Source organism: Vombatus ursinus, unplaced genomic scaffold, assembly GCF_900497805.2.
Source record: "Vombatus ursinus unplaced genomic scaffold, bare-nosed wombat genome assembly UNPS02009205.1, whole genome shotgun sequence".
Lineage (NCBI taxonomy): Eukaryota > Metazoa > Chordata > Mammalia > Diprotodontia > Vombatidae > Vombatus > Vombatus ursinus.
This window is the reverse complement of record NW_020948983.1, coordinates 14,520,851-14,592,939: the sequence shown is the minus strand read 5'-3', so window position 1 is coordinate 14,592,939 and position 72,089 is coordinate 14,520,851. Positions and strand designations below refer to the sequence as shown.

The following is a 72,089-nucleotide window of genomic DNA, read 5'->3' as shown; positions in this document are numbered from 1 at the left end:
ATGTAGAATCTTTTCTTCATGAATATGATGCAGTTTGGGGTTGCTGGGAACTCTGAAATGTCAGGGTACAGGGCAGCCTCCATCTGGAATGAATTCACCCACTCAAACCTTCTCCCAAGTCAAATGACAAGGTTTAGTGTAAGGCCAATAAAAGTGAGCAGGGTTCCTAGTGAACATACAACTTAATGATGATGAGACTGATGCTTATATCCAAAAAGGACAGTGTAAGGATCGAAATGTGATTAAGGAATGTTAGGTATATGCAAGCAGTCTGGGGTGGGCCAAGAGTGACAGTGAAAGGAATGTCAAGTAAGCTAATTAGGTAATGTAGGTGGGCTGGCATGGGTCAAGTGCTTTGGGCACAGTGCCAATGATTTGAGCTGCTGAAAAGTATGGGAATATTCAGGGACTGGGTTGCTTTCAAAGACATGGTCTTTTCCTTGTAGGGGTCCAGGTCCCATCACCCCATCAGATGGGTCTGATTCATATAGTAAATATTATAATATTTGTCAGATTAATTTATCTATGTAATGCAACACCCATTGAAATACCAATCAATAAACATGTTTTAAGCTCCCATTATGTTCCAGGCTCTATGCTAAGTGGTGGAGAAACAAAATGAAACAAACTGAAGCAAAGAGGGTTAAATGACTTGCCCAGGGTCACACAACTAGTAAGTGTCTAAGGCCAGATGAGTCTTCTTGACCCTAGACATGGCACTCTACTGTATCACCTAGGTGGTTCTATGCAGGTTACACAGCAGCTGTAGTGGTCCCTCACCAGACTCCTCATGAGGATGGGATCTAGACCCCAAAAAGGAAGAGCCCTGGACTTTCCCACAGGCCAAATCTCTGATGTTCACCTGAGGTTATAATCTCATCAACTGGCCTTTCTTTGTGGCTACATGCAATCTCCCAATTCTCTATTACCCTTAACCTAGTCTAGCCCTCCATTGTTTTACCTCCCTATGTCCCCTGGCCACTCCCCACCCTTAATCCTAGCTAGGCTCCATTCTCCCTTGGCCACTTGGTCCAGATCCCTGGCATTCTATTACCTCACAGTCCCTGCAAACTACTTGGCCACTCCTAGATCCCTCCCACAGTCTTTCTGTTTATAAGGTCCATCTTGTCTTCATTAAGGTGCTCTGATTCTTATAATTTAGCCACTGCTCAGATTTTTACAATCTAGCCAATAGCCCACAGGTGCTCAGATTCCTTAAGAGTCTGACCAACATGGTGAATCTTTAATAAACCTTGTCTTTGGCTGGAAGAAGACTTGGGTCAAATTCTTTTGGGCAGGACCCACGTGTTGTGATGGGGTTCCAGCACCCCTAAACCTCTAGACCTCATTATTCCCTGCCTGTTACCCTGGACTGGCAAAACTGTTCTCCTCTTGGACTAGTGGACAGTACTGGGCAGGCCACTGAATAGTGAATGGATAAAGCTCCTACCATTCCAGAGAAGCAGAAAGGAGGGGCCCGAATGTTACCTTGCTTATTTCGGATGGAATGTCATTTCAAGGCTTATTTTAGGATCAGCAGAAACACCTTCCCTTTTAATCTCTAAGTCTCTGCTCAGGGATTGTTAATTCACTCCGGGCAAGAGAAGGCAGAAGACGTCTCTCCATTCTGACACTTTATTCTTGCTCAAAAGTTCCATTTTTTTTTTCCTGTAAACAACTCCTTGTTTCCCTAAACTGTTTGATATTTCTTAATTTACATCCTTTGTTGCTGTTATGTAGATGAGTGGTTAGGGGCCTTGCACTTTTTGTGTGACTATAGTTTGTGACAAGAGGTATCAAACATGTGGCCTCTGGATACATGTGTCTTACAATACTCAGGAGTGTAGTCTGAACCAGATTAAAATGTAATTGAGAAATATTCAACAAAATAAATAAAAATAAAATAAAGCATGATGTTAATATGTTTTTTTCTAAGTCAATATATGCCTTAGGGATCATTATTTTCCACTAAGTGGCCCATTTCTATTTGAGTCTGACACCACTGGCCTTTGCCCTAGAGACACTTTATTGTCTAGCTGGCCTCTTCATCTACAATTAGGGTAATCAAGCTTTCCACTCTTTTTAGAGTGGCATATGCCAATTGTGCTGTGGAAAGCTTTCCTCCTGACCTTTTGATGTCTCTATCTTTTAGCTTCCACTGACCTTCAGTTTTGGGTAATTCTTATTTGGATACACCCCCCACACTTATGAAAAGATATAGCTATCATCATACAAACAAATCTTCCTTTACCACATCTATATAATCGCTAAAATAACACAAGAAAAAGAAACAATTAGTTGTGTCCTGAAATGGCTGTTGCCGCTGCTGAAATTGCTGTTTGTCCTTCTTTCTCAAAGAAGACCACGACATCAGGGAGGTGATGCTATCACATGCAAGTGAACTGGATTTAAGTGAGGAGGGGCTGTGCAAAATCATCAGTCTCCCTTTCTCTTCCAGAACCATCTGGTTCCAGTGGCCAGATATAGATCAGGACAATGGATATGGTCCAGGATGCAGTAGAAACCTGGGCCTTTTTAAGCTAAGGTCTTTAATGGGTCTCAGTTTCACTGAGGCAACACCCATTCAGTGATTAAGGCTTAATAAGAAATGAGGCAGAGAATGGCTTCTTAAAAAAAATGATCCAGGAGGGGAAGACCCTCAGGGTTTCTGGCCAAACAAAATAATTGCTATTTACATTCATTTTGGGCTCAAACTATGACCAAGTAGGGCTTGTCCTGGGACCTATTGTTGACCAATCAATGAGAGCCAGAGTGATTTGGGGTTAATATTTGTCTTTAAGAGAAATTTAAATTTACATTAAATTTTATATTCCCTTTTAAAATTAAGCATTCCCTTTGGACAGAGCACTCACAAGTAATGGTGTGATACCCTGTGTGGAGAGAGACAGACAGGCAGACAGAGAGAGAGAGCGAGTGAGGGAGAAAGGAAGACAGAAAGTTCCGGGCCTCAAGGGGCTTAATACTTAGTAATAGAAGTAAGGCAGGTACAGAGTTACAGGATACCTGAATCAAATATGAAAATGTAAAAAAAAAATGAGATCTATACAACAAAGAAAGTTCTGAAGAGAGAGAATGTACTTCTACCTTGAGGTATTTAACAAATACAACTGGGAGAAGGACATTTCAGGCAGAGGAAATGGTGTGAGCAAAGGAAAAGAGTTGGGAATATTCAAGAGGCTTTTTTGAACAACAAATAATCTACTTTAGCGTATAGAGGATGGGGAGGAGTACAGTTTGAGTTAAGTCCATGAAAAGAATCTGGCATCAAATTGTGATTGGTCTTCAATTCCAGGCACAGTCATTCTTATTTTACCTATTTCCTTTTTTGCTTCAAAATACAGAATAATAGACATAAGTATAGACCTAGAAGGTACCTGTGAGGCCTCTTTTAATCCATTTCTCCCCCACCTTCTACGGATGAAGAAACTGATGCCCAAGGAATTTAAATGACTTGCCTGGGGTCATACAGCACAAAATTATTGCTGGAAAATAGCCTATGGTATATACTATAAATCAAATTGTATAAATAATAGCACATGGGAAATAATAAAGTCTTTGGTGTCCACAATAGAACTATGAATAGCTACTGGTAAACATCAGGATGCTACTGTGATGCTGTAAATATTAACTAGCTAATGACTAATAATTACATTAAAATATAAATATATTATTATTAACAGTATGCAGGAAGCTTTGATTGTTTGCCTGTCTGGTTTTTTTTTTTTTCATTTCTTTTCTTTTTTTTCCCTGGGACAACTTTAACAACATCTCTGGGTTTCTTTATTCAGTATCTAAGGGGGAATAATTATGGGTGTCAGTTTTCACCTGTCAGAAAAAGCCAGCAATGATTTTCACTAGAAAATGAGAAATTCCAGTAGCTGGCAATTTTATGAATTTCTATAGTTTTGAAGGGTGCATATCTTGTTAGGCTAAAGCTTGAAGACATCTGAAATCTCTGTCTGCACCTCTCAGGCAGTGTGATAGAGTAGCTTAAGTGCTGTACCTGGTATCAGGAAGATCAGTGTTCAAGTCCTGCCTTTTGGCATTGGTAAGCAATGTTACCATGACCAAGTCACAACCTCTCTGGGCCTGCTTTTATATTTGCAAAATGAAGAAAATCATACCAACTTCACAAGTTTGTTAGAAAGCTCAAGTGAGAGAATATGTGGAACATGTTTTGTTTTGTTTTTTAAGTTTTACAGTGTCAGTTATTAATACCACTACAATCACTAGAATGATACCATGAGAACAGACTTGGAAATTAAAGGCTGTTTAAGTAAGCACTTCAACTAATTTCATAAGAGTGCTCTTGGTCAAAGGGTTCAGAATTAGGCCTGCTTTCAAAATAGACATTTTGTTTTGTTTTGTTTGTTTTGTTTTTCCCCATAGCCTCCTGCCCTTCATTTTAAAGCAATTTCCCATCTCCACCCCAGACCTATTTTTTTAATCCCATCTCTTCAAGGACCAAGGGACCAACTGATTAATTTAATAAAATGGTCTACCTTTAAGTGCTAATGGAAGCATTCAGATATGATCAAGCAAGTGAAGGGTCTTTATTTAGCCCTTAGTATCTGCTCAACTCTATCTGGGAAATACAAAGAAAGGGAAGATGTGATCCCTGATCAGTACGTGACAGAGCAATAGTAAATATGATAGAGAATAGAATTGCCTTGATTACTGCAATAACCTGCTGGTGAATCTGCTGTCTTAAGTCTCTCCTTTCTCCAATCTATTCTCTATTTAGCTGCTAACATGGTTTTCCTAAAGAATAGGTCTGATTATGTCATCAAACTCTTCTCATTAAAGTAGTGGCTTCCTATTGCCTCCAGGAGTAACTCCAAAAGGCTCTACTTAGCATTCAAAGCCCTTCATAACTTAGCCTCGTCCTACCCTTCCAGTCTTCTTACACCTTACTCCCTATACCTGCTCTTCAATCCAGTGACACTGCTCTTCTGCCTGTTCTATGAATAAGCCACTTCATGATCTCTGAGCATTTTCTCCAGTTGTCCCCCATGCCTGGAATGCACTCTCTCCTACACTGACTGTTGACTTTCCCTGGCTTTCTTTAGGTCCTATCTAAAACCCTACCTTCTACAGGAAGCCTTTCCTAACCCCTCCTTAATTCCATAGCTTTCCTTCTTTTAATTATTTTTTCTTTATCCTGTATATAACTTGCTTTGTATATATTTGTTTGCATGTTGTCTTCTCCATTAGATTGTAAGTTCCTTGAGAGCAGCTATTGTCTTTTGCTTTTCTTTGTATCCCCCGTGCTTAGCACAGTGCCTGGCACAGAGAAAGAACTTAATGAATGTTTATTGAATTTAATTGTTAAATTATGCAGGGGTAGATTAAAATTCATGTAGAAATTGAGAGGAAAGATCAGTCCAGTTTATCAGGCTTTGTGAAATCGGTAGGACTTGAGCTAACCCTTCAAGGATTGGTAATAAATTAGGGTGAAGGGAAAAGGGTTCATTCCAGGTAAAATGAACAATCTGACCAAAGGAACAAAAACGGGAATGAGTATAGCATTGAAGACTGAGGACAGTGACTTGACTGTAGTGGAAAATCCACCAGAGAGTCATAGAAGGTATAAATTAGCTAGGTAGAGTAGGGCCATAGTATGTAGGAACATGAATGCCAAGCATTAAAATTTAGGTTTGATCTATTGCTAAGAAGACTGAAATTGTCTTTGGTTGGACCCAATCAGAATCTACAGGAGGCAAAAGAATGACTCCTCAGAGAGGCTGTCTCCCTGATGAAGCCAGAAGAATGAAATGTTCAATGATAAAAAGCAATCTTCAGAGAGGACTAGGAACATTTGGTATAAAGAGTAATGTCATCAAATAGCTCAGTCATTTAGAGGATAACAATTTTAGGCCACTGAGTTTGCATCTTCATTTTACAGATGAGAAAGCTAAGTTTTTAAGAGTCTAAATAACTTTCCCTAGCTTACAGAAGGAGGATTTGCATACAGGTCCTCTGAATCACAGTCTAATAGTCTTTTAATTACACCACACTGCATTTGGTTTAAAAAAAAAATACTACACACAGATGCTTATTAAGCACTTTCTGTATGGAGGGTCCTATGCTGGCTGCTATGTAGCATAACATAGGTGATGAGTATACTCCTGACCTCAAGGAAATCTCAATGTAGGGCAGCAGAGAGGGGGATAAGACCCAGACACAAATAATTGTAATATAAAATAGAATGTGGTAAGTGATAAAAGCCAGGGACTTGGGGAGTTCCAAAGAGGTGTCCAGTCAGAACTAAATGAATAGTCTCAAAATGCAGAACGGTATTAAAAAGAGCATGGGGAACAATGATTAAGAGCCCCACTAATGATAAGCAATACTTTACATTTAAGGAGCCCCCCATTTTTTTCTTCTTTTTAAAAGAGTCACATTATGGAGAAAGATTCCTCTTCTCACTTCACAGTATTCTCACATTCCCAGTATTCTTAAATCAGCTAAAACCTAGACACAAGGTTCCTTAAAATATTAACAATTGTAAGACTCAAGGGAGTTTTATTTCAGGTTTTGGGGAAAACTCATGGGAACATCTGATCTAAGCTTCCTATCCTAAGATGACAGAAAAGGGATCTCATAGCCTAGTTTTTTACATACCTCCTCTTCCAAGTAAACATGGTCTTTAAAAGAAATAAATATTTTATATATATCACAGAGTAGGAGTGGATATTAATCATTTTGGTAAACATATTTCAGTTTACTCCCCAAATACAGACCTGAAACAGCCTGCAAATTATTTATGAATGAACCAGGGGAGAGGACAAGGAAGTCCATTAAGCTATGTTTTTAAAAAAATTACTTAAGCTAGATTCAAATAGGTCCCTACTAGGCAGGTAGGAAATGAACACTTTTATCAAAGCTCAGATGGCCATGCTGGCCATGATATATCAATCATATGACACTTATGAGTAATATAGAGATAAATGTGTATATGTGCATGTGAATGCATATATTTGGAGATGTATCCATTTGTTTGTATAGGTATGTGTATATATGTGTGTGTATATATATTATATATATATATACACACACACACACAGCCATTCATTGTACATATATATGTGTGTTTTTATGCATGTGTATCAATGTGCATCTATATATACATACATACATGCACACACATACTCATTCATTGACTTACATATACATTACACAAACATGTCACACATTCACATATACCCATATACAAACACATACTAATGGCCAGTTCTAATATTCTATGACTGATTGACAATATCACTTTAGTCATAGGAAGACACCGAGGCCATACTGGTTCCCCAGTGGCCCATTTCTTCCTGGCAAAGGGGCATTCTGAGAAGCACAGAATAAGGATTGACTTCAATTAATTATTAATATTTGAGACAATTTTCTCTTGTTAGCCAAATGACTGACTGTAGAAGACATTCAAATTTGTATCTTAAGGCTTAGTTTCTCTCCATAGCTTCAACCTCCATTTCCAGCTACACAATAGGGATGGATATCCCAGGGGCATCTACAGCTCAACATACTCAAAAACAAAGCCATCATCTCTTGTCCCAGTCTTGCTTTACTTCTTAATTTCCTGATAGCTCTCAGTGGTACTGTCATCTTCCAGAAAAACCATGGGCACATCCTCGATGTTTTCTTTGGCTCCTCCTTCTCTTTCACTGACTACATATAAACAATCATCAAATAAAGTCCGTTCTGCTGTACTTTCACAACAACTCATTTATATATTTCTTCCTTTATATTACAGCAGTAACCTCCTTAGTTCATGCCCCCCACTTTGTCCCTTTATGCCCAATGCAGAAGTCTGTCAGCAGGGGAGGTAGAATTAGATCCACGACTATTCTTGCCACTTTTTTATTGGGTAGTGTCTGAGATATGAAGCATTATGGTCTTATGGACAGAAGACTCCCCTCCCCCTCCCACAGGTACTATGGAAACATACACATCAAATATGCCTTAGATTTTTTACCCAAGTGGTATCAACATTTTAATATGTATTTAGTAAAAATCTAAAAGGAAGATTCCCAAATGATTATAATTCTGCTTCATATGCTTCCTAAGAAGGACAGCTAGGTGATCCAGTGGATAGAGCTCTGTACCCAGAATCAGGAAAACTAGAGTTTAAATCTGGTCTCAGACATTTATTAGCTGTGTGACCCTGGGGAAGTCCCTTTATCCCTCTTTGCCTCAGTTTCCTCAACAGTAAAATGGAGATAATAATAGCACCTACTTCCCAGAGTTGTTGTGAGAATCAAATGAGAGTATTTGTAAAGTATTTAGCACAGTGCTTGGCACTTAGTAGGCATCTAATAAATACTTGTTCCCTTCCCGTCTTCCATTTCCTAAGAACCTCAGTCAACTTTGCTCCTGAATTCTCTGCCACAAGGAGCCCTGACTACTGTAAATGTAGGCCAGTTGGATAAATATACCATATACTCTTTATGCCTAAATACGGTCACAGCTATATCTCAGATATAGATAGAAACCCACAGGGTTCATTCCTTGTCTGTTCTTAAATTTCATTTCTAAACTCTTATGCCAACTATTCTCTGTTATACACCTATTCTATTAGTCTCTGCCTTGAGACACCCTTCCCCCGACACCCACGACCAAATCTTTCCTTCACAGTGAAGTCAAAGCATTTTTTCTAATGCAGAATTCTGAGATCATTCCCTTTCCCAACTCAAAAAAACTTTAGTTCTTCTCCATCGCCTGTAAAATGAGTCTAAATGTCTTTGTCTGTCCTTCAAAACCCTCAAATCAAGTGCAGATTCCTTTCTGACCTTATCTTACAGTAGGAGTCTTACAGACCATACCCACCAGGCAGACTAAACCACTTCCCACTAACTGAATATTTCTTCTATTTTCCCCATTCTGTGCCTTTGTTCATGTTGCTCTCTAAACTTGGAATGTCTTTCCTATGATCTCTGCCCTACTGAAATTGTATCCATTATTTGAGGCTCAGCTTAAGGGCTATCTTCTCCATGAAACCTTTTCTGGTCGACACTTCTGGAAATGATTTCTTCATCCTCTAATACCTAATATCATTTTCTCCTTTTGTCCCTTAGGGACTTTTCACATTCTTTGTATTTGTGAATATTTGTTTCCCTGACTTGACTGTAAACTCCTTGAGGGCAGGGACTATGACTTCTTTTTTTTTTCCTTATTCCCTATAGAATGCTTTTCAGGGTTTTGCCCAGGGTCTTTACTACATGTAAATATTTGTTGAATAAATGAATAATTATATTAACTTAAAAAAACAAATATCTTTACAAAGCTAAAACTGTTTCCCTGAGTGGGACAGAAAATCACATTAAACAAACATCCATCTTTGCAGGTATTAAAAGAATTCAAATTACAAAAAATTTGGCAAGCATCCAGCATGACCAACACATTCCTGGCTGGAATATTTAAGAGTAACTAGAGGGATTCTCTTGACAGAATGCAAGCCTAGGGTGACAGTGGAAAGAGAAAGGGAGAGATGGAGAAAGGGAGAGGGAAAGAGAGGGAAATAGGAGGAGGGAAGAGAGGGAGAGAGAGAGAGAAAAAGAAAGAGAGAAAGAGAGAGAGACAGAGAGAGAGAGAAGAGAGGGAGAGAGAGAGAGAGAGAGAGAGAGGATTTCCCCATCTTCTGGTTAAAAACTTAAACATAAAATTTCCTGTAGTTTCAGATTTTCAGAGGAATGACCTAAGCTAGTATGTAGCAGCACTGTGTTAACAGAGGGGCACTGGTAATATTTACTTATTTGGGGATTTCTGAAAAACAAGAACCTCTCATCCACCACTTCAAACCTCCCTGCTAGTGTTCTCTCTTGATGCAGATGTGATGACAATGCAATAAGTAAGGTATAACAATAGCTGAATCCCCATGTCACACAGTGAAGATAAAATAGGTTCAAATAGAACTGATCTAAAGTACCGGGAGTTCTGTGTTCCAAAGCTATGGGAGCTAACAATCACATGCAGGAGACTGTTCTCTAGCCAATATCTCTACAGAAAGGTCAGAGCATAGTAATAAGAAGAGTCCAAATTGCTAGAGGGACAAGAGCCCAGGACAGAGTCAGAGTTAATGAGGAGACTTCAAAGTTTGCCATAGATTTCAAGCTGGAAGAGACCGTCTAGTTCTAGTTCGATCCCCTCACTATATAGATGTGGAAAAGGAGGTGGCAAGATGGAAAGTGATTTGTCCAAGATTATACAGATAGTGAGTGGAAAAACCAGGATTTGAACCTAGATTCTCTGAGTCCAAATCTAGTGCCTTTTCTGTGGTACCATGCTGACTCCCTCATCATTCAAGGCTGTCCAACTCAATCTGGAATAAATATAGCATTTTGTTTTGGAGAGAAATTCAAGACTAATGACATATTAAAACCTCAGTTATCAATAACAACATTGATGGTGTACTTCACTGTTTCTATCAATCTTTGGTATCATCAGCAGGACTGTTCCTTTCACTGGTACATATCTGAACTTCTCTATACCTTGTCAACTGGTACAAGGGGGATAGGAGCAAGCATTTATTAGGTACCCACTATATGCCAAGTACTGTGCTAAGTACTTGATAAATATCTCATTTGATCCTCACAACAGCCCTGTGAGGTAGATATGATTATGTTGAGGAAATGAAAGTGTCGATTGTCTTGACCAGGATCACAGAGTATGTATCTGGAGTGGGATTTGAGCTTAGTTGACTCCAGGCCAAGTGCTCTATCCATTATACTATCTAACTGCCTCTAAGAGGGATCAGGGTCCAGTTGAAAGAATATTAGATTCAAAGTCTTATATCCTGGAATCAAATCATATTTCTTCCACATATTACTTAGAAAGATTTTAAAATGATAGTTAAAACTAAAACCAGACATTTTGTTGGGTTAGCAAAAAGGTTAATTAGAAAATTCAATTGACCAGTCCCTCCTGATCTCCAAGTATTTTGGTTATTTTGTTGTATATATTTTAAAAACATTTGCATCAAATTTATGGTATCCTAACCTTTCTTACCAGAATGCAGTTACTAGGGCATGCTTTAGACCCACACTACCTTTAAGACATCATGTGGAGCAATAAGCTGTCATCCTTACTCTTGTCAGATTCATCACCACCTATACCAATTGCTACCACCAGAGTAGGCATGGCAACTCAGCTGAAGCATCAAGGTACCCTGAGGGAGGGACATTAGGCAGCACGTGTAGGTTAAACCACTGCCACCAACTAAGCCATCATCTCCCCTTAGACCACATTGGTGACAGCCTCTGGTCCTGTACCAAAGGATTTCAGGAATAGTTCCACTCCTATATCACTGACCCTGCTCCTGGCCCAGTTCCTCATTTCATCATGCAGGGAAACCACTTTTGTTTGCTATCTAGGAACTGCTTCTGCAGGTGCTTGACCCACCATATCCTCATCATCCATAGCTACTGGAGACAGTTCTCAACACCAAAGACCTGGGCTGTGAAATAGGTCATCCTTAGAAATTGATATGATTTTATTAGTGAAAATGACACTAAGGAAGATGCATTACCATCTGCTTTGCTATTGTACTGTGATTATCAATGAATTTTTCCCTGACTTGGAGCTAAGACTTCTATATGTGTTGGATCTTCCTATTAGAAAGAGATGAGACTGGCTTCCTTTTCTATTTGTATTCCTATCCTTAGCATTGCTTTGTACATAGTAGGCACTTTATAAATGCTTATTCATTCATTCACTAATTTATAGCTAGAGAACTAGTCTTCAGTAGGGCTAGGACAAAGGTGGCATTCTGCACACCATTCTCCCCACTACAGTGACATTTAGGAGGTTTACATATTTCTTTGGATAAATTATATGAGGCCAGTGACCTGTCCTTGATACTATGTGGAATTAAGGCCATATTCCTTGGGGCAGAGTAAGACAGTAAGTATATTATAGCTCCATTTTGGAACATTATCTCAAAAAACTTGATCTAATCCAAAACTTTAACAGATAGAGAAAGCTATCTGAGTATCGGAAGCTTAATTTAGTAAACAAAGAAAAAAATGGTATAAAAAAGAACCCAGAAATTCCCTCCTCATCATTTGAGAGGGAAAGGGAAAGCCTTTCTGCATGGCTTTCCTGATAGTGCAGGTAACTGTGTCTAATACATGGCGATCAAAAACATTTAACCAGGAATCCAAATGATTGCATCCTTATTCCAAGTTTGAGAATCCCCTTTTTACAACATAACTATGTAAGAAGGTTCTATAGCCTGGATTTTTCCCCCAAAAAGTGATTAGACCTATTTCCAGTCATCTAGTCAGGGATGGTCATTGAGATGTGGTTAGCACTAATTTGGAAAAGTACTTGGGAAAAGAGTGTCATTTCAGGGACAAAATTATTACACTTTTTTTAAACTTTTTTTTTAATTAGTATCAGTAAACTGAGGATAGTGCCTGGCATTAATTCATTGAGAACTCCATATGCTTAACATATTTGATACACAGTACAAGTTGTGTTTTCAGATTATTTTCTGTATGGGGACTTGCCTGGGTAATTAAAAATACACTGTTTCAGGGCTATCCTAGGCTCCGCTAGCACCTGCTCTTTGCCTTTTCCAGGTTCCTCCATCACTCCATGCTACCGTGGTTTTGAGTATCTACAGCCTTAGTAGTTTCCCCAACTCATTTTGTCTTTGCACCAAATTTTATACTTTGGTTTGGGATGCCTTTTTAGAGTCCTCTAAATGCTCCAAGGCCATCCTGGATTAGTCTCTCCATCTACCTTTAAAACTTAATGAAATTTTTAAGTTTCTCTTTTTCTTTCCTTCTATAATAGCAGACATTGAAACATAATACTTGAATGTATACAGAACAGTTAACATACATTAATAATTCACATGAGTCATATATACACACTGTAAGGTAGGCCACTGGGATATTATTACCTCTATTCTTTTAACTATTTTTTTTTTTGCTTTTTGGTGAGGCAATCAGAGTTAAGTGACTTACCCAGGGTCACAGAGATAGTAAGTGTCAAGTGTCTGAGGCCGGATTCGAACTCAGGTCCTTTTGACTCCAAAGCCAGAGCTCTATTCACTGTGCCACCTAACTACCCGTTATATCCCAATTTTTAAAGATGAGAAAACCAGATTCCAGAGGTTAGGTGACTCGTCAAAGGTAACACAGCTATTAAGAGGCAGAACAAAGATTCAATTTAAGGTCTATTGATAAAAATCTAATCAACTTTCTTTCTCTCTCTCCCTCCTTCTCTCCTTCCTTTCTTCCCTACCTCCTTCCCTCCCTTGCTCTTTCCCTTCCTCCTCTCCTCTCTCCTTCCTTCATTTCTTCCTTCTTTTTCCCTCCCTCCCCTCCCTTCCTTCCTCCTTCTTTTGTTTCTTCCTCATTTCCTTCCTTCCTTATTTCCTTCCTCCCTTCCTCCATCCCTCTCCCTCCCTCTTTCCCTCTCTCCCTTACATTTCTTCTTTCTTTCCTTCCTTCTTTTCTTTCTTCTTTCTTCCCTCCCTGCCTTCCTTTCTTCCTCCCTCCCCCTCCTTCCTTCCTTTGTTGCTTCCTCCCTCACGTCCTTCCCCTCTTCCTTTGTTTCTTCATCATTTCATTTCATTCCTTCCTTCTTTCCCTCCTCTTGACCTGCAGATTATGGATTGCTAATGCTTCTGAACTTGTGTTTTCATAGACAAGATGTAGTAGAGAAAATTATTATTATTAATTGTGCAGTATTGTGGTTAAAAAGAGCTTGGGATGGAATCACATGTTTTGTAACGATCATTTGTTCTGTTCTGATGCACGGTGTCAAACATACTATCCATGTGTTCATCGATAGAGGGAACATAGACCCCATAAATGCAAGAAAAAGACTATTCTAGGATTCTTGAGAGCTCCTTTGGTCCTTCCTCATGACTCTAGGTAAGAGAATATCTCAGTCATTCACAAGAAAAGCGTAGTAATCGATTGTTAAGAGTGGAAAGGGGACTCAGAAATCATCTAGTCCATGATGTCCAAATGAGGAAACCCAATCCCAGAGAAATTAATTGACTGGCCTGAAGTCACATAGTCAGTAAGGGGTTGAGACAGAACTCAGGATTTCTGTCTTGTCTTTTAATTTCATGCTTGGACTACTTGCTATACCATACTGTCACCGTCTACTGGGAGGTTTCCTGTTTTCTTCTTGAAAAACTCTAAGGACAGGGATTTCAGGATTTCTACAAAGTGTGTTATGTCCCCTATAGCTAACAAGTGTTTTCTCATCTCCCACTCAAATCTTTCCTGGTTTAAGTTGGTCTTATTTGCTCCTAATTGGTTCTCTGTGGGAATGGAGAACAAGGACTCAGCATCCCCTTCACACAACCTTTACTTGTACAAACGCTTAAGGTGGTAGGCAGCCTCATTGACCCTTGGTTTTATATCCTGTAGGTTAAACACCACCAGCTCCTATAACCTTTCTTTCAAGACCTCTTTTCCATCCTTTATCAACATGAAGCCTATAATAGTTGTGACGCCTGACTAAAAGAGGTATTTGCCTGATTTATGATCTTTAGAGGTCAAGGGCATAAACACTCTAATGCAACTCTGTTATCAGGCCTGGGTGATGCAGAGCTGTTGGCAGGCCCTGAGATAGCTTGTGAAGAGTTGGTATCTTGGCTTAAAATGTAGCTTAGCGGAGTAGAGGCTGCTGATGCATTGTTCCCTTCTCACTCCAGTGACAGCTCCCATCCTTCTTGCCCACCACCACCTAAGGATGATTTAACTGGAAGGGATGCAGAGACTCAATCTGCCCTCATAGACATTTTTCAGCCACAGGGAAAATGCTGCTTCCAGTGCACTTAACTCTTCTCACTCTCTATTAAGACTTCCTTTGGTCCTAGCTATAGGCAGTTTAGTCTAGCTTGTTTTTTTCTTCAAGGATTACATTTAGTCTTTCATGCTGTTCTGAAATGTCTACAAGCGCGAGGCCTAAGATTTTAAATCCCCTAGAGTATCTAGCACAGGATTCTGGCAGGGTGTGCTGGTAAATGTTTAACAACTGTCTCTCTGAGGAAAATTAAAAAGAAAAAGAAAAGAAAAAGAAAAAATACTCTTAAGACATTTTAAATTTAATCTGCATTATAAACATTTTCTCCTATCACTTCCTAAGACTAGACAATCAATTAAACAATTAAAAAATCCCTGATGTGTAGTGTTTGGCAATTTGTAAGGCGTAACTCTGCATGGTGAAAATTTAAGAATCACTTCTCCCAAGCTGGCTGAAGCTGGCTCCGGCACAATCCTGGGAGATATGATGTGCCTTTTCAATGCTGCTTGACTATACATTCATTAATTTAGATAAAGAGCAGAGAATTCTCTCCACAGTAGTGAAAAGTCCTAATGGGATATGACATGCAGTTTTTTTTTTTTTAATTCTCAAATACAACCTATATTATCAATGGAAATATGAAACATGCAGTGGCAGAAGATTGGACTGAGAGTCAGAAATGTGAGTTCTAATCATTAACAAACTGCATGTACTTTGACAAATAAGTTCCCCTTGCTAGTTCTCATAAGTCTCCCCCTTTGTAAAAGGATATGATTGAACTTGATGGATAAACTGGGATATTTCATGATTCTGTATTATTAGATACTAATAAAGAACATAAGTTAATGAAAAATCTCAGTTCATAGGAAGCTGATACGATATAACAATAATGAACATTTATTTTCAATTTCAAAGGTTACAGAGCACATGACTTATTATCCCTGAGTATCACAACAATCTTTCAAATTATATCCCGTAGGTATTACTAATCTCCCCTTTCCGGCTCTTTTACAGATGAGGAAATCAAGGCTTTGAAAGTTTCAGTAATTTGCCCAGGATCAGCTTTTCCTGACTACAAGTCCAGCACTTAATCCACTCAAGCCAAACTGCCTCTCACCCTTGCAGGAAGACGTACCAAAATAGTCCTACCATTTATGCCACTCTTTTGCACCCGTGCTGTGTTTATTGTCATCTATATTCAATTAGGTCCCAATAAATGTCATTGATTTAAAAGCTAGAAGGGATTTTACAGATCATCTAGTTCAAGCTTTTCATTTTATACATGGGGAAACTGAGGGTTAGAAAGGAGAAGCAACTTGCCCCAAATCATAGAGGGAATAAGTATCAAGGTCAAAATGTGAATGTAGGTCCTCTGACTTCAAATCCAGCACTCTTTCCATTTTACTACACTCGGGTTTTTATCATATATGGTTCTTGCCATGCATGGAAATCTATAAAAGGCTAGAAATTATCCTTATTGGAATCTCCAAGCCTAGTCATTCACATTTTTGCTTTAGATTCTCACTTTGTGCATCTCATGGTGTATAAAAGAGAGTGGTGGGATAAATATTTCACTCCAAAACAGCAACATTCCAACTCAAAGGCAGTTTGATGATTCCTGGAACATTAGGGAAGTTGGAGAAAGATATTAATGTCCTTTCTAGCATATAACAGGTGGATCAGAAAGAAACTCATAGCTTGTGGCTATGAGACTGGGCCTACAAAACACCTAAACAACCACATAAAATAGAAAAACTTAGTCAATCAGCAAGTTACTTTATCTACATGATTCCAAATGTCTGCTTTGAAGGATTTTCTCATAGAATTGAGTCAATTGAGTGATTGTGTGGCATCTTTTCGACAAAGCCCCAGGTGTTTAAAGAGACCATTCCTTATCTAAATTGTACGACAAAAACTTGGTTTTCCTTAGCCACCAAGAATAAAAAAGAGCAATCTTCCTAAGATATTTACTTTTGGGTAAAATAGAGTTGCTGATTTCTTGTAAAGGGTTATTCACAATAATTTCTCATGTCTAGCCATTCCCAAGGCTAGCATTCTTAGTGTTTTCAGTCATTAGAAAACTTTATTTTAGACTGCTTGAGGAGACTGACTAAAAGTACTATTTATAAGGGAATCTACTTATGGAGACAAAATGTGAGGGAAGAGAAAAGTGGAAAGAGAGGAGGGGAAAGCAAAGGAAAGACAAAAGAGAGAAAGAAGGGAAGGGAAGGAGAAGGAAGAGAAATGGGGAAAAAGGAAAAGAAATGAGGAAAAGAAGGTTATGATGGGGAAAGAATGGGAGAGAAGACATGAAGGAAGGAAAATTGAAAAAAAGGGAGAGAGTGAGCTCCTAAAAAGAGATTAAGACTAAGAAAATAAAGGAGGAAATGAAAAATGGAGAAACAGAAGAGTGGTTAAAGAGAAGAGAGATAACATGAAACTATTAATATGTTTCTGAATATCAGAAAGAGGCCAAGGTGATACCTTCGAACAGAAGACTTTGCTAAAGAATTTGTTTCTTATTTTGGATATCTTTTCCAACTATTGAGCTAAGACATTTGCAGGAAGCTTGCTGGGGTCATGGATGAAATTTTCAAATCAGAATTAATTTAAATCTCTAAATCTCTGAATCATGACCTACTAAGGCAGAATATAAATTTTCCTCTCAGAAAAAGTAAAGCAAATTAATCTAGTGGAATACTTTAAGTAGCCACCTAGAAGTAAATTTTTATCTTTTCTACTTAAAGAGCAGAATGGCCTAAATTTAAGTTTAATAAATTCTGTGTTTTATACCCAAGGAACCTCAATTTGCCAGTTTTCTTTTTTTTTTTAAGAAAATAACCTTGAAGAAGAAAACAGTAATTCAATGAACCAGCACAACATCGTGGAGAAGGGCTGATTTAACTAATAGAACAGTTTTTTTGCTTTTTTTTTTGTTTTTGTTTTTTTTTTTGTAGGTAATGGGGTTAAGTGAATTGCCCAAGGTCACACAATTAGTAAGGGTCAAGTGTCTGAGGCCGGATTTGAACTCAAGTCCTCCTGACTCCAAGGTCGGTGCTCTATCTACCGCACCACTAGCTGCCCCAACAGAACAGTTTTTAACTAGGATTCAGTAAGGAATGTCCATGATTATTTTAGCAAATAAGATTTCATCTGTATGGAAAGTAGAAAATGTACTAACTATAAACACAATTTTTCTAATATCACCATAAAAGCAAAATTTGTAACTGTTAATATCTGTGTGGTGTAGTACATAGAATTTTGGACTTAGAATGAGAAGATCTGGGTTAGAATTTTGATTCTGCCCTTTACTTAACTGGGAGACTTAGAATACATCAATTAAAATTTCTAAGTTTCTCTTTCGTCACTTGTAAAATGGAGAATAACAGTATGTGCATTTCCTACCTTAAAATGTCATGTGAAGATCAAAATGATCATGTATACAAATCACTCTATGTACATTAACTAGATATATAAATATACATTGTTTTTGTTATTTTGCTATATATAGCCAAGAATATTAATGGTAATAACCTTAAGAGGTAGACAAAGAGGGACAGTGATAGTTTCTTTGTGTCTCAGGTACCCTGGCTGCTGATGGAACTAGAATGGGAGAGATTGAATCTTGATTCATTCTTTCATTCATTCAACAAACTTTCATTAAATATATATGGGGGGTGTATGGTATGGTAGGAAAATCAATTGATTAGGATTCTGAGGAAATAGGTTCAAATTCTATCTCTGCTAGTCAATACCTATGTCTTGTGTGACTTTGAGTATGTCACTTCTAGACCTCAGTTTCTCAATCTGATAAATGAAAGGAGTAGATGATATTATCTTTAAGATCCCTTCTGGAGCTAAATTCTATAATTCTGCAACGTACACGGCCCTGTGCTAGGGTCTAAGGACATAAAGGCAAAGAAAAGAAATAAAAACATCCTATATCATTAAGAAGCTTGCAGTAGGTCTCAGAATAAAGAGAGAATGGGGGAAGGGAAGTCGATACATTTGTCCAGGCTGGCCCCAGTCTTTCCTACCTCACCAGTGAATGTGGATCTCTGGTCATAGCTTAGAGACAATTCTTCTTCTGAGGAGAATGTCTTCATGTTGAAGACCAAAGCCAAATTTACGTCTGGTAAATTCCTTCTTTCATTATTAATACTTCCTCCTTTCTTCCAGGGCTTTCCCTCAAAACCATCCCCTTCATCTCCCGAAGGTCTTTTTCTTTCTTTTTTTTTTTGGTGAGACAATGGCGTGAAGTAACTTGCCCAGGGTCACACAGCTAGTAAGTTTCAAGTGGTCTCAGGACACGTTTGAACTCAGGTCTTTCTGAATCCAGGGCCGGTGCTCTATCCGCTGTGCCACCTAGCTACCTCAAGGTGTCTATTCTTAAGTCACTATCTTTACCCTCTGGCTTCCAATTCAAGTGTTAGCTATTATTAAGGTATTAGTTCCCAATACTTAACACTCTCCAGGGGAGTTTGTATTTTCAATTAATCAACAATATTTATTGAATGACCTGCAGTGTATTAGGGAATATGGGAATACAAAAGAAAATTAAGACATAGCCAGGACCTTTAATAATCTTATTGTCTCAGATTGAAAATGTTATTAAATACCTAGAGAGTAGCACAAAAGAGTATACTTAATTTGAGCTATGCTTTATATATTGTACAGGAAATTACAAGAGAAGAAGATCAAGGAGAATTTGAACTGCAGCTTGAAATATGGAGAGGGTTAGGAGCAGTGGCACATGGCTTTAATCCCTGATACTAGGGAGGCTGAGGCAGAGATCAAAATGACATGATATAGGTGATTGCTAGGTGGTGCAGTGGACAGATTGGTGTCAGGGAGACATGAATTCAATTTCAGCCTCAGATATTTACTAGCTGTGTGTCCATGGGCAAGTCACTTAACCCTGTGCCTCAGTTTCCTCATCTGTAAAATGAACTGGAGGAGGAAATGGCAAAACACTCCTGTATTTTTGCCAAGAAAACCCTGAACAGAGTCGTGAAGAGACAGACATGACTGAAAAACAACTGAACAACAATAAAGGTGATTGCCTGCCTTAGATACATCAGACTGACCTTCCATAAGGACCCAGCCAGAAAAAAAGTATATGGAAGAATAATTGGAAGGAGCAGAGAAAAAGATAAACTAGGATGAGTCCTGAGAGTACAATTAAATATTAATACAGTAGAATTGGAAGGGACATGAAATATAAGTCCAACCTCCACAGGAAAAAAAAAAAAAGAATTTGCTCAAAATCACACAGTGAGTTCACAACACAGCTTTAACTAGAATTTGAGTCACTTGACTCTTGATCTCCCACTCTGCCCACCCAACCACACTGCACCCAAGCAGCTGTTATATACCAAGTCTGCTTTTGCAGACAATCTTGGAAGTGCATTTTCCAAAAGTCGTCAACCAGTCAAAGTTACATGGTGAGGGATGAACCTGGACAGATAAACCTGACCAGTGTTCCTCTTATGTCTCCCAGCAGGAGAGAGTATAAAGGATTCATTAAGCCTAATTAACTTTATGGGGTGATTTGCTAGGGCTACAGCTGCCACTTCATACAATGACACTAAATTAATGATCTTTTCCACTAGAAGCCAGATGGCTATGGAGAAAGGAATAGAAATTATGTGAAGGCCCTCCATCAGATAACAAGGTATGTCTGTGAAGGGTTCTGGCCCTGAAGAAAAAAAACAGTCATTTGCTACAATTACTTGGAAGAAAAGAAATCCTCTCCTTCTTGTCCCAATTCAGATCAAGGAAAGAGAAATGACAAGGAGAGCATAGGAAGCATTTGGAGGGGAATGCGACTGTCCACCTGCTTTTGCCATGACTGAGAAGGAGCATCCACAAACCTACATTCAGCTTTTCGAATCGATAACCAGACCTGACAGAGAGGAAGTCATGTTGTTGGGTGTATTTGTTGTTGTATCAACACCCCAAACCTCAAATGCATCATTGGTTCTCGTCAATTTAGCTAGAGTTGGACCAAGGAATTGTAATCTCCTTGAGAGTAAGGACCTTTGAGTACTTTCTTGTATTATCCACAGTACAGGCTAATATACATTAGACCTTTGGCAAGTCGATGAATAGATTGGTGGATTCTGTGATCTGAGGTCAAGGCACAGAAATATCAGGGTGCAAATAATATCAGCAGTGATTAGCCAGACATGTTAACATCTCAAATACTTAAAATGATGATTTCTAATGATATAACATGATATTTCCAAAGTGCTTTCAACCTATTGTTTAATTTCATCTTCCCAATAACCTCTGTGAGTTGGTAAAGCAGGAATTATTACATGCATTTAGTAGATGAGTTCACTGAGACCTAGAGGGATTAAATGTCTTGCCCAAAGTCACAAAAGCATCATGATGCTAATCCAGTATTGCTCGAAAATGCAATATTCTTTCTACTTCTTAATTCTGTTAAGGATAACAAGCTCTAGGGACCCTAGGGTCTGATAGATCAGCTTCTGCTTTATATTGTCCTCACCATCCAAGCCAGGTCCACTTCCTATTCCCCTTCTGAGAATTTGGGCTTTGACCTCTGGGAACCTGAACTCTGATAGGTGATGTCTTGCTGTCCTTTGCTTGAAACTTGGCCACCAAGTTCTACTGCCTAAGTACCCTCTATATCCTACTTTTCTAAATCCCTTTTATATGCCAGTTTCCCCTATTAGCATTTTAGTTCGAGGAGGGCAAGGACTGACTTACTTTATAACATTTGTCTTCATAAATTAGCACAGTGCCCTAGTAAACCCTTAATAAATAGTTTTTTTAATTTAGTCATTAGAATAACAATCCATTAATCATACATAACATAGTTATATAAGGTCAATTAGAATAAATAAAATAAATAATATTTAATAAATAAATATAAAATTTAATAAAATTTAATAATTTTAATAAAAAACAAAAATATTAACATTAAAGGTATATTAATGACTAGGCTTGGATTTTAAGATCCAGGCAATATCTTATTCTGAAGACCTGATAATCAAACAAATGGGACTTTTTATTATTATTATTATTAAATATAGTCATTTGTTGAACTAGAATAAATGTCTTTGCCTTTGATCAATTAATACTCAGTCTTACCTGGAGCTAGAAGATTGGCTTAGCCTTCGATGACCTACTGAAGGCCTTTCCAATCCTACCCATCTGTAATTTGGCTCCACTTTTAGAACTCTGCCAGTGACATAGGATTTACTTAGAAATAGGAATGGCAATGTCACTGCATGGTAAGTGTCCTGTTTTTTGTACTTAATCATTCTCAAAATCAGTCCAGATGAAAAACTTGGAGCCTTTAAGGAGAATTAAAAAGGATGACTCTTCAAATGGGTGAGTGAAGAAAATCTATGTAGGCTTTCAAGTTTATTAACTCCTGATGTAAGCATCTGGACACTGTCATACCTGTCACATGGGAGTTGGAAACTTCAGGAAAAGTTCTAGTAACAGTTCAGCACATTCTCACAAACAAGCCACAGGCCAGATAACATGGAAATGGAATAATGCCAAAGGCAATTGTTCCCCCTTTTTTTCATAATTCAAAAAATATTAAAGAAGCCCTTTACTCAAAATGATCCTCTATTTAAAAATCCCTTAACAGGACTCTTAGCCTTTTAGCTACATCGAACTGGCTACAGTATTTCTATTAGGGAAACAAGATTTGGAAGCTAGTGAGTCTCCAGGTCTAAGTGGCCCCTAGGGACAAGACAGAAGGCTTGCTATGGTCCTGGCCATCTAAGAAGGTGAGCAAGATAAAATGAAAGGGAGACAGAAGACAGAATGTATTTAATATCTTCAGAATTAGTGATAGCTCCCTGCTTTCTGGAACCTGCTTTTATATCTTCCTCTCTCAATGTCCTGTGGTTGCTTAGCAACCTTTCACAGAGTAGTGAAGTGAGTAAGATCGTCAAATTCGTTATTTTTGTCTTAAAGAGGCAGTGGCTCTGATGGAAGTTAAAGAATGGTACCCTGGGAAAATGGGAGTACCTTCTTTCTCCCTCACCTCTTCCCACTTCCTGATGTAAAAATTCTGGAGCCTAGGGATGAGCTAAAACTGAAATGAAGTCAGAAACAGAGAAGAAAGAAAGAGTAAAGGAGAAATTCAAAGAATATGTATTAAAAAAACACATTCGTTTCTAATGACCCTAGAAGTCAGAATAATAAATTTGATCTCACACCTTCATTGAATTCAGAGAGATAAGGGAAATAGGAAACCAATACCAATTTTATCCATAGGCTCTTGCACTTGAAGGGGTAAAGAAAAATAAGAGCTTTTCCGTGCATCTCTGACCCATTTCTTGGAATCTTTGGTATGGTTTATGCATGAGAAACATGACTGAATAATATCATTAACAGGCAGTTGGGGGAGCATGGTTGAAACCACTTTACTATACCATATTTATGCACGGAAGTTTATCTCTCAACATAACATTGCGTCTGTGTGATAGTCTAGAAGAAATAATCTTATGTTGAGAAGCAAATCTTTCTTGTGACAAGTTGTCTCTGTTATAGTATCCCCTTTCTCCTTATTGCTGGCACTAATTCCCCTTTCCGTAATTGTCCATTTCATACTAGAACCTCTGTCGCCCCATATAACCTCAGCATTAGAGATGAGAAAACAATTAGGCATTTCTGCCAGAGACCTTAGGTCTCTCTGAAAAATACCTGACCCTGTTCCACACTGGGAACGTCTCTGTTGTAGGTGATTGAATGCAGGTGTTCCTACATCAAAGTATGAAAAGTAAAAATGGGCTGGTATCACACAAGCTTCTCATCTAGAGGGTCCCTTTTTGGTGAAGTAGAGATACTCGTCCTCCTGATATAATCTGAAGATCATATCACTTTAGGCCTGGACTTAGCTCCATTGATGCGGTCACAGATGCATCATGTATCTCCACAGAGTCAGTTGTACCTTTAATTCCCTAGTGACTGAGTAAGACTCTTGCCTTCTCCTCCTTTTTCTCTCTAATTCTCACATATGCCTTAAGATAAGTATTTTTCTGTTTTGAGTTGAAATTCCCCAAATAAAAGCCTATTGCTATCAGAATACACAAGACATTCTCTTCCGTGGAAATGAATTAGGCCAATCTGGAATTTCCTGAACATTATCTACACAAGGAAATGGATTCAAATGGAAGTTTTTGTGTATTTTGGTACGGATAGATTGTTTCGTGAACCTGGTGTTTCAAAATGAATGGATCTACTTAACAATAAGAACTCAATGCTTTTCCATTAAAATACTCCCCTTTCACTGCAGCTTCCTTAACAAAGCTATGTCTATGTGACAAATAAAATATAATAGAACAACCCAGCAACTAGCCAATTTAGCAGGGGCCAAAATCATCAAATGGGATATTTGGTATTGTGTACACAAGGAAGGAATGGGAGGGGAAAAGTTCCCTAGAAAAAATACCCTAGGTTTTCCCTAAACCAATCACTAAGTATGTCAGATTGCTATGAAGTCCTAAACTAAAGGTTGACTTTTTCTCCTGAAGCAGTGAGTGATTTAGCACTAACTACATATGTGACCTTAAACAAGTCACTTAACCACTTTAGGCCTTGGTTTCCTCATTCATAAAATGAAGATATTGGACTAGAAACCCTCCAGCTAAGAAAACCTATGGTTCAAATCTTCTTGAAAGGTAATGTCAGGGAAAACTTCACAATTAGAGTTCTCCAAAAGGGGCATGGCCTGCCTTAGAAATCTTCAGAGGCTGGATAATCACTTGTTAGGTACATTATAGTGGAGATTGCTTTCATGCATGAGTGTTACTAGAAAACCCCAGAGATCCTTTCTTATGCCCTCATTCTCTGATTCTCTAAAGTTAAATGACTTGCCCAAGGTGATACAGCTTATGGAGCAGGGACTTGAACCACTTCTTCGCATTCCCAATCCAGATCTGTGTCTCACTAAGATTTCACTAGAAAGTAGATAAATTACCTTGATCAGGTTGCTTCCCCAGACTCTTTTGACATATGATAAAGGAGACCAATAGCTTTTGTCCTTTTTATGGTCTGCAGGGAAATTAAGATGGAAAAATGAAGGCTATATAAAGTCCCTTGAAAAAAGTTCCTGCACAATGGCAGCATCTGAAATATTGGGGGAAGTTTCCACTAGTTGATGTGAGCTCGGGGGATGGAGAATTCTCCTTCCATGATTTTGCTTCCCTTTCCTTTGACAAACTTACTAAAGCCCATGGTATCGAATTTAGGATTGGTCCGGGCATTTCTGGGAGTGAATAAACATTCTTCGTCCTCTCTATGTATAGTGATGACTGGCTGAGAGATAGCAGGATGTTGTGTCCATGCTAGAGGCAGGGTAGGACTTTTCTAGAGAGTGATATTAAAGGCCAGGCCCTGGGATTGTGATTGAGAACAACAACAAAAAAATACTTTTGCACTTTTTCAAGAGTACATTGAACAGAAATGGCCCAATTCCCTGGAAAATCTGTCCATTGTCAGGGAGATTATTCTGATCATCTATGTGAAGGTCACCAAATTTTGAGCGTAGGTATCTAATTTGAAACTTAGGATAGAGAAGAGTAGGCTAGAAAGATCTATTGTCTATTCAAAAGACAGCAACAATGACAACAGCAGCAGCAGCAACAACAATACTTGTCTCGAGGAAGATGGTATTGGAGAGTAGGTATTAAAGAATTTGGAAGGTAGTTGGTCAAAGGGTTGTGAGAAATGATTGCAGGGAAGGGCACTGAGGAAGAAAAAAGGAGAGAGAGATAGAGAGAGAGAGAGAGACAGAGACAGAGAGACAGAGAGACACAGAGAGACACAGAGAGAGAGACAGAGATAAGAACAAAAAAAAACAAAAGAAAAAAGAAAGGTTTGAGGGAGGGGAAGGAATGGGAGAAAGGAAGGCAAAAAAAATAAGTTTATTTTGTTTTTCAAGTCCTAATGCTAATGAATTCTCTCAATTTCTAGTATAGTTATATTCTAGAGAAATTTCATTTCTCATATTTTTAGCTCTATACACATTATGTATACTCCACCACCCTAACCCCACCTCCTCCCTCCCTAGCCCTCAGGAGAATATAAATATTTCATTCTGTCTTTGTATTCCCCAGTGCCTAGAACAGAGTCTTGCGCATAGCAAGTTGTGACTGAATGCTTATTAGGTTAAATTGAATGGGATGGAATTGAAAATTCATTACATTCATTTAGCCCCTCTAGTGTGTCTGGCAATGTGCTTTATCTGAATAAGAACATGAGATCAGGTCATTGCAACTTCCCCTAACCTGGCTTATCCCTGTTGCTGAGTTAAATAGATTGTAGCTGTCACCATGAGTTACTGTGGCAGGAATGGTGGCTGGATGCCTAGAAGACAATGTGTCCCTCTTGTCTTAGGGACAGATTCACCTTTAGCTCAGCCAATGACACATTACCACCATCAGCTGCTGCTGCTGCCACCACTGACTCCAATTTGTTTCAGGAAATGCTTCCATTCCAATAAGTAAAATCTTCTTTTCTCCTCCTCTTTCTTTTCCTCTCTCTCCTACCCGTATCATGTGCCATACACATGAGGCTATATAGCTTGTATGTATTCCTACAATAATTATGCAGCTGTAACCTTTCCACATGAATAAGTTGCTGTGTGGGTGGCAGGATGAACAGCTAAAGAACACCGTTGTTGCTGAAAGAGAAGACTGTGGAAAGTGGAATAGGACCATTACTCAAAATGTTCAGTTCTTTGAAATGGCATTCTCTTGTGCTAACATAAAAGAAGAACCTGAGAAGGGATTACCAGGATTCTTATTTACCTACAATTTCATTTTTCTCTTCCTTAAAGAAATCGATCATTTCCTAATCTCTCCCCAACAGGAACAACCCATCTCCCCAACAGGAACAACCCACCTCCCCATGATAAGAGATGCCTGCCCAACAGCTCATCTTCATTGTTATCATTCCCATTGCCAATTAACATTGGTAAGTCAGGGTCTAGGGGTTAAGCTCTCCATCTATTCCCTTTGGTGCAGTCATTTGTAGGCACCTCTTACCCCAAATAGAGATCCAATTTTCTTTGTGGTGCCACCCTTGCTCTAGAATCAGCCTGGAGGAGCTATCAAAAAAAATTCTGTAACCAAAGCTGAGCCGTCTTATTATATTCCTAAAGACTCAAAGTACTTTAAGTCTAGGTTTAGAGGATGTGACTTATATTGGAAAGCCATTTAACCTCTCTGTGCCTTCATTTGCTCATCTATACAATGAGAGGGCCAGATTAGCCAGGGTTGAGCCCACCCCTGGATTAGACAGTGTTTGGGTACTGTTACAGTTCTAAACTTGTGATGATATGCTATGGAATGTATGATGCTGAGGTGGGAAGCTGAAAACTCCTACACCATACTTCTGCTTGTGTTATTTCTACTAAATGCTCTAGCATTAATTATAATATCTGACAAGTGTATAGCACTTTATACATTTGAAAGCACTTCTCCATGGGCTTTAACCTGACGGCAGCCTTATGAAGTAGATAGTACAACTCTTATTATCAATATTTTACAGATGAGGAAAATGAGGATCAAGGTGAAGTGATTTGTTGGGGATCACAGTCACAATAAGTAACAGAGTCAGGGACAGGTTCCATTTTCCTAGTCCTGAGTTCTTTCCCCATCTCTGCCTTTTGGCAAAACAACCTGACTCCAGACTGTTGGTATGTGAGTTAGAATTGTAATGGCATTTGTATTTTCTGCTTCATGTCAACATGCTATGCCAGACATTTAATAAAACCACACACATCTTCTCAATACTCAAACTTTCTGAATAGATTGTACCATGTAAACGTAATGACTTCTCTCTCTGAACATTTGTTTCGGGCTGGAGAGTTTCAGGGAGGACAATGGCAGTATTGAAAGACTACAGGAAAGGTTGAAAAGGATTTAAGGAAGTGAAGCCCATTACAGTTGACAACATGAAATACTGAGACCCAGGAAAAACATCAAGCCACGTCAGGAATTATGTTTATGTTTCATTTTTTGTTCACAAACCTAATTATTAGTTTAGACTGCAATAGATGGAATTAAGATATGAAAACATTGACAGAATCTATTTTTTCCTGTGCAAAAAAGACTTGTGAAATTTAAACATGTCTGTGAATTCCAACTGTAGTGTCACTTACTAATGGATTTATCAAGGCAGAACCTCTCAATCTAAAAACAACAACAACAATAAAACAAAAATATTTCTAATGTTTGGCTTTATTATGATGTTTTTAAAAATGTGGTAATGAAAACAGTTTAAAACAATTCACAGATTTATTTTTGTCTCTATAAATGCTAACTGTTGATTGGGCTTTGGCCACGAAGGCTTGCGTCTAAAGCTTAAGATATAGATCATTTAGAGCTGAGTAACTAATCTTAAAATGAGTCATATAAGGTTGCCTCATGGTTAATACTACTAAGCGCTGAAGTGAGAGAGAACTTACCAATTTGGTATGGAAAGGGATTTCATAAGTATTTTAAATGCTCAGGACTAACAGCATTTAACAAAGTTCTTTTATTGATATCAATGTTGCTTGCTGCTGCTGCTGTTGTTTTATTGTTGGTAGTGATGGGGATGATCCCAGATTTCAAGTGAGCCAGACTGTTCTGGATAACTTGAAAGTCACTTTACTCATTTTGACATTAGCCACAGTTTGGTCACTTGTTGGAACATGAGAATAGGATGTAGATGAATCACAGAGCTCCTACTAAGACTTGAGATGAACTAGAATGGTTAGTTTTAAATGCTGTGAAAATGGAATTAAATAAATAAATGAAAAATCACTTTGTAAATGTTTCCTCTGTACCAAGCACTATAGTAAATGCTGGGAATAAAGATCTAAAAACAGTCACTGACCCCAACATCTTGATCTAATGGAAGAGACAGCGGTGGTCAGACAGGAAGATTTTGGTTTGGAAAGCTATAAAAACGGTTAGTGGAGCCTTATTCCACTTCAGGAATAATGACAGAGTTGATTTGATCATGATTCCACAACTGGAGGGGCAATGAGGATTTACATGGAGAGGAAAGGAGGAGGTAGGTAAGAAGGGGAATAAGGGTTAAAGTGAAATAAGTCTGGGACCTGCCTCAAATAGTGGGCTAAGTGGGGCCAGTTACCAGTTAGGACAGCAGGGCCCCCAGGGTAGAAGTTCTATAGATAAAAAGGTTATGGACAGACCACATTACTTTCAGAACATAGGCTTTGTGGTATTAGCAGTGTTTTATTAGACTCAAAAGATCTGTATTTGAGGAGTGACTTGCATGGTATTATGTGTCTAATCAAGTCACTTAACCATTCCTAGCCACAGTTACGTGTCCTGTATGACTCACAGGGATATTGTGAACCTTTTGTAAACTTTTGTAAAAGGACTATAAAAATGAAAGCAATTATTCTTGCTAATTATTGTTACCTTCTAGCATTGAAAATCATTGTCTCAGTAACAATGGCAGGCAAAGTTAGAAGTATGGTTATGGGTCATGAATTACAAAATAGGATTTTGAACAGTCAAAACAGTTTCTATCATTCATGCAAAGTTCCCATGCATAGGAGCTATGCTGAACAAGTCTTCCCAGGTTATATTATATATGAATTATGTTCATTTCTGGGGACTACATTTTAGGAAAGCTATTGATAAACTGGAGTATGTGCTTAGGATTTTAACAAGGATGTTGAAAGGACCAAAGAAAATTACATATGAGGATCTGTAGAAATAACTGAAAATATTACCTAGAGAAGAGGAGATATGGAGTGAGGGTGGTGGTGTAGGAATGGAATGATCATGATTTTTGTTTTCAAGAATTTGAAGGGCTATACATGGAATTTGCATTAGTCACGGTTTGCTTAGCTCTGAATGGCAAACATGGAAAAAATGAGTGGAGATTGCAAAAATGTAGATTTTGACTCAGGATAAACTGTCCAAGAATTAAGGCTGTCCAAAAGTAAACTGCTATGCCAGTCAATTATTCAATACAATTTTGTTAAGAAGGGAGCTCACCATTACTGAAGGACTTCAAACTGAGGCTAGATGTCTACTTGTCTAGGTTTTACAGAAGGTATTCCTTTTTGGAGGAGCAAGGTAGTACAGTGGATAGAGCACTAGGCCTGGAGCCAAGAAGGCTGATGCTTCCTAGTTGTGTGACCTTGGGCAAGTCACTTAATCTCATTTTGCCTCAGTTTCCTCAACTATAAAATGGGGATGATAATAGCACTTACCTCCCAGAGTTGTTGTGAATATCAAGTGTGATAATATTTGTAAAGCTTTAGTATAATGCCTAGCACATAGTAAGCATTATATAAAGGCAAGTTATCATTAGCTGTTTCACTCTGGGCACAGTCATTTAGCTTCTATTTGCTGCAATTTCCTCTACTATAAAATGTGGATAATAACAGCACTTACTTAGGGTTGTTGTGTGGATCAAGTAAGATAATATTTGTAAAGTGCTTAGCACAGTGCCTGGTCCATAGAGGGTGCTTAATTAATGCTTGTTTCCTTCTTTTCTTGTATACAGGTTTTACCAGATTACTCTGAGATCCTATCTTTTTTGAAATTTAGTTTTTTCAAGTAATGCATTTATTTTTCCCTACCTCTCATTCCCTTCTCTCCTCAAGTTGAACCACAAAAAAAAGAAGAAAGAAAAACAAAGCCATCATGATAAATATGCATAGTTAAGTGAAACAAGTTTCCCCATTGGTCACGTATGACCAAAATACATGTCTCACTCTGCATGCTGAGTCCATCACCTCTCTGTCAGGATATAGGCAGAAGGTTTCATCCTTTGTCCTCTCGTTTGTCATTTCATTGATCAGAGTTCTGAAGTCTTTTCTGACCTTGACATCTCATGGTATCTCATTTTTGACAGGTCATTGAGGTTGAACAATGACATACAATATAATCATAGTTAGTGGGGCTGTGTACAAGAAAAGAGTGAGTGGGAAAGGAAACAGGATTGGTGTAGCTTACTGTGTTTTTCAACCCAGGGATCTTTCCAACTTGGAGGATAGAAAGAATTCTTAGGGCAGTGACAGAAGTCTAAGTGTTCCTCATGTATGCTCTAACCTCATCACCACCTGTAGTTTATGCTCATAGCTTACTTCCCATAAGAACAAGCTAGCTTATTGCTGTTCAGTGAATTTCATGGGAGTTTAGCTTGTCTTCTAAGATATAAAGACAACATTTCAAGGGCTTGTAGATCCAAGTCCTTAGAAAGCTCTCTCTATATAACTCTGTAACAGGAAGGTGTTGGAATAGATGTGTCCTAAGGTCCCTTCCAGTTCTGATGTTTTGAGGTAGGGTTTAGAAATAGCAAATCCTTAATGAAAAGTAGAGTTGGAAAATAGATCTTATTTCATAAATGAAAGGCCAACTTGTCTAAGAATATCTAAAAAGGAAGAACTAACCAAACAGGGAGTGGAGAGGCTGTTTTTATTTTTCAGTGGTGGTCTGTAACATCTTTAAAAAGCCCAAGTATACGTCTTTGGGAAGGTGAATGATGCAGTAGTGGATAAAGTGCTAAGCCTGGGGTCAGGAAGACCTGAATTAAAACCTTGTCTCAGACACCTCCTAGCTGTGTGACCCTGGGCAAGTCACTTAACCTCCCTGTCTCAATTTCCTCAACTATAAAATAAGGATAATAATAGCACTTACTTCCCAGGGTTCTTGTGATAATCAACCGAGATAATATTTGCAAATGCTTAACAGTACCCAGCAAATACTAGGCACTTTATAAATGCTTGTTCTTTTTTGATTCCACTTCCCTTCCATGCTTGTAATTATCACTCCTTTCCTTCCACCCATATAAATCATACTTACCGTTCAAGGCCTAAATTGAATCTTATCTTCTGGAAGAAGCCTTCCTCAAATGCTCCCTCTCACAACTTATCTTCCTCTACACCAAATTCCTTCATACAATGTGTAAGAGTTTGAGCCACATGGCTTATCTCTTGATTCTGAATTGAATTATGTTCTAGTTCTCTTGTATGTATTAGTTTCAACTCCCCAGGTAGAATGGTTGCTTATTGATAAATAAAAGGGATTTTGTATTTTAGTTATTTCTCAGCTATCAGTTTTCTGGGAAATGTCTCATAGAATCTGAGACACAAGGGAGTTTTGAAATAATTTAGTCTTGCCCCTTAATTTTGTATTTTAGAACTGAGGCTCTGAAGGCATACATGATTTGCCCAATACAACTACTAAGTAAGAGGACTGGAACCTATGTGTGTTTTTTTTTGCACTATAACTAGAATATATTTCAAACAGCACAGGTCAAATGATAAACATTTGAATGGGATTCAGGACCTTTTAAAACTCTCCTGAACAAATGTCTAGTCCAGGGGTGGGTGAATCTGTGGCCTTGAGCCTACATCTGGTCTACTAGATCCTTAAGTGAGGCCTTTTGACAGAATCAAAATTTTAGTTCTGTAAAATTTGGATTCAATCAAAAGGCTGCACTTAAGGATCTAGAAGGCCCCATGGAACTTCAAGGCCACAGGTTCCCCACTCCTCACTCTAGTCCATTAAAAAAAAAAAAAAGGTTTCAGATAACTTCTTCCTCTCCTCTCCTTACTAGTAATAATCCAGGAGAAATTACTTCCTTTGTTTAATAATGCCTTGCAAGTTAGACACCTGGAAGTCAAAGGCACTGATTCAGACCAAGAATTGAGAGGACTCTTTGATTTAAAGGGCACACTATTGTATGTAGACACTGTACACAGGGAGTATCAGGGCAACACGTTCATGAATGTAAGGATTAGAAACTTTAAGGCTTTGCTCACAGAATGAAAAGACAATTAGGAGAAATGGGTTAGACAAAACTAAAATAGTCATTTTTGCCTGTGGGACAAAAGGCACAAAGTGAGGTTGGGATCTTCCTGGGATATGGCTCACAGGAGGAGGAAGAATGCCTTGAAATACCATGAAATCACTTCTGAAGGATTGAATGTGCTGCCAACATGCTCTAAATTCTGGAGCCCTGAGACAAGCTTTGGGTGCTTTGCCTGGTTATATTTCTGAGGTCAGGTATACCTCTTAGCATGACTGCATATGAAGCTAGTACACTTAGAAAAGCGATTCTCTTAAGAGCTGCGATGCTTCAAAGGAAGGAACTAGATTGAACTAAATTAGCTAACTAAATTAGCCTCCTTTGGTTATTATCCTTGGGATGATAACAGCAATGCAGGCATTTGGTGGGGTGAGGAGAGAGAGCCTTGTCTGCCAGGTAAGCCCTTTAGCCAAATAAAACACGTTTTATTTCAGAGAATCCTCAAAAAAAGAGATATTAGAAACTTCACATTGACTCAGGCCCTTGCAAGCAACTTGATGTCTCCTTTGCTTGATGTGGGATATGTCTGTACAAGTTTAGGGGCAGGGGCTTAGCCCTTTGCAAACTTAGAATCACAGGGAGAGCTGGGAGGGAGCCCAGGAACCATCTAATCTGATCCTCATAACTTAGAAAGAAGAAACTGAAGACTAGAGAGATGAAGTGACATGCTCAAAGTCACGAGCCAGTCAATGGCAGAGTGGTGTCTAGTTCCCAGCCGAGTACCTCTGACATTTGACTCATTTGAGGATGGTTGGATCCAAGATTTAAGTATCTCCCTAGCTTCTACATTTTACATGCTTCATAACTTTTATACACAATTTCTTTGTATTATTCCTGGCAGTTCTTCTTCCCCCTTGTATATGCCTAACCACATTTCACGATCTCTAACACCATTTCCAAAGATTTTGAAGACCACACCCCAAGATTTCCCTAACTCAGCATTCTAGGAATGAGATCACAGCAGACACACTATATTATGAGGTCCTCAAAAACAGCTACTATCACAGATTTTCCAGGCAAAGGTGACAAAGGCCCAATAGCTTCATAGATCACTCATAACTTACTGTCTAAAATCTTTCAAATAGTAAGTCAAGAGCCTTGGTAGATCATTCACTGAATAGAGAATAGAGTCCTGCATGAGATATTGAAGAAACTAGATTATGCAGACCAAGAGATGATGGAAGATGTGCCCAAAAGACCTTCTGGTAGAGCCTACCTTTTAAGTATCTCTTTCACTGTTACTTATATCATTACTGATTAGAGAAGCCAATCATGCTTCTTTTTAAAAAAATGAAAATAATAATAGCGAGAATTTATATAACAAAGGTTTGAAAAGCACTTTATACATGTTATAATATTTGATCCTCAAAACAACCCTTTGAGGTAAGTGCAATTATTATCATACCCATTTTGCGGACAAGAAAACTGAAGTTGAAAGAGCTTAATTTGTCTACTGTCTAGCTTTGGTCTAGCTGCAATTCGAAGATCCATTCATCCATCCATTCAATCAGTAAACATTTTTTTTTGTCTGTGATGTACAAATCGTTGTGATAGGCAATATCAAAATGAGTAAAAACTCATAGTCCTTGTCCTCACATAAGATGTAACAAAGACCTGTATTAAGGTCAGTAGAGTAAATACAGAGTAAGGAGAAAAAACGGTCCTCCCTGTCAAGAAAAACTTTGTCGCCAGTATAACAAGTATACATATTTATTCTTATCCTTCTAGGAATAACACATCTTTTACAGCTTTAGTAATTTTTGATGCAATCCTGTCAGCTCCCACTGGAATGAGGGTTCTTTAAGAAAGAGGATGTGATAGGTCATGGTCCTGGTTCAAAGAGTTAGCTTTCTATTGCTGATAAGATAGTAGCCTTGATGCTATACTGGCTAATTTCATTTAATAGGGCATCACTCCAAAGATGAAGTTAATTGTCAATTCTGCTGTGATGCTTGGGATTCAAAAGGTCTGCTTTGTTAGTACAATAGGAAGAGAAGTCAGAAATAGGCTATCCAGGGCCTAGTAGTTTTGTTGAATACATGGACCGGATAGATTGGAAGAATTAGGAAGAATAAGAGTAACTCTGGTAAGGGTCATCTTCCTAAAGCATAAGTCTGAGCATGTTTAAACATGCTTAAAAACCTTCAGTGTCCCCCTTTTACCATCAGGATAAAATACATGCTTCTGTGTTTGGCCTTTAAAGTCCTTCACCATCTGTCTTTTGCTTACCTTTTCAGACTTACTTCACATTACTCCTTTTCTCTCACTTTATATTCCATCCAGAGTGGTCTGCTTGCTACCCCCAATACTTGCCATTCTATCTCACGTCTCTGTTTTTTGTTTGTTTGTTTGTTTGTTTGTTTTTGCTAGGCAATGGGGTTAAGTGAATTGCCCAGGGTCATACAGCTAGTTAAGTGTCTGAGGCCGGATTTGAACTCAGGTCCTCCTGACTCCAGGGCCAGTGCTCTATCCACTATGCCACCTAGCTGCCCCCCACATGTCTCTGTTTTTATGCAGACTGAAATGCTTTGAATACAGCCCCTCCTCATCTTCATCTCTTCAAATTTCCAGCCTCAGGAAATTCCAGGCTCAGTTCTTATTTGGACACCTCCAATAAGAAGCCTTTCTAAACCCCTTTATTTTTATGCTTTATTTTCCCAATCACTTATCTCAAACAGATATGTAGGTATGTATCAATTTACATGTTATAACCTTCCAACTGAACTCTAAGCTTCTTGGGGGTAGGGAATTTTGTTTTTGTATACCAAGCACCAAGCATAGAGGCTTGCATATTGTTTTTCACTCGTTTTCAGTCATGACTGACTTTGCAAGACCCCATTTGGGGTTTTCTTTGCAAAGTTACTAGAATGGTTTGCCATTTCCTTCTCCAGCTCATTTTACAGATGAGGAAATGGAGGAGAAAAGAGTTAAGTGACTTGCCTAGGATCACACAGCTAATAAATGTTGGAAGTTGGATTTGAACTCTGGCCTTACACATAGCAGATGCTTAATAAAATCTTGCCAAATTAGATTTGATAGGTTTAGATTATTTTCTTTCTTCTGGACATCATTCTTTTTCACTTAGGTTCTAGTCTAAGCACATATGTATATGTAAGATGTGTGAGTTGCCTGTGTAGATTATATGATGTCCACATGGGTCTCTCTACATCCGGCTAACAGGAAGGCATAAATAGATATTTCATAAAACTTTGATCTCTAGGAGCTAAGAGGGAGATTGGGACCATGGGGCTGGTCACTCTGCCTTCCTCAGAGAGGGGATACTGGAATATAATTTTATCTATTTGTCCCTCTAAATAGTGTCATGCTAGGAGAAATGATTTTTAGGTTCAAGCTGCTATCTTAGCCATTATCTCCTTATGAAGAAGCAGTGCTCCAAGCAATATCTGAAAGCTTGACCTCCTTCCCACCAAATGCTATTTATACAAAGACAATAACAAATATTGAATAGTGAATAAAACCATTTGTTTAGTCAATAGCAAATAGCAAATAGAAATCAGAAATTAAAATGAATGAGCTCTTCCACTGGGAGTGAGATCTCTCACATTAACCTGGAGAGTCCCCAGTCTTACCCAAGGACACATTCCCTCAAGTCATTAATGAGACAATATGACAATGAGGAATATGATATAGGAAGTGACACCTCTATGAATCACCTTCTTCCCTAAGAAGACTCTCCTCCAGGAGACTCTTCTTGAAGAAAGTCTGAAAGTATAGGTATCCTCTCTCTAAGCTTCAAGTCAAAAGAAGATTCTCTCTTCTCCCAAGGTCTAGTCTACTTTGCCCCTCCTGCAGACACAGATAGGCAAGTAATCACTCTCATTACTAGTGAAGACTCATGCCAATGCTCAGACTTGAAGTTTGGGTTTTATCTAGACCGTGCCTTCTTCCTTTTAGAAGAAATAAAGGGTCTTGGTGTCCCCTTCTCCCCTACACACACACACGCACACGCACACACACACACACACACACACACACACACACACACACACACACAGTGCCGTGCTTCATTTTTGGCATTATAACTTTAATCTGTTCTCCCTCCCCAGTTCTAAATAAGCTAGCAATCTCTCCTGTCCCCTAGGTAAGAATTTGTACTATTGTTATTTATACTCATTTATTTGTGTCTTTGGAAATGTATTTATGTGTTCATCAGTAACATATGCACAAATGTGTTTGTACATATTTCCTTTGTTTCTCATGGTGTTACCATCATTTAACCTCAGCTTTTCAGCCAATATTTTCCACGATATTTTATGCTTAATAGGTTAAGTTTTGTTAGTGGAATGAACCACAATAACATAAAACACAATAATACCCTAACAGCTTCCTTCACCATTTCAAATGATCACCAATTTAATCAGATTGTTTTTTAGGAATTAGGGATATTTAACTCAGAGAAGAGAAAAGTGGGATGGTGTGGGGGAGAGATAATAACAACTTTCAGGTATTTAAAGAGTTATATGGAATATAGAACAGACTGATTTGGCTTAATTTAAGAAGACATATAGAAGTGATGGCTGGACACTGAAGAGAAGTAGATTTTGTCTCAATGTTAGGAAAAATTTGGGCAAAAACTGAAAGCTATTGAACAGTGTAATTGCTTTTGGAGGTAATGAATTCTCTTGTCATTAGAAATCTTCAAAGGGAAATTGGATGTGTACTATGTCAATAATATTGTAGAATGGATTATTGCTCAATTCAGTAACATATTAGATGATTTCTGTGAAAGACATTCAGTGATTATTTCATTATGTGATTTAGATTGGGATGGTTTTGGACATAACAACTCAAAAGACTGTTTCTTAAAACATTCATGAAGAGAGGACAAGGATTTTCAGCCATCCAAGGTATTCCACCATCTTAATCAGTGAAGAGAGTGTCTACACTCATGAAATCTGGACTACTCTTTTTTCTCTGGCCATCAAAACAATTCCATATTCATCTAATCATTCTATCAGAACAGGAAAGACTTTATGAAATGCTTTTTCTGACATATTAGAAAGATTAAGGAGGGTTGGAAGTATGTTTAGGAGAGAAAACCCTAAGGTAAAGGTGCCTTAAACTACTCTAACTCTTTATATTCCCATCTCTTTGGTTTTCATTCTAGTTTATTTCTAGTCTTATGCTCCCCAATCTAACTAGTACAGATCATCAGATCATGCCCTATGAGCCCCCAAGGACAGCTCTGTTCACATCATACCCCTACACAAAAGATTTTGCTCACTACAAGTTATCTGCCAATAATGCCCATGCCTCTTTCCTTGGCATTCAAAGATCTCCATGATATTGAATCTAGACTTATTCTAGAATGTTGCATTTTGGTTAGAATTTAGCAGATTCATAAAACCAAGCAATAATGCGAATTCCTGCAAAATCAGCAGCCCCCTCTATGACACAAAATGAGAAAAGCACTTTTTCATTTCTCAGTTTCTCAGACAGCACCATAGTCATACTTGCCCTGCACTCTGAGTTTCCTTTCTTTTCTTAATGTTGGCTTTCTTTACCCTCCTAGGTATCCAATGCCTGAGTAGCTCTGCTGACAAATAGCAAGATTTGAAGTTACTACTGACAGGCCTAAGAGTAAAAGTTATCATCACTTAGGAAGATGACCAAGTTAATCACAAACATTGGAAGCAGACAATGACCACTTGGATAAGAAGAATAGACTTGTTGCTGGAACCAGGTCCTACCTAGCTTCTTCCATTGGCATTTTCCAAGAAAAGAGGGACCTCCTACTAGGATGGGAAGGTGCATCCTATTTTTTGATATTCTCCTTATAGTGGCTGCCAAGGAGAGAAATCTATTTTGTTACCACACTGAGAGCTAGAGTAGTCAGGAAAACTTTCATGAAGAATGTTAATTATGACATTGGCCATGAGGGATGTTTAGAATTTTCACAGGGAGAGATAAGAAGTCAGATAATTACAAAGGTAGGGAAAAATAGAACAAAGAACAAAGAAGTGGGAAGGATGTTTTCTGGTATTTGGAAATCCATTTGTCTGGACTAGAGGCTTAGTGAAGGGAAGAACAGGAGAGAAATTAAAAAAAAATAGGCTGGGACCAGATTTTGAATCTCTATAAGGCCACTATTTCAAAGCCTTTTTGTTGTTGTTCAGTTGTTTTCAGTAGTGTCTAACTCTTGGTGACCTCACTTGGGGGTTTTCTTGGCAAAGATACTAGAGTGGTTAGCCATTTCCTTCTCCAGCTCATTTTACAGATGAGGAAACTGAGTCAAAGAGGGTTAAGTGACTGGCCCAGGGTCACACAGCTAGTAATTGTCTGAGGCCATATTCGAATTCATGAAGATGAGTATTCCTCATTTCAAGCCTAGTGCTCTATCCACTGAGCCACTGAGCTGCCCTTTCAAGGCCTAAAATGCTGTTTAATAAAATCCTAAAAGTAGTTTTCCATAAAGGCAGCTATGTTCTCATAAATAGAGGCAAAAAGCATAAAGTGAATAAGGGGTGAACCTGGACACATTTTATCTTGCCTTCCAACTCATTGAGGATCATATTCACCCATCTCCATAATCTCTACTGGGGCCACACTTTCAAACTAAAATCATTCCTGGCCCTTTTCCCGAGAAATGGAGTCAGGCCATTCCTCTGTAATTATGCTATTGTGCTGAGATGTGCCAAACCATCTGGATGGGTCATAATTAACAGAGTTGGCAAAGGGGAGATTTGGTGGGTTTGCAGACAACCCAGGTGTCCACTTACCAGAGCAAAGTCACACATGCATGCTATGGGAGTTGGGAGTGGGGTGGTGCTGGGCTCACAAGTGCTGTTGTGGACCATCACCCAGGTGTCTGATGAAGCCATCACCATTCAAGTCCTTGAGGACTGACATCTGGACCATCGGCCATCTCTGTCGAATTACCAGAAAACCAGAACTATCCTTTGAGGTAGGGGGAAGAGAACGACCTAAAACTAATGTGTAACAGTGCTGAAGAGCTAGAAGAAGCTCAATCCCCTCATTATAGAAGAGGACACTGGAAAGCGTGGGAGTAGAAAAGTGGTTTTTGTTTGTTTGTTTTGTTTTGTTTTGCTTTTCCTGTAAGGGCAAGTTTGCCTAGTGGAAGCCAACAGTAACCCTGTTTGCCAAGGGAGGGCCAATGATGCTCTCGTATGTGGATGCCATTTAATCATTACTAGGGTCAAAATAGAACTTAACTTTTTTCCTTCAAGGAAAGCTTTCTGGCAAGCTCTGTATAAATAGCACCCTGACATGGTTAGAGCCTGTATCTGTTATCTAGTGGCATTGTTTTTATTTACATATCCTTGCATTTGTAAGCTTGAGGCAAGTGAATTGATTTTGAGAGGATGGGTGTTTTATTTGTGAAAGCTTAACCTTTGTGCTGCAATTAATGAGCCCTAGGAAATAGGATACATGCTAAATGGTGGGAGCTGCATGGCCCAGCAGTCAGAACTAGAGAGGAAGTGAAGGTATCCAGAAAGGAGACAATAGCTCTATTGCTCCCTGTCCTGGCCAGACAACATCTGCAACATTGTGTTCAGTTCTGACTTAGGAGGGGTATTGATAAACAGGCTATGTCCTAGACGTTGGCAAATAGCAGAGCAAAATGCTTCAATATCAAGCCATGTGATACTTTACTGAAGGAAATGGGTGCGTTTAAGCCAAAAAAGGGAGAAAACTTATAAAGGGACAGGACAGCTGTCACATAGAAGAAGGATTACAAACTTTGGCATTTGCCCCATAGGACAGAACTTGAAGCAATGGATGGAAACTGCAGAGGGACTGATTTAAGCTAGAGGCAATTAGAGTGAAAATGATCTGGTAATCTATACTGGATGGATTGGAGAGAAAGAGACTAGAGGCAGGGAAACTTGTGATGGAAAATAAGCAGAAGAGATCAAAGATGAAAGGAATAGGAAAGAAAAGCCAGGATAGTTTGAAGCACTTAAAAAAAAAATAAGGCTATCTCTGATTCTAAAAGTGCAATAGGCTGCCTGAGGAGGAAAGGGGCTGACTCCGTAACTGGAAGTATTCAAACCTGCATGACCATTGGCAGTTACATGATACAGTGGATAAAACACTGGACCTGTAGTCAAGAAGATCTGAGTCTGAATCCCACCTCAGAAGCTTAACAGGTATGTTAACCTGGGTAAGTCACATCATGTCTATCTGCCTTGATTTCTTCATCTGTAAAATGGGGATATTAATGGTACCTATCTCTCATGGTGGTTGTAAAGATCAAATAAGATAATATTTTCAAAATGTTTGGCAAACCATAGGTATATGTTAATGCTAGCTATGACGATGATGATTATCGTTATGATGATGTCATAAACAGAATTCACGCTATAAGTTAGGCTAGATGGCTTTTGAGTTCCCTTGAGATTCTCATCTGTTATGAATCCAAGAAGTCTGGAAACAACTTAGGTCCCTTTATGAAGGATACTGACAAGCTGGTATTTCTTTATAGTTACACAGCAAGGATGGAGAAGGACCCACCAAGCCAAAGTAGATGCTACTCCACTCCTTGGTAAATGTTGAATTTTCCTAGGAGAATGAAAAGCAGGGACTGTCTTGCTTTTGTTTTCCCAAATCTGACACATAGCATGCTTTTAATAAATGCTTTATTGATGTCAGATGTCTGCTGGAGAGATTGGAGGTATTTATTTTGCAGAGGAGAAGACTTTAAGTTTATAATCACTGTGTTAAAACATCAAGTTTCATCTTCGCAGAGAGGGGACTAATTTATTCTACTGGAGCTTAGCAAGGAGAACTAGAAAGAGGTAGGCAGATTTCATCATTGTCATCATCAATGTTTAGCATAGTACCTGGCACATAATTTAATAAATGTGTATTGATTGTTCGGGTGTCAGCATAACCATCTAGCTAGCACTTATATCTCACTTTAAGATTTGTAACACATTTTATGTGTGATATTACAATTGATCTTTACAACAACCTTGTGAAGTAAGGGCTTTTATTACTTCATCTTCACAAACAAGCAAACAAACCTCATTTGGCAATTTGACAGGGTTTCCACATTTATAAGGTAATATGGTCCCAGTCACTGCCAACAGTATTGATATACTGGATGACTCCTTAGTATGACCTTTTCAGGAAGTCTTAGAAGTGATTGTTCCATTTGGTGGGAGGTTGGACTAAAAGACCTCTAAGTACTCTTCCAATACTAATATTTAATGCATCTATAATCCATTTGAAGGCAATGCAAAGATACTCCAAGGAGAGTAGTAATAGAAGGATAGCTAAGGAGAGAAGTTATCAAAGGCATTGGATTAGCAATGGAGTTGAACACGCATATCAGCTGTCTGGGAAGGTAGTTCCTGGGAACTTCCTTCCTGTGACTTTTTCCATGCTTAGAAGAAAGCAAGAATGACAAGATAACTTTCAATCTTTACTTAAATACCAAAAGTAATTACTATTATGTACCTAACACTGTATTAGACATTGTGGGAAAAGAGTGAACAAAGTGAAAGAAGACACAGTCACAGCATTTGAAGAGCTTGCAATATTACAGCAATATTTGGATTTCTCCCAGTGACAAGCTGGTCAAGCAAAGATGTGGAATTTTTTTTAAATACAAGACTTGTGGAAAGAAGGTTGAGGCAATGATTATCCTTTAGTTAAAATGGAGGCCTAAGGGTATAATTTAGAAATTAAAAAAAAAATAACGTGTGCTGGTGTTCTGCCACTTGATTGAAGATACCATCATTGTATTCCCTCATGTGGAGATGCTAGATAGCTTACTTCCTGCTTCCAGGAAAATTATGATGACGTGGAATGAAAGTATCTTGGAGAGATTGTGGAATATGTAGTCATCTAACCATATAGTGAAGACAATGCTTTTTCTTTGTCTGGAATTATTTTAAAAATCTTGTGAGCTTTAGTAACTACCTCTTGGTTTTCCATTGGTGACTCTTCCACTCATGTTACCTAGTGAAAGGATTGGAGTCAAGCAATATAATAAAAATGACAACTTTACCCATATTAAATTATTTATTCAGTGCCATACCAATCCAATTACCAGAAAATATTTTATAGAGCTAGAAAAAAAATAATAGCAAAGTTCATCTGGATGAACAAAAGGTCAAGAATACCAAGGGAATTAATGGAAAAATAATGTGAAGGAAGGTGGTCTAGTAATACCAGATCTCAAATTATATTATAAAGCAGTAATCATAAAAACTCTGTGGTACTGGCTAAGAAATAGAATAGTGAATCAGTGGAATAGATTTGGTACACAATATGCAGTAGTAAATGACCATAGTAACCTAGAGTTTGATAAACCCCCAAATCCAAATTTTTTGGGACAAGAACTCACTATTTGACAAAAACAACAACAACAAGAACAGCAAACAACTAGAAAACAGTATGGCAGAAACTAGGTATAGACCAATATCCTACACTGTATGCCAAGATGAGATCAAAATGGGTACATGGTTTAGACATAAAGGGAGATAACATAAGAAAATTACTAAAGCAAGGAATAGTTTGCCTATTGGGTCTATGGATAAGGGAAGAATTTATGACCAAACAAAAGATAGAGATCATTACAAGATGTAAAATGGATAATTTTGATTATATTAAAGTAAAAAGTTTTTGCACAAACAAAACCAATATAACCAAGATTAAAAGGGAAGCAGAAAACTAGGAAACATTTTTTACAGCAAGAATCTCTGATAATGGACTCATTTGACAAATATATAGAGAATTGAGTCAAATTTATAAGAATACAAGTCATTCCCCAATTGATAAACGGTCAAAGGATATGAATAGGCAATTTTCAGAAGAAATCAAAACTACCTACAGTTGTATAAAATGCTCAAAATCACTATTGATTAGATAAATACAAATTAAAACAACTCTGAGATACCACCTGACACCTATCATATTGGCTAAGAAGACAGAAAAGGAAAATGATAAATGCTGCAGGAGATGTGGGAAAATTGGGACAATTTTGCACTGTTGGTAGAGTTGTAAACTGGTCCAACCTTTCTAGAGAGCAACTTGGAACCATACCCACAGGGCAATCAAACTGCATACCTTTTGATCCAGCAATACCACTACTAAGTCTATATCCCAAAAAGATAAAAAAAGGAAAAGGACCTATTTGTATAAAAATATTTATAGCAACTTTTTGTGGTGGAAAAGAATTAGTAATTGAGGGAATGCCCATCAATTGGGGAATGGCCGAACACTGTGGCTTACGATTGTGATGGAATACTATTGTGCTATAGGAAATGACAAGATGGCTGATTTCAGAAAAAACCTGGAAAGATTTACATGGACCAAGCAAAGTGAAGTGAGCAGAACCAGGAGGACTTTCTATACAGGAATAGCAATATTGTATGATGATCAATTATGAATGACTTAGCTATTATCAGTAAGACAATGATACAAGGTAATTCCAAATGACTTACAATGAAAAATGCCATCCGCTTCTAGAGAAAGAACTGATGGATTCTGAATGCAGATAGAAGCATAATATTTTTCACTTTTATTTTTTTTTCTTGTTTTTTTTTTCTTTTGGTCTCTTTCTTCTTTGACAACATGACTAAAATGGAAATATGTTTTACATGATTGCACATATATAACATAAATCAAATTGCTTACTGTCTCGGAGGGGGGAAGTAAAGAAGGAGGGAGAAAATTTAGGTCTCAAAATTTAAAAAAATGAATATTAAAAATTGTCTCTACATGTAATTGAGATTTTTTTAAAAAAAAGGATTGGAGTCCACAATCTTGTGAGTATGAAAGGGCCACTGGATGCCTCAGAAAAATTTATGCTTGTAGCTAGTGAAGCATTAATGCCCCAAGGAGCAAAGGGTGACCAGTAGGAGTGATCTATGGGATCCCAACACTGCCATACATGAGACAAGGACTCATGTGTCAGTGATACCTCCTTTGGACTTTGATGTGGTGGGACTGGTGCAATGTAGGAATTGAACTAAGGTGAGCTTTCTCCCTCCAGAGATAGTAAGGAAGAGTTTGCCCTATGGATATTTTATAAAAATTAATAAATTTTAAGTGGCTACATGAGATTGGGTGCTAGTCATTGGCTCTAACAATGGGAAAAACATAGTCAGTAGGAGCTCAAGCCAATGTCAGCAGAGAAAAAGACATCCCATAAACCCTTCAGGGCACCTAGAACAGAGGTGTCAAATATGTGGCTACGGGGTGTATGGTGGTCTGCAACACTCCTGAGTGCAGGCCAGAATCAGATACAAATGTGTTCAGTAAATAAATAACAAAATAAAAAAAAAATGCAATTGAACATAGATGACATTAACATATGGTCTTCTAAGTCAATATGCAGCCCCCAGGGATCCTTGTGCATGGTCCATTTGTATTTGAGTTTGACACCTTTGCTCTATAATGCCGAAGTCAGATTCAGTAGACTGGCTTTGAGAGAGAAAGCCTCAGCACACAGGTAATTCTAGAATTTTATATCAAAGTGCCTCTCCTCTACCACCATTTGCCTATGTGTGTTGTTTCCATCATTAGAATGTAAGCTCTTCACATAAATCATTGTAGAAATATTAATTGCTCCTGGATAGGACAAGCCAATATAATAAAATGGGAATGCTTCCAAAATTAATTTACCTATTTATTGTCATAGCAACCCAAACTGTCAAAAGATTACTCAAGGGAGATGGAAAAAGTAATAACAAAATTAATTTGGAGGATCAAAAAGTCAATAATATCAAGGGAAAGAATGAAAAATAATGACAAGAAAGAGGTCCGAAGAGAAAAAAAGAAATCTCAAAAAAAGTTACAAAGCAACAATCATCAAAATAACTTGAAACTGGCCAAAAATTAGAGGGGCAGCCAGATGGTACAGTGGATAGAGTGCTGGGCCTAGTCAGGAAGACTTGAGTTCAAATATGGCTTTAGACTCTTACTAGCTGTGTGACCCTGGGCAGGTCATTCAAACTGTTTGCATCAGTTTTCTCATCTATAAAATGAGCTGGGAAGGAAATGGCAAACCACTCTGGCATCTTTGCTGAGCAAATTCCAAATGGGGTCAAGAAGAGTTGGACACAACTGAAACAGCTGGATAAGAAACAATAATAAAATAGAGAAGTTGATTAGTGGAACAGATTAGGTACATAACATTTTTAGTAAATGAGTTCAGTAGCTAGGTTTTTTTTTTTTTTGTTTGTTTGTTTTTAATAAATCCAAAGACCGATCCCAGCTTCTGGGTTAAGGGAGTTACTATCTGATAGAAACTTCTGGGAAAGCTGGCTACTGCAGTGTGGCAGAAACTAGGTTTAGATAAACATTGTACACCATATGCAAAGAAAAGTTTCAGGTTAATACATAACCTAGATATAAATGGTTACATCATAACAAATTAGAGGAAAAAGAAAGAGATTGCTTGTCAGATCTATGGATAGAAACAGAGCTAATTACAAACAAGGGGGAGAGATGATCACAGAAGATAAAGGTAGACAATTTTGACTACATAAAATTGAAGTGTTTTTCTTTCCACAAACAAATCCAACCTATCTAAGATTATAAAAGAAACAGTTTATGAGGTGGGGGAGGGATCCTTGTAGCAAGTTTCTCTGATAAAGATCTAATTTCTAAGTTATACAGGGGACTAATAAAATGGTATGAATAAGAGTCATTTGCCAATTGATAAACGGTCAAAAGGCTATGAAAAAATAGTTCTCAAGGGAAGAAATCCAAGCTATTTATAGCCATATAGAAAAAATGCTCTAAATCACTGAAACTTATTGAAGAGTAAGTTAAAATAACTATGAGGTTCCATTTAACACTAAGTAAATTTGTAAAGCTGATAAAAAAGGAAAAGGACAAATGTTGGAAGAGCCAGAAGAAATCAAATACACTTATATACTGTTGGTAGAGTTGTGAATTGGTAGTTATTCTGGAAAGTAATTCGGAATTACACACCGAAAGTCACTAAACTTGGCATACTATTTGACCTAGCAACACCATTACTAGGTCTATATCTTTATAAAGGATCAAAGAGAAAAGTTTAATGTATGAACAATAATATTTATAGCTACTCTTTTTTTTTAGTGGCAAAGAACTAGATGTAATGGAATGCCAATCAAATGGGGAATGAATGAATAATTTGTGGCATTTGAATATAATGTATTTTGTTTTAAGAAATGAAGAAAGAGCCACTTTCAGAGAAAAATGAGAAGACTTGTATGAATTGATGAACCGACACAAAGTGAAGTGACCAGTCATGTTATTTTTTCCTTTAACAATAACATTGTAAAAACAAAATTTTAAATACATTAGAAATTGCAACAATAAAATCATCAACCATGATTCCAGGAGATAGATGATCAAGAATTTACCTTCCTTCTAAAAGAGTGGGGATGGACTAATATAAAGAATGAAACAAACATTTCTAGACATGGTCATTACAAAAATTTTTATGCTTGATCATGTATATTTGTTAAAAGAGTTTTTTCTTTTCTTTTCAGTAAGGGTAGGAAGGAGGTGGGAAGGAGGAAAAAATAGATGGCTGATAATTAAAATAATTTAGAAAAAAGAATATAAGTGTTTTGAGGGCAAGCATTATCTTTGCATTTTTATTTGTTTAGCTAGGACTTAGCATATTGCTTAGAATCTAGTAAGCACTTAATAAATAGAAGGGATCTGAGAGCTTAGATTGTTTGTTTTACCTCCCATTCAATTTAAGAATCTCCTTCATGTACTTCTGACAGATATCTCTATGTTTGAATATATCAGCAGCACTGAAAAGACAACCTGGCATAATGTCCAAAGATGGAATTAAGAGTAAATTCATTTCAATATACTTCTATTGTCAGCCATATTTATTTAGATGATTTGATGTCTTCTTAGTTTATTGTAGCGAGGTTGACTTGTCAGTAAGAGTATATACTTTATACTCCAGCAAGGTAGGCTATCCCTTTGAAACCATTTTGTGCTTCCTTGTTTCCACACCATTGTTTATGACCTTCCATATCATGTTAACCATGATAATAATAATAACATATTTATTTGGTGTTTTGAAATCCGTAAAGCACTTTACATACATATTTTCATAAATGTAGGATGCCTCTACTTCCTTTCCCTGGTAATCTCTCCCAATGACATCCTACCTATCATTCATGAACAAATAAAAGGTCACCACCTCTTTGAATTCATCCATAATTCCCTTACTTGTAAATAAGAAGAGTATCTGTTCTCATTGGATATCATAGTATTTTCCATCAACTTATACATTTGTCATAGTGTAATTATATTATATTTCTTTGTGTACATTGCATATAAAGATTGCAATATGTATATGTTATTTCAACCGTTACTAGGCTATGAACTCTGAGCAGGCTAGGGCCATGTAGTATTCACATTTGTATTAGCCCAACACCTATCCAGGTTTCTTGTGTATAATAGGCATCTCTTCCAGAACTTCCTCCCCAGTCTCCTTTCTGTCCATACCAGGGACCTTGTCCTGAAGAAAAGCCCACGCTGGGTCACATCCTCCTGATTGGTGACCACCTTTCCTAAAATATTATTTTAGGAAATTCCCTCCATGCTTCACATCATTTCATCCTCTCAAGCCGTCTCCTCAAGTATCCTTGGCCATCTCCTGCGATAGGCCCATTTCCACTCTCTAACTGTGGAATGTAAACCATTTGTGATCAAATCAACTTTGCTATTGTTCCTTGTTGAGGGTTTTCAAGTTACTTTTCTTTGGCCCAAATCACCATCCCTCTAAGTTCCTGGAACAAATAACCTTGCTTGATCACCACTCTCTTATTTGTGTTGTTTTCCCCATTAAACTATCAGCTCATTAAGGGCAGGGATTATCTTTGTTTTTTTGTATTTGTATTCCCTGCACTTAGCACAGTACTTGTAACATAGTAAGTGCTTAATAAATAAATTTTCATTAATTCATTCTTGAAGAAAAAAAATGAGATTTATTTCTTACAAGTAGGTATAAAAATGGACAATCTTGTTCATCCTTTATCTTGAAGAGGGTCAGTGACATCATGGATGATGAATTGACTTTTGCCAGCATTGGATTTTAGTAAGGCAGAGTTGCATAGTCAATTGACCTCACTTTCTCTTCCTAAGTCATTAAAGTCCAGTGGCAGGACAATAGACCCAGGATGCAGTGGATAACCTTGGCATTTTGATGTTTCGCCAAGCTCTCGGCACTCTGCAGATCTTGCTTCATCCACCTTCATGGCCATTGGAAAAAATTGCTTTAATCTACCCTTTCTACCAAGGAAAGTCTTCATATGCTTATGGTAGATACCACACCCCCAATTCACTGACAGGCTTGAGGACTATTGACTACCCTCAACCTGATTTAGCCTGTCTGCTGAGAGTTTTGCTGAGGTGTACACATGCTACAGTTTCTTGGAACCACAGGCGAGAGTTGGGTGGCAGGTGGACACCACTGGTGGAAAGCAGCTCTGAAAAGGGATTGGTGAGCTCTCACACCAAAAGTGCTGGTCCTGCTTGAACTCGCCATACATGCCAGAAAATTTTATACTGGCTTGGAGAGGACGTTTTCATCATTCTCAAAAGCTGACAGCTTCAAGAAAGCACAGGTCATTACCTAAAGTAATATATGACTTTCCTTTTTAATAGGTCTAACAGGCCTTCATTAACAAGGCCTATAAATAAATCTAATTAATTTTCTAAAAGCTCTTCATTTGAGGAGTCCATGCTTTACTTTAGCCCCAATGTGTCCATGAATAATACATATGTCACTAAAAGCTCATGTTGCAAAATGTTCATTCAGTGGCTGAAGAATTGACGCCCAGGTAGAATGAACTGTTTGAGGAAAGAAACTGTAGCTAGCACAAGGCAAGTCAGGTTTTGCACCAAGGTTCTGACATTTGAGCTAGTGGAGGAATGCTGCTTTTCCAAGAGAACATGCTTCCTCCATAGGAGTGCACACTTCCTTAATGCCGTGACTCTTGCCTCTGTACCTCACATCCCAAAAGGTCAACTATCTTTTTCTCTATGGTGCCAATTTTAAATAGATTTTACTCTCCAGGACAAGAATCACATTTCTACTTGTTTACAGTAGTGATAAGGTGCAATGTTGTTCACTTCTCTCCCTCTTCATTCAAGAACTTAGAATGCCAAGATTTACACAGTAGCTTAAATGTTGATTTTTAAACTGATACTGCATTGGCTACACATTTTGAATCCTTTAGTTTTTGGAAAACTCTTTCTTCTGGTGCATTTAGTTGACTTCTTCAATGGTGGTTCCAGAAGTAGCATCTCCAGATGGGCATGCTCCACCCCCTGGAACCCCACCAGGCATGCCTCTTGGCATGCCCTCTGCACTCTGCTGCCTCTTAGTAATGATGGGGTTTCAGACCTCCAATTCTTTCTGCTGAGGTTCAAACTCTTTCTTCTCAGCAATCTGGTTCTCATCCAGCCAGTCGAAGATTTCATTACATTTGTCAAGGATCTTCTGATTGTCTTCATCATCCGTTTTGCCTTGTAGTTTTTCATCCTCTATGGTAGTCTTCATGTTGAAAGCATAAGATTTAAGAGAATTCTTAGAAGACACCTTGTCTCTCTGCATTCTCATCCTCAGCCTCACGTACCACATACTCAATGAAATGACCTTTGTCATTGGTGGTGGTGATCTTGTTCTCCTTGCCTGTGCTCTTATCCAAAGTAGAAACATTGAGAATGTCATTTACATTAATGTTAAACGTTAATTCAACTTGAGGAATACCCCAGGGTGCTGGGGGGATTCCTGTGACCTCACACTTCTCAAGCAGGTTGTTATCCTTTGTTGTTGTTCTCTCACCTTCATAAATCTGAATAAAACAGCAAACTGGTTGTCAAAATAGGTGATAAAGGTCTGTGTCTGTTTTAGTGGGGATGGTGGTATTCCTTTTGCTCACAACTGTCAGAACTCCACCAGCACTTTCAATTACAAGAGAAAGAGGAGGGACATCCAATAGCTGCAAGTCCTATACACTCTCAGATTTATCTCCAGACAAAATGGCAGCCTGGAGAGTTGCACCGTAGGCAGCAAACTCATCAGGATTGATATTCTTGTTGAGCTGCTTGGTCTTGCAGAAGCGTCTGAATTTTGGGGATCCAAGTGAAACCACCCACGAGGACAATTTCATGAATCTTTGATTTATCAAGCTTGGCATATTTTAAGGCCTTCCCTACAGGGTCCAGTGTGCCATGGAAGAAATCAGCATTCAGTTCTTCAAAATGGGCCTGGGTGAGAGAGGTATAAAAGTTGATACCTTCATAGAGGGAGTTAACCCCAATATTGGCCTGAGCACTGGAACAGAGGGTGCATTTTGTATTTTCACAAGTGATACACAGATGGCAGACAGACCTCTTATTCTCACTAATGTCCTTCACAGCGTTTTCACTTGAAATCAGCAATGAAATGATTGCCCATGCAGTTGTCAAGGTACTCCCCACCCAAGTGAGTATCCCCAGCTGTGGACTTGACCTCAAAGATTCCATCTTCATTGGTAGGAATGGAGACATCGAAAGTATCACCTCCAAGGTCAAAGATCAATACATTTCTCTCAGCACCAACCTTTTTGTCCAAGTCATAAGCAATAGCAGCAGCAGATGGCTTATTGATGATTTGTAGCACATTCTGACCAGCAATGGTTCCAGCATCTTTGGTGGTCTGAAATTGGGAATTATTGAAATAGGCTGGTACTGTGATGACAGCATTTGTGAGAGGCATTCCAAGGTAAGCTTCAGCAGTTTCTTTCATCTTAGTTAAGACCGTAGAAGATGCTTCTTTTGGATAGAAATTTTTCATCTCCCCTTTGTACTCCACTTGGAGCATAGGCCTGCCTGTGTCATTCACTACTGTGAAAGGCAAATGCTTCATATATGACTGTACAATGGTATCATCAAATCTGCAACCAATTAGACATTTGGCATCAAAAACTGTCAGTGGCATTCATTGCAACTTGATTTTTTGCAGTTTCACCAGTTAAATGTCCTGTGTCAGTAAAGGCAACATATCTTATGGTGGTCTTGTTTCCTTGGTCATTAGCAACGATCCTCAGTTTCCCATGTTGGAAGACTCAGGAAGAAGTGGTGCCAAAATCAATGCTAACTGTGGATCCCTTCTACATGGTTGCTGGGGAATCAGGAGTCATAGCTAGCTACTGTGGAGGAAAAAAGGGCTGCTACTGTGCTGAGTAGACAAATAGTGAGACTTTCTTTGACCATCATCATTACCAGGGTCCCTTCAATGTGGCACCTTTCTTTTCTACCCCAGCAATTAGGGGTAGAGATTGTATTTTAATAGGTTCCTGTCTCTCAGAATGATTGGACCTGAAGTTGAACTGTCTTTTCTACATCAGCCACCACTCCCAACCTCTCCCCTTTCTGCACAAATGAATTTGCTTCAGGTACAGTTATGGTTCTATAAATGGCTTTCTAAGTCATTCTATCAATGCAGTTTAAATAACTTGGATCGTAGTGCCAATACTCATTATTTATACTAAGTAAGATAAACTAAACATAATTTCAGAAGATATTTTGTAAGACCTTAGACAACTTTTTTTTTTTTTGGTGCTATGCCTTTCAGATAGTAAGTACCTAATAAATATTTGTTGAATAAGTTTGAAATTAAATGTAATCATACCAATAACTAATCAAAATCTCTACCTAAATTTGATCATGATTAATGTTCAGAATCACTATATTAGTATGGGAAATACTGTAATAATTAATAGGTTAATATTTATAATAACCTAAAATTAATATCAAATTAATCAATCAGTAATTTATGATTGTCCTATGACCTCTGACATAAATATATTACCTAGATAATAAGGTAGGAATTTATCCTAGAAGGGAGTTGAAGCATAAGGAGATTGAACTCAGTCTAAGTTAACTCTGAACTGAGATCCTAAGCCATAGGTTATAAGAATTATCTGTGAAAACATTTTCTTTTGTTAATTTCTCCTAACCATTCTTTCCCCTGAATTCTTATTATTAGTGGTAATAGTTTATGTCATTGCTGTTATGTAAAGTGTGGTGTCCATTTGGAGCCCCAGGACCCTGTTCCTCTCAGAGAGTGAAGGATGAGTTACACTGCAAAAGAAAAAGATACATCACACTCTAAAGGAGCTGACTGAAAGTCCCAGGCTCATAAAAATTCTGCCCTTGGGAATTTAGTCATGAAATACATGATTCACAATTATGTGTCCATTTAGAGAGAGACTCAGCTGGGTGTTGGGATCTCCTGTCTTCATTCCAAACTTGTCCTCCTCTTACAATGCAATGGGAACATGAAATATACTTGCCTTGATTGACTATAGGAATTTATGTACTTTAACTGGTTCTGTAAAGTACAATTTATGCCATAATAAATGAACACACTTAGAAATAGGCACCAGTTGGACTCAGTTGAAGGGGTTTGTGATAAGCCACAATCAGTCAGAGTGGTCTATACCTTTTGTCAGATCATTTGATCTTTCACACAGACAGACAGATAGACAGACAGACAGACACACACATACAGCCTCATCTTTGGCCATTATTCAAATCACCACACAAAGTCTAGCCCCATACAAACACTTTCAACTGAACTTTGTCTTTCCCACTCTGAAGAGCCAATGGGGATACTCTAGGACTCTAGGAGAAGCATGGTATTCTCCATATGCTCCACACCCTACTTTCTTCTTTTACTTGTTCTTTTTTTGTTCTTGTCCCAACTGTTCCCTAAAATTTCCTTGTCTCAGAAAATGAGTTAAAACACCAAAATCCAAGTTTGTGGGGTCTATATTCTTCCTCTCCCATCTAGGGGAGGTATTAAAGTGATTTAGTAAATATTTCTTCTGGGCCAAATGTCACACATAGTGACTCCTCTTGCTTCTGAATTCATTATTACTACAATTAGAAATATGTGGTAATTAATCTGAAGGAAGACATCACCTCTGGCCAATCAATTGTCTTGAAAAGATCTTCAGCATCTCTCTCATTATAAAGTTGCCTCTAGGTAACTTAAAAAAGTAGAGAGAGTCCAGGCTTTTAGGCTAGTGTTCAGACCAGCTCCCATGCTATGACTATATCAAGAAAGTAACTGATACCTTTTTTTCAGTAGTGGAGCTTTTGGAATTATGATTACCTGGAAGGCTGTGTGTATAAGTTTGTTGGTTTATGTTCTCCTTTTGTTTATGTCCCTTGAGAAGAAGGCATAAAATAGTATAGTATAGTATAGTATAGTATAGTATAGTATAGTATAGTATAGTATAGTATAGTATAGTATAGTATAGTATAGTATAGTATAGCATAGCATAGCATAGCATAGCATAGCATAGTATAGGTGTTACCTGTTCTACAAGCTACCAAAAGTCTCAGGCACAGATTTCACCAAAGGTTTAGACCATGATGACACTATATCACAAGGTCAGTAAAACAGGTAAGTTTGACACTACTTTCTGATACAGTCGTTGTTCTCTTGGCATTGTACAGAAATCTTTCAGTCAGAGACTGTGGAACATTGATGTGCATTTTCTTTTTTTCCTATCATAAGAAACTTTGCTCTAGAGGAGCTCTTTCAAATTTGTTTCCTTAAGGTGAGTTACTAAGTAATTTTCTCAGATTTCTTTTTAAATTCTAGAAACTGCTCTTATCTACCACCACCCAGAACCACTAAACACACAAAAAAGAATCAATAAAATGAAATAAACAATCATGGGCATAAGGAAAATAAAGAGAAGAAAAGCAAGTGTCTCCAAAAACAAGGATACATCTCGTGAACTGATTAAATTCTGCTGAGGCTCTAGGGTAAGGTCTCTAAACTGAGAGTCCATGGTTTGATTGCAGAGTGCCCATGACTTGAATGGGAAAATGATATCTTTATTTCAATATAATTGGTTTCCAGAGTATGGGGTGTTAAGAGAAAACTAGTACTTCTGGTGTGAGGGCTTGTCAATCCCTTTTCAGGGCTGCTTTATTCACCTTTGATGTCCACCTTCACCCATCTCTCACCTATGGCTCCAAGAAACTGTAACATTCACAGTGGTCACATCTCAGTAAACCATGTTGGCAGGTAGGCTAAATCAGGTTAAGGGTAACTGAGAGGCCTCAAAATTGTTTGTGAGTTAGGGGGATGTTTACCCCAAGCATTTGAAGATGTTCCTTGCAAGAATGGGTAGATGAGAACAATTTATTCCAACAACCATAAAGGCAGCTGAAGCAGGCACTGTGGAGTGCTTAGAACTTAGATAACAAAGATGCCAAGGTCACCCACTGCATCCTGGGTCATGACTAGTTGTCTTGACTTCTGTCCTGCCACTGGACTTTGATGACTCAGGAAAATAGATTGAGGCTGACACCTGCATGACTCTGCTTCACTTAAAATCCAATTCATTGGTAAGTTAAGGCGTTACCCTGTAATGTCATTGGTCTTCTTTGAAAACAAAGAATGAATAGTGACACTTGATTTCTAACATAATTTTATTTTATATATTTAAAATAAGAATAATAATATTTAGCATTTATATGACACTTTAATGTTTTTAAAGTGCTTTACAAATATCATTTCATTTTATCCTAACAACAACCTTAGGAAATAGATGCTATTATCATCCTCATTTAACAGATGAAAGCCTTGGACTCTGAACCCAAGAACATTGGGAACAGTAATGCTTCCAGGCCAGTTCCCTTGGATGTTGTCATGGGAGATGTAGTCTGGCAATTGTTCCTGATGGTGATATAGCTATCAGAGACTTAGAAAAAAAAGAGTTCTTGCCGCCAAAGTCCTTGGCACTGTCAGATGGTTGAACACGAGAAATTGATATGATTTTTATCAGTGGAAATGACATTTAAGAATAGGAATTATAATCTTTTTTTACCTCTGTACCCTTAGGACCATGGGACATGTCCATCTGACTTGTAGCTGAAACTTGCCATATGTCTACTCTCCCCCATTTTAGAATGTGATCTCCTTGAAAGAACAAACTGTTTTTCTTTTCTATTTGTATCTCCAGTACTTAGCACAGTGGTTTGCACAAATTAAGTTCTTAATATATGCTTTAATCATTTATTTATTCAAAAGAAGTTCGAAAATTCCTGGTCTAGAGCATAGCCTCAAACTTGCTCAAAATCAATTGTTGATTTTTTTGTTTGTTTGTCTTGTTCTTTTGTAAAGGACTCTGGGACCTTGAAAATAGATTTCTTTATTTACTTTGTTGATATAGTTGTTACACATTTAAGTGCATATGTGTTGTTTGGTCTCTATGATTCCACCTGGGGAATATACCATTAAAAAGAAAAAGGAGGTATTTGATAAGGTATTCAATCAGTGCATATTTGGTGAATTCAGTTGGAGAGTGGTATGTGTTATGAGTGTGTGTGTGTGTGTGTGTGTGTGTGTGTGCACGTGCACATGCACACCAGCAGGTACACAGTTAATCTCCCCTTTTTTGATGATGGAGAGGGAAGCCAGATTCTGGAATTTACTTGTTAAATATCAATGTAGTTCCACTATCCCCCAATATAACTCACTTCATTAGAGACTACACATGTAAAGAATTGGGCTCCTGGGAGAAGCTACTTCACAGCACTAAATGAATGGTTTGGTGTATGGTATCTGACTTTTGCCTTAGCTCAAGCTCTTTTACCACTTGAATGCCCTTCCCCCACTCCCCTACCTCACTTCTCTCTGCCAGTATAAACACTGCTCATCCTTCAGGGCAAAACCTCAAATCTTTCTGCCCCATAAAGTCATCTCTGAAATCTCCAGACAAAGGTGATTTCTACATCTTCCATAGTCTGGTAACAAAGAGTTGTTATCATTCACTTGTCACTTAGCTTATCCTGCCTTGGGTTATCGGCTGACTTTTTTGTCTAGGTACCATTTTCCTCAGTAGGCAATAACCTGAGAGGAGAGATCATAGTCTTATACATCTGTATTGCTTACAGTAAATTAACAGTCTTGGGCACATCATAGTAGGATCTTTAAAAAAAATTGTCTTCTGTTTTTATATTATGTTCCACATATATCTCTCCTTTTCAGTCACCAAGACTTCCCTTATAACAAAGATTTTAAAAGAATATATACGTATGTACATTTTAAAGCACAGCGAAACCAAATGACACAGAGACCACCTTTGAGAAGGCATACTATATTTTACATGCAAAGTCTCTGCAACAAAAGAAGGCATAATTTTCTGTATAAAATAACAATAACATGTTTAGTATTACATAATTGATCACATGGTGCAAAGAATAAAAAAACCTCTCTTGTTTTCGGTTTGTTAATTACTTCCATCTCCCCAAAAAGCATTTGACTTGACAAAGCAAAATGTGACCATATAAATTCTCTCAGAAAAAAAATTATGCATTCAGTAAGATCATACATGATTACTTTAAAATGCCACTACCATGCAGAGATTGTTCAAGAATCCATTATTCTCAAATGAGTCATAAAACAGCAAGGCATGTTCACCCAAAGTATTTGTCACTGTCAGGAAAATGTCTTATCTAAACAGAAGAAGATTTTCCTGTAGATCCTTAAGGTCCATATGTTCTCCTCTTTACATATAATATTGTGCCCAGTAAGGCACCTTAAGGTATTAAGGCATCGGTCATTAAGACCTAGAACATTCCAAAGCTTCTTCAAAGAGATCCATGATTTTTCAAGAGATATTATCCAAAGGATCCATGTAGGGAAAATAAATGGATGAAAACTGTTTATTAATCAGAGGCATTTGGAAGGATAATTCATTGGGTTAGTAAATCAATACATACCTTGGGACCAGCACTATAGGACTATAATGAGTTAGGTGCCAATATGAATAGAAAGAAGGGGATAGAGTAGATTGCATTTGGGAAAAATGTTCATTTATTAAAGATCCCAAGGTACTTCCTAGCCCCAAAACATGTTTTAGCAAAAACATTCTACCCATGATAACATTGTAAATAAGTAAATTGTATTTCCAATGATAACTTATGTGGAAGACATGGTTTAAGGAATAACATTAAAAAAAAAAAAGGTACGATTGTGAAAGGAATTAGTTTGGTCATGTAATGAAAGCAAGAGGTCACCAATGAATGACCCTACTACCTTATCAGTATCTATGAAATATAATGAGAATATCAAAATTGATTCTATTTTGTAATTGATTCTATTCTGTATCACTGCTGACATTTTGTATAACTGCCTAAGTCATGTTTCTTTGTCTTTGAATTAAGTTCAGAAGATTATAGGTTCAGAAGTTCAGTCTTCCTTCTAAGTTAAGCTTTAAATTTGTTTTCTTGTAAACTATTTTAATTAAAAGAAACTTGTTATCTCTATACCACTAACTGTTCTTATACAATTAGAGGAAATCTGTTATCTGTATGCCATTAGTTGTTCTTGCAGGTGGACTAAATCAATCAGGATTTCTGATCAGCAAGATGAACGGAGGGGTTGTTGCTAGCCCAACATTCCTAATTCCCAGCTAATCACATTGTTCCCTATGCCTATGATGCTCCTGACTTTGTAACCAGCCATGTTGTCTTCCACATCTATGATGCTGCCCTCCATTTTTTTTTGGATGCTTCTCATTTTGTCTATAAAAATTATCTGTCAGCCCTCATTAAGGGTCTTAGCTTGCTGAGGAGTCTAAGACTCTGTTTATTAACAAATTCATGTTTTGCTAAAAAAATTGATCATGCTTGCATCTTGTGCCTCAGTTTACCTTAATTTCAACTGTGATAATGAAATGTAAAAAAACAAACAAACAGCAACAAAACCTTCAACCACCCAAAACAAACAAACAACGTAGAGGAAGCTCTATGTTAAAGATTTTTGAGAGAACTTGTTTTTATTTCAAGCCATTTTTTCCTCACTATTTTTATCTTCTTGCTTTCACTAATACCTAACTTCCTGATGACACTGCATCTTTGGCCATCCTTCATACACCCTTCCCCGCTGGTTTTGGAAGCAGTGTTAGAATATCCATTGCTTCTCAGTGCCACTTCCAGACTCTTCTTCTACTACAATCATCTAGTAACATCTCCTTCCTTGAGGCTTATTCCATATATATTTGTTACCCAATCAAGATTGTGGTAGTTATTTTCTTCTTACTTTCAAGAGGCTCTCCTTTCCTCAATGAATTCAATGTCTATTTCACTGTCTTTCTTCTTCAAAGTTGGGCCTTATACTACAGGACTTTGTGAATTTTGACCCCATCATTTGGTCATATGCTAACCCCATCCCCCTCCCATTTATGCTTTCTGGCTTGTGCTTGAAATAGTAAGCAGCCAAAAAAAAAAAAAAAAGAAATAGTAAGCAGCCCAGAACAAGGTGTCAACACACCATGATTTGCACCATGATTCCAAGAACTAGCTTAACTGATATATCCCGGGTTCAACAAACAAGTATGACTTGAGATCTGCCCTGGGAACAGAACTGTTACCAATTATTGTCAGATACTCCATCCCTAATCCTTTCTATCTCCCCAGACCATATAAAAGTGCTATTTCTTCCCTAAATACTGTGACTTTACCTGAGTGGGACAGACACTCTCTGGTGAATTCAATAAATCTTCACTGGTTTAGAATTTCTGGTCTACCCCAATTTCTTAGTTCCTCAATTTCCTCATTTCTCACTCCATCTCAGCCATAGGTTGAGGTAGTCATAGAGTTTGTCTTGCCATCACCACATCTTCCGCTACCATGCTCATAAACACTGAAATTCCTTTATCTGATCATAGTATTTTTTTTAAATCCCAACTTCCCCTTTCCTTTAAAACCCTTAACTCTGTTCTTTATCTTTTTTCCCAATTTATTATCTATTAAAACTCATTTAAAACAATTGAGTTCTGAATTCTCTCCCTCCCTCCAATCTCTTCCTTACCCATTGAAAGGGCAAGAAATTTGTTATCAATTATACATGTGAAATCATGCAAAACATATTTAAATATTAACTATATTTCAAAAAAGCAAGAAAAATAAAATAAATAAAAATAAAATGAATAAATTATGTTTCATTTTGCATTCAGATTTCATCAGTTCTTTCTTTGGAGGGGAATAGCATTTTTTTTCTCTCATAAGTCCTTTGAAATTGTCTTAGATCACTGTACTGCTGAGAATACCTAAGTCCTTCACAGCTGATGATTGTACAATATTGCTATTCCTGTGTACAATATTCTCCTGGTTCTGCTCACATTGCTTTGCATCAGTTCATATAAGTCTCCTATTTTTTTCTTTCTGAAGCATCTTGCTTGTCATTTATTATAGCACAGTAGTATTCCATCAAATTATATACCACAACTTGTTCAGTCATTCCCCAATTGATGAGCATTCCCTCAATTTCCAATTCTTTGCCAACACAAAAAATAGCTACTAGAAATATTTTTTGTGCATATAGGTTCTTTTCCTTTTTCTTTGCTCTTTATAGACATAGGAGTAGTATTTCTAGGTCAAAGGGTATGCATACTTTTACAGACCTTTGGGCATAGTTTTAAGGGCTCTCCAGAATAGTTGAATCAATTCACAACTCCACCAAAAGTGCGTTAGGGTTCCAATTTTTCTACATCCCTTTCAACATTTGTCCGTTTCCTTTTGTGTCATATTAGGCAACCTGATAGGTATGAGGTGGTATTTCAGAATTGTTTTAATTTGCATTTCTTTTTTGAATAGTGGTTTAGAGAATTTTTATATGACTATATATTCTTCTTCTGAAAATTTGACCATTTATTAATTGGGGAATGACTTGCATTCTTCTAAATTTGACTCAATTCTCTATATATTTAAGAAATGAAACCTTTATCAGAGATACTTGTTACAAAATTTTCCCCCAGTTTCCTATTTTCCTTCTAATCTTGGCTGCGTTGGTTTTATTTTGTAAAAAAAATTTCAATTTAATGTAATCAACATTATCCGCTTTACTTCCTTTCTATCTTTGGCTTGGTCATAAATTCTTCTCTTATCCATAAATCTGACAGGTAAAATTTCCCTTGCTCCCTTAATTTGCTTATGATACCATCTTTTATGTCTAAAGCATTTACCCATTGGACCTTATCTTGGCATGTAGAGTAAGATGTTGGTCAACACCTCATTTCTGCCAAACTACTTTCCAGTTTTCCCAGCAATTTTTGTCAAATAGTGAGGAGTTGTCCCAAAATTTTGGCTATTGGGGTTTATTAGAATATCAAGGCAGTTTTTCTTGATATTTTCTTCAAATATATTTAGGCTATTTTTTAATCACTTCTTTCAGGTAGTCTAAAAAATCTTGAATTATCTCTGCTGGATCTATTTTCCAGGTTAATTGTTTTCCAATGAGATATTTTACATTTTCTTCTATTTTTTCATATTTTGATTGTTTCTTGATTTATCATAGAGTCATTATCTTCAAGTTGCTCAATTCTAATTTTTAAGGAATTATTTTCTTTAGTGAGCTTCTGTACTTTCTTTTCCATTTGGCCAATTTTGCTCTTTAAGGACGTCCTTTCTTCAGTGAATTTTTCTTCCTCTTTTACCATTTGGCTAATTCTGTTTAAGGTATTATTTTCTTCAGTATTTTTTTTTTTTGGTTCTTTTGCCAAGCTGTTGACTCTCTTTTCATAATTTTCTGATTTATTTTCCCAATTTTAGCTTTACCTCTCTTATTTGATTTTGAAAATCTTTTTTTTAACTCTTCCAGGAATTCTTGTTGGGCTTGTGTCCAATTCACATTTTTTGAGGCTTTACTTGTAGCTGTTTTGACATTGATATCTTTTGAGTTTGTCTTGATCTTCTCTTTTACCATAGTAGCTTCATTTGTTGTTTGCTCAGTTTTCTAGCCTATTTATTGGCTTTTAACTTGATTTTAAAGTTGGGCTATGCTCCCAGTGTGTAAGGGGCACTGTCCCCAAGCTTCGGGTTTTTCATGCTGATGTTTTTAGAGATAGTTCTAGGAGTCTGTCAGTTTTCTGTGATTCCAGTGTCAGATGATCCAAGGAGAGGTGTGGTGACTGCTCTTCTAGCCTGTGCTCTGCTCTTTACCTAGGAAGGTATCTTGCTCCCACAAGTGCTAGCTCTCCTCTTGGCCCTGGAACTATACCAGGTCCCCTGCTCTCCTGCAGTCACAAGAGCTAGTGTTCCTTTCTGCCTTGGAACTGATACCAGGGTCCCTGCTCCTTTGTGAATCCATACTCCTTTGCAAATATTCTTCTCTCGCCTGGAACTATGAACAGGACCCCTACTCTTCTGTGGCTACCAGCACTAATACTCCTTTTCACTCTGGAACTGAGACTCAGAACTCTGTATAGGCAATGCAGCAGTGTCCTGTACACAGTGACAGCAAAGGGTCACCTGTAATCTCTTTCTGTCCATTTGTCTGACCCCTTACTGTCTCAGATGAGAATACCTGAAGCTACTGTTGTTGCTATTGAAGCCACTTCCAAGGCCCAGTACTGGTATTGCCACAGCCTGTGCTGTGCTCCCAACCAACTCCCATTCTGATGTCACAGACCTCTCCTGCTGACCTCTTAAATTGTTTTGAGATAGAGAAGTGTGTCATTCTCAACATTTTGTTGGTTCTGCCACTCCAGAATACAATTTGATATATTATTTTATAGTTGTTTGTAAAGGAATGTTGGGAGACCAGTTAAGTTGCTGCCTGTACTCTGCCACCTTGGCTCTTCCCTCTATTCTTTATCTTTACTACAACTGCAGATCCCTCTAATCCTCATTTCTTTCTTAGGCCATTACCCCTGCCCAGATTAAACTCTCTTCATTTCCCTATCTCTGACTCCTTGGTAAACTAGTTGGACTCAACCCTATTATCTTGAGTCTCCTGTACCTTATTTTATCTCTAATCTTGCCCTGACAATCCCTGGCCTTGGATTATTTTCCCCAAGTGCTGCCTTTGCTCCTGTTCACATGATGATAAAAATATCTAGGAAAAAATGTCACAAAAATATGCTGACCAGATCCATTAAGAGTTTATGTTATTTTATCTCAACTTTCCCTCTCTTTGGTAAGGTAATTCTTTTATACTTTCCTATCTCACTTACCACTGTGGTTTTTTCCAAACCTTTTCATACCTTCACAAACCTCTGAAAGATCCCCCACCCCCACCTTCTCAGGTGAGAACTTTACCTGACATTTTACCAAAAGAAAATTGAGCCTATTCACCAAGGATTCACTTTTCTCTTTTTCTTCTCATCTCTCATCACCCAGATGCCTTCCATCACAATCTCTTCCTTCACTCCTATCTCATGTGAAGAGATGGCCCTTCTTGCAGAGGTGAAACCCAATACATGCACAAGTGATTCCATTCTATCCCATCTCCTCCAGCAAATTTCTGCCTCTATTATCTTCACTCCCCTAATCTTCAAGCTCTTACTCTCTACTGGGTTCTTCTCCAAGCTTATAAACATGCCATGTCTCCTCTATCCTAAAAAATCCCTCACTTTATCTGTTTATTCCTATTGATTATAGTTCTAAATCACTCCCCCTTTAACATTTAAAGTCCTGGAGAAAGCTGACTCTAATTGGTGCCTCTACTTCCTTCCGTCTCACTCTCTTCTTAACTCTCTGCCATCTGTCTTTCAATATCATCTTCATGTGAAATTATTCTCTCCAAAGTTATCAGTGATCTCTTAATGGCCAGATCTAAGGGTCTGTTCTCAATTCATACCCTTCTTCATCTCTTTAGGTTTCATGACACTGATTTCTCCTGGTTCTGCTACATGTCTAACCATTTCTTTTCAGTGTTCTTTACTCGACCTTCAACCATGCCATGCTTACTAATTTCAAGTTTCCCTAAAGCTCTCTCATGGATCTTTTTCTCTTCTCCCTCCAAATTAACTTGTTAGGTGATTTTATCAACTCCCATGGATTCAACTATCATCTCTTTTGATTTCTCAGATCTATCTTTTCAGTCCTAACCTCTTCCCTATCTTCCAGTCTCACGTCCCCAGCTGCTGAATGATCATACGCTCATCAATTTAAACTTATCATATCCATCATATCCAAAAACTGAACTCCACTTTCCCCCTAAAGACTAAAGACCCTTTATTGTTCCACTCACGCACCCCCCAGCTGGGTCATGCAGTAGAGTGCCAGGACTGGAGTCAGGAAGACCCATCTTCATGAGTTCAAATATGGCTCAGACATTTACTACCTGTGTGACCCTGGGCAAGTCACTTAACACTGTTTGCCTCAGTTCCTCTTCTGTAAAATGAGCTAAAGAAGAAAATGGAAAACCACTCCAGCATCTTTGCCAAGAAAACCCCAAAATGGGGTCACGAAGAGCAGACATGACTGAGACGAGTGAGCAGCAACAGCAACCCCTACCTAAGTTCTCCATTACTCTGCATGGTACCTTCGTCCTCCCTGTACTCAGGTTTTCAAATAAGATGTTATCCTAGACTCCTTGCTCTCTCACCCTCTCTATCCCGTATTTAAATTTTGGCCAAATCCTGTCATTTCTATCTTTGTAACATTTCTCATATACAACCTCTTTTCTCCTCATATACTCTCACTCCTCTGGTATAAATCCTCTTCACCTCATTCCTAGATTATTGCAGTAATCTCATAGTCACACTCCTTGCCTAAAGTCTCTCTCCATTACAGTCTAGTCTTCACTCAGCTATCAAATTTATCATCCTAAGACATAAATCTGATCTTGTCACTCCTTGATTCAATAAATTCCAATGTTTCCCTGTTACTTCCAGGATTAAATGTTAAAAAAAAAATCTCTAATTGGCTTTTAAAGCCCTTCATAACCCATACTTTCCCCATATTTTCAGTCATTTTACACTTACGTTTCACTCCTATTCATATATCTACAATCCAGTGAATTTGACCTTCTTGACTTTCTTTCCACAATCTTCTGACTTCATGCATTTTCACTGGCCCCCCAGCCCATGCCAAGAATTCTCTCCCTCCACCGTTCTGTCCCCCAACTTTCCAGGCTTCATTCATTATTAGCCAAAACCACACCTTCTGCAATAATCCTTTCTCATTTCTCTTTAATGACAGTGTCTGTCCTCTGACGTTATCTCCCAATTTATCCCATCTAGATCCTATTTGTACATAGTTATTTGCATATTTTCTTCCTCCCATTAGAATGTGAGTTCTTCGAGGATAAGGATTGTTTTTGTCTTTGTTTCCCTAGAGGTTGGCACAGTGTCCCTCACATAGTGGGCACTTAATAAATGCTTGTCTATTTGATTTGAACACAGAGAAGAATAATACATGATAAGGTAAAGATGAGTTACGATGAAGGGAATATTCTCATTGCTGAGACCAGATTCATTAAGACATTTTAGAAATAGCCTTGAAGATAATGTAATGTAGATATTATCCTCCGTTGATACATAAAGAAATGGAAGTCTTGGGAGGGTTGAGTCACTCAAGAGAAGCTAATCAAGTAAAAAGTGGCAAGCTTACATATCTATAGTATGGGGACATATATCTCTCTATTTGGACATATCTGTTTATGTGTATATACACATACAAATACATATATGTACATATATGCATACATGTATATATAACTATACCTATAAACATATATGTCTGTATGTGTATATGCATGCGGTATGCTCAATACAATTCTGTAAATCAAATACTATTAATTTCATTTTACAGATGAGGAAACAGACTGAAGAAATTGATAAGTGACTTTCCCAGGGTCACCTAGCTTTAAGTTTTTGAGGCTGAATTTGACCTCATCTCCCTGATTTAGAGTTTACTACTCTATCCACTTTGTTACCTAGCTACCAATAATTAGAACCTAAGACTGCTAGCTCTCATTTCAGTGTTCTTTCTGTTACAACCCCACTGCCTTCATTCAGGAGCCTAGTCACTTGGTCTTATTCATCCTTGAAACTGCTATAGCTCTGATTTCTGCTTGAGTGGGCACACCAAAAAAACAAAAAACAAAACAAAACAAAACCACAACAACAACAAAAACTACATGGCATCCTTTTAAAGAGCTCAGAGACCCAAAGGAGATGCCATCTCAAAGAAGCTGCAAGCAGGGTGCCACCTAGTGGCCAAGGGGACAGCCAACTTCAGTCTTTCCTGAACCATCCTAGGGGATGGCTGACTGAGCCTCAGGCAGAGGGACTTTAAATATTTAAATCTATTGAGCTCTCTCTAAGAGGGCTGCTCTAGGCCAACTGACTGTCTATAAGCAGCTTTCAAAACTGCTCCTCTGAAGTGAAGTAGATTAATATAGGGAAGGACATAAGGGATATATAATCAATCTCTATCAACTTCACACAGAAATTCTTAGCAGACAATAGCAAAATCCTGATGTGGATCTTTAGAACATCTACAGCCTCTCTTTGTGCACCCTTGAAATACCCATTCATTATTAATGCTCTGATATGCCTGCTCTGGTTGCTACATTATCATCAAACAGGACTAAGTGCCACTGGGTTAAAACAGTTACAATAGATTAGCTTGTGCTATTGAAGAGAAGCCCCCGTCAAGTCAATAGCAATGCCAGCCCCAAAGCCCCACTTCTCGAAAAGGCTATTTACACCTGTTACTTTTGGCTTATCAACAGTTTTCATTAAAGTACAATCACACACCTGAAACTGCGTGTAGAATGAATAAAATACTCCCCTGGCAATGGAGATAGCCAAAAGAATATGCCCTCCTCATATCATGCACTATTGTAACTGGTTTTTTTTTTTTGTGCCTTGCTCTTCCTTCAATATATGCTCCTCTAATGAGACTGCAGTCAGGCAGCAGAGGCTAATGGAGTGAGCCTAGGGCTGGGTCAGCAGAGCAGCTAGGACTCTATTCTTCTGGTTCTTTTCCACATAGCTAAGATGGGCCAGCATTACATAGAGTGAATCATCTGAACATCCAGGTGTTGAGGAAGGCCAGGAGCCATTAATTTGAAAGGGAATAAAGTAAGATTTCTCAGGTATGTGAAATCCCCCTCTCCCCAAAATACTGTCTGCCCTTGGGATCTCTCATTCCACAGAGAGAAAAGTGATCCAAATGATAAATCCTTTTGGAGGGAGAGAACACTGGGCCATTGAATTTTAGCCTTAGGAAGGACCTTAAGTATCATGTAGTCCAACCTCTTCATTTTACCTATTGGGAAAACAGAAGCCTTGAGAGATTGTGACTTATAGGATCTATGCCTGAAAAGCATCTTAGAAATCATTTAGTCTAGGAAGGGGTTCTTAATTATTTTTTGTCATGGACCCCTTTAATAGTTTAGGAAATCTCATGGATCCCTTAGCAGGATATTTTAAATGCATGAAATGAAATGCATATATACAAAGGAAATCAATTATATTGAAATGAAGTCATCTTTTTTTTTTTCAGTTCACAGGCCCTGAGCTAGTTCATGAAGAAACTGAAGATCATAGAGGTAAAGGTGGTTGTACTTAATCAGAAAGGTAGTAAGCAACAAAGCCTGGATTTGAAACCAGTTCCTCTGATTTACAGATTATTACAGACCAAAGGTGTGAACATTTTCTTTAAGGCCTCTGCCAGCTCTAAAAATATTATTCTGTGATTCTTTTCTCTCTTTTGACATTATTTCAGAAAACCTAGAGACCTTGATTTTATGTAATACAGAAGTCAAGAGCAGTTAAAGCTTGGTTAGCCATCAAGTTCAAGTGAACAAGGTTTCTATTCTTTTCATCCACAAGACGAGGGACTGTGTTAGAAGTCTATTCTAATTCCGTCATTTGATACTTCTGTCATCTCTATGATCCCTTCCAGTTCCAAATACAGGCTTAGCACAGATGCTGCATCCCATGATCTTTCCTCATCTTCCCATTATTATTGTTCTCTCCCTCCTCATGTTGTATTTTATTAACTACTCAAATTTGTCCACTTACATATTATATTCACCTCAGTTACTTGATGGCTGGGATTGCTTTGTGTGTGTTTTTTTTTTAATTTAATATCCTTACTTCCTAGCACATAGTACATTTTCTTACTTTAATTTAAACTCAAGGTTGAGTATACTTCTTGGCTCAACTTTTCCTTCCACTCATCTCATATCATTCACTATCTCATTACTTGTAATTCACTACTCATTACTTGTAAATCCTACCAAATACATCCCAAACTCTCTGTTTTACATTCTGCTCCTACCATCCTTTTCCCTAGAATTTAATCCCTCCCTTTTAAAAAAAGTCAAAATTTTCATTCAAATTCCATTCATTCTTTAAGGTGTAACTCAAGTTCAACTTCTTCCATGTAGCTTTCTCTGGTTTTTCTCTACCCCATCCTTTCTCCTTATCTCTCTCATAATACATATATATATATATATATATATTTATATTTATACATATATGTATATAAACATATATATGTATATGTCTGTGTGTGTGTGTGTGTGTGTGTGTGTATTCCTTTGTTCCACTCTATGTTCATATAAAATGGAGTCTGGTGCATGTCCACAGTGACTGAGATAGCATTTCCTTATTTGGAGACTCTGGAAAGTCAGCTTCCAAGACAGCCATGATGATATAAAACAGAAGTGCCTGACAGAGATTTTAGATTATATGTAAAGTCTCTGAAACTGATTCTGTCTTTTAGCCATGTTAGGAAAAAACCTTTTTTCCATTCGGATTGGAAGTCAAATGCGAGATGTCTTCATAAAAGCTTAAGTCACTTTAACCTAGTCTGGTTGACCATTTTTTCTTCAGTTGAGTTCATGGTGTGTTCTTTGACTTCATTGCTGAGAGTGTGATGGAAAACACAATGTTGTAAAGCGAGAAGACTTGGGGCTTTCACAACTGTCAGGCTATGTGACCTAGTGATCCAGTGATCCAGTCTCTGAGGTTGTTCTTTTCCACTCTAGGTAAAGGAGAACTTCCAAATTCATGAGATTTAAAAGGTCAGGAGAATAAGTGTCTATGTTTCTTTGCACTATGTTTCATTCCTCTTTATATCCTACACAGTACACCAGACCTTGAACTATTAGCAGGAGCATATACTGTTGAATTGAATCATGCTGTACTATCTCTAGGGTAGGTTTTAATGTGGAATTTTAGTATTTTCAAAATCTCAGTAATAAAAATATTTTACATAAGCTCTGAGAGAACACATGTCAAGAAGTGAAGAGTTGTGGAAGGAGGAAGATACATGGTGAAGAGTTCAAATCATGGTATTGAGTCTGTAATATGCTGAGTTCATGTTTGAATTGAATTGCCTCTCCTTCCTATCAATGGTTCATGTAGGAAGTCAAATAGCACTTGAATATGAAAGGATTATTTCTAAAAATAAAATTAAGGGGTGAGAGAGGAATGTACTCGGAGAAGGAGAAAGGGAGAGGTAGAATGGGGTAAATTATCTCACATAAAAGAGGCAAGAAAAAGCTTTTACAGTGGAGGGAAAGAGGGGGAACGTAAGAGGGAATGAATGAACCTTATTCTCATCAGATTTGGCTTAAGAAGGTAATAACATACACACTGAATTGGGCATGGAAATATATCTTACCCTACAGGAAAGTAGGGGAGAAGGGGATAAGAGTGGGGGTGATAGAGGGCAGATTGGGGGAGGGGGTAATCAGAAGCAAACACTTTTGAGGAGGGACATGGTCAAAGGAGAGAATAGAATAAATGAGGGATAGGATGGAGGGAAATATAGTTAGTCTTTCACAACATGACTATTATGGAAGTGTTTTGCATGACTACACAGTATAACCTATATCAAATTGCTTGCCTTCTCAATGAGGGTGGGTGGGGAGGAAGGAAGGGAGAGAATTTGGAACTCAAAGTTTTAAAAACAAATGTTAAAAATTGTTTTTTTACATGCAACAGGGAAATAAAATACACAGACAATGGGGTATAGAAATCTATCTTACCCTACAGGAAAATAGAAGGGGGAAGGGAAAAAAGAAGGAGGGTGATAGAAGGGAAGGCAGTTTGGGGGAAGGGATAATCAGAATCCATGCCATCTTGGGGTGAGGGGAGGGGAGAGATAGGGAGAAAATTTGGAACTCAAAGTCTTGTGGAAGTAAATGTTGAAAACTAAAAATAAATAAATAAAATTTTTTAAAAAAGGAGAAGGGGAAAAAAAATCAAACAGCACATAGTGAAGGAAAGATGAGGGTAATGTATCATCCAAGAGATAAATGACTGGAAAAGGAGATTGTCCTGTCATGTAGTAAGCCTAATGGGTAAAAATGAACAGTCTGTTGCACTTGTATATGGATAGTGATAGGGAGTGTACCTGTGATTATTTTTTAGACCTAGGGGACTCCCAAGTAAGGAAATTCCTCTACCAATGCAAGTTAGCACTTTCTCTGTAACTTATAATCTTAGAGAGTTTCCTAGAGCACTGAGTAGTTGAGTGACTTGTCAAGGGTCATACAGTCAATAGGTGTCAGAGGTGCAACTTGAACCCAGATCTTCCTGGCTTTAAGATTATCATCCTGACTCCCATTACACACACACACACACACACACACACACACACACACACACAAACACATGCATATAATTACATATATACAACATATGTATGTATACATGTTTTATATATGATATATGATGAATGTATACATGCCATATATAATGTCCTTGAAGAAGATCCTGAACATGTCAAAGACACTATAGAGGATTTATGATGTGTGCAGCCAAGAGGTGCATAGGATAAGAAGACGTAGATGGGCTGTGTTCTGCACTAGTGGAAAGAAAGTTCAAATCCATGAGATTGTGCCTCTGTGGAAACATATTTGTAGCATGAATACATGAACTAAAGAAAACAAAAAAAAATAAAGATATGGTCTTGGTTCTTTAGGCACTTCTATTCTTGGAGGATTGCAAGACCTAAAGGATATCTGATGACAAAATTCCCAGTGTCCTCAGCCTTCCAGTTCCTTTCAGGCACTATTCTTTCAGTATTAAAATCAGGAGAAGTTCAAAAGTATTTGATTCTGATATCCTGTAATGAACATTCCTCAGTAAGTTTTGCAAAGGCAGTAACTCCACTTGTACATTTGATTCCTTCCATTCTTCATGTCCTCAGGGACTTGCTTCTTTGATTATATTCATTTTCTAACCTTCAATCTCTATTTATTGGCTTCTTTTCTTCTGCCTACAAACATGCCTGTATCTACCTATTTTTTGTACACACATGCACACTTATATACATCACACACATATACACACACAAACACAATTCCATTGGTCCATACCATTCCGTATTATCATATATTTTTTCTTGCTTTGACAATTAACCTTCCAGAGAAAGGGAAAAAAAAAAAAAAAAACCTCATCACTTCTACTTTCTTTCCCCTCACTCACTTCTCATCAATTTTGCATTAATTTCCAGTACTATAACCTGACCAAAACTGATCTACCTAAGGATATCAACCATTTTTTAATTGCAAATCCAATGACTTTTCCTTTATTATCCTTTTCGACTCCTCTGCATCTTTTAAGACTGCCCATTTCTCCTAGCCCCCAGCTTAATATTCCCTTCCTTGGCTTTCATGTCACTGTTCCTTCTACCTGTCTGAACATTCCCCACTTTCCCTTACTAGATCATTGTTCATGGCCTTCTGGACCCTCATCTCTACTCTTTCTAGCCTTTCTCTTGGTAGTCGAATCAATTCCCATGAGTTCATTATTTCCACGAAGGTGATTTATATAATCAGTCCCAATCTCTCTCCAGGGCTCCAGTCTGACTTTGGCAACTGCCTATTAGATATTTCTACATGCAGGGCCTATAGTTATCTCAAAGCTAACAAGCAGGAAACATAACTCATCCCCCACCTCTCTTAAAACTTTCTTTGTTCCAGTTTATCCAATTTGTTAAGCACACCACTATCTTCCCTGTCAATAGATTGGTCACCTTAGAATCATCCTGAACTATTCTCTCATCCACACCCTTCATATACAAACACATGTACTGTCAGTTCTATACCCTCACATCTCTCATATTCATTCTCACTTTCCACCACTAAGTCCAGTAACTCTCCACCTTTCACCTAGATTCTGCATCCTAGAGTAGTGCAATTATCTTTCTAATTCTTCTCTCTGCTAGCAATTTCTCTCCACTCCAAATTAGCCTGTATAGACTGTCAAAATAATCTTGAAAACAAACAAACAAACATGGGTTTGAACATAGTATTCTTCTATTCAAGAAGTTCCATGGGGTTTCCATTGCTCTTGGTGCCTCCCATGAGAAAATTATTGTAATATCCTTAGTTTTTGGTACTTGCTCCTTCCTCAACTTATCTTGACTTTATTCTTAAACATTTTGAAGCTTACTGAAGATGTGGAATTTTCCCCTTTTTATTTTTCATACAGTAGGTGTTAATAAATGCTTATTGCAGTGAAATGAATTAGACTGTGAGCTAAACAGAAACACAAATGAAAACAAGTCTCCATTCTAGTTGGTTTGCTCCTTCTTCTGTTTTATTTCCCCTTATACATCATTTTCCCCACTCACTTTTCCTTCCTTCTATTATTTACTCTTAATCAGTTGACATTAAAAAGCCACAGGACACTAAAATAGCTTCTTATTTCTGACTTTTTGTTCCC

The 72,089-nt window shown here is 37.9% G+C and overlaps 1 pseudogene; it reads right to left on the bottom strand.

Moving 5' to 3' along the window:
- Window positions 1-49,861: 49,861 nt before the first annotated feature.
- LOC114035513 lies at window positions 49,862-51,755 on the bottom strand (annotated as a pseudogene).
- Window positions 51,756-72,089: the final 20,334 nt, after the last annotated feature.